Source organism: Sphaeramia orbicularis, chromosome 7 (genome assembly GCF_902148855.1).
Source record: "Sphaeramia orbicularis chromosome 7, fSphaOr1.1, whole genome shotgun sequence".
Lineage (NCBI taxonomy): Eukaryota > Metazoa > Chordata > Actinopteri > Kurtiformes > Apogonidae > Sphaeramia > Sphaeramia orbicularis.
In genome coordinates this window covers 2,733,256-2,791,912 of record NC_043963.1, presented here as the reverse complement: position 1 = coordinate 2,791,912, position 58,657 = coordinate 2,733,256, and the positions used below count along the sequence as shown (strand labels likewise).

The 58,657-nt window shown below is 39.1% G+C and overlaps 3 protein-coding genes across 5 annotated transcripts in view; all 3 read right to left on the bottom strand.

Moving 5' to 3' along the window:
• Nucleotides 1-1,421: 1,421 nt before the first annotated feature.
• ifrd2 (interferon-related developmental regulator 2) lies at nt 1,422-24,566 on the bottom strand. Of its 2 annotated transcripts, XM_030139447.1 has the most exons (13): nt 24,013-24,566; nt 19,248-19,310; nt 14,600-14,716; nt 13,615-13,699; nt 11,595-11,719; nt 11,228-11,385; nt 9,700-9,753; nt 8,497-8,675; nt 7,577-7,685; nt 6,216-6,350; nt 6,002-6,130; nt 3,765-3,857; nt 1,422-2,245 (listed from the first exon to the last, which is right to left on the bottom strand). In XM_030139447.1, exons 1-13 carry the CDS (start codon nt 24,053-24,055, stop codon nt 2,165-2,167), a joined length of 1,371 nt encoding a protein of 456 aa, XP_029995307.1. In that variant the 5' UTR covers nt 24,056-24,566; the 3' UTR covers nt 1,422-2,164. The 2 variants fall into 2 exon arrangements, with proteins under 2 accessions (XP_029995307.1, XP_029995308.1); XM_030139448.1 differs by lacking the exon at nt 19,248-19,310.
• A 4,166-nt stretch (nt 24,567-28,732) lies between these two features.
• On the bottom strand, nt 28,733-42,479 carry amt (aminomethyltransferase). Its single transcript, XM_030139450.1, has 9 exons — nt 42,223-42,479; nt 36,995-37,159; nt 36,280-36,360; nt 35,578-35,709; nt 34,663-34,741; nt 33,129-33,274; nt 31,283-31,463; nt 31,007-31,162; nt 28,733-29,622 (listed from the first exon to the last, which is right to left on the bottom strand). Exons 1-9 carry the CDS (start codon nt 42,388-42,390, stop codon nt 29,447-29,449), a joined length of 1,284 nt encoding a protein of 427 aa, XP_029995310.1. The 5' UTR covers nt 42,391-42,479; the 3' UTR covers nt 28,733-29,446.
• An 8,438-nt stretch (nt 42,480-50,917) lies between these two features.
• Nucleotides 50,918-58,657, bottom strand: part of hyal3 (hyaluronidase 3) — a 14,851-nt gene continuing 7,111 nt past the window's right edge. For both annotated transcript variants that reach the window (XM_030137716.1, XM_030137717.1), the window contains exons 3-7: nt 56,898-57,333; nt 55,129-55,276; nt 53,787-53,907; nt 52,204-52,293; nt 50,918-51,513 (exon numbers count right to left, since the gene is read on the bottom strand). In XM_030137716.1, the coding sequence (XP_029993576.1) occupies nt 51,274-51,513; nt 52,204-52,293; nt 53,787-53,907; nt 55,129-55,276; nt 56,898-57,333 (1,035 nt within the window). In that variant the 3' untranslated portion in view covers nt 50,918-51,273. The remainder of the gene's footprint in view (nt 51,514-52,203; nt 52,294-53,786; nt 53,908-55,128; nt 55,277-56,897; nt 57,334-58,657) is intronic.

The window sequence follows — 58,657 nt, the reverse complement described above, 5'->3', positions numbered from 1 at the left end:
CTGGGGCTTTGGTCTGTTTCATTCAGTTTCGTTGCTCATCTTAAAGGGTTAATTTTCTAAAACTGAATCACAGCCGTTCATAAATAAATCCAACAGAGTATTTGAGACTCAGTGACATCCAACAGCTTCTAAATCCATGAAACCATCTGGATCTATTTATTCAGATGCAGTTCTTCAGTATTTCATCTGTTGTTTATTTATATGTTTACATTCTTCTTCTTCTTTCATAACCCACTCATCATCATCTATTAGATCCACAGGTGATGATGTTTCTAGGTTGAATTCATGGAGCATTTGTTCGATCTAAAACCACCAGACTGATCCTTTCAGACAGGGGTGTCAAACATGAGGCTCACGGGCCTAAACCGGCCCACCAAAGGGATCCGATCCAGGCCAAGGGATGAAATTATGAAATATAAAAATCAGACTGAAGATATGAATAATAAAATGTGTTAAACTCCTTTTATTTCAAGTTCCACATTCAGACCAAAATGAAATAATTACATAATAACCTGTAAATAATGACAACTTTTCTGTGTTTTAGTGTAAAAAGTAAAATTACTTTTCACATTTACAAACTACCCTTTAACAAAAAATGTGAATAAACTGAAAAATATGAAAAACCTGAAACATCTTATGAAAAACAGAAGTGTAATTGGACCAATATTCTGTCTGTTATTAAATGTTTTGTGTATTTGTGGATCCACTGTCGTCTGTACATTATGGCGGCAAATTAGGACAACATAAGAAAATAAAAACACTTGTCACTACGAGAATGAAAAGGTAATATTATGAGATTAAAGTCGAATACAAAAGAGTCATAATTTTAGGAGAATGAAATCATAATATTATGAGAATAATGTCGTCATTTAAAAACAGGTGGAAAAAATATAATTTCCAGAATACAGTCGTACCCACTGGTCTCATATTGTTAAACTGGGAACATTCTGTGAGGTTCTACTTTCATTTGGGGTTTACAAACTCAAACAAGTACAAAGCCATAATAATATAAGAATAGTCGTAGTTTTAAAAAAACCCTCATGATTTAATGAAAATAACGTTGTGCTTTTATGAGATTAAAGTCGTAATACAAAATAAATAAATAAATTTACAATAGTGTGATTAAAGTCATAATTTAGAAACTGTAAACCTTAAGTTCAGTAATTTACTCCAAATGTGCTCCAAACAAACCCAAACGTGTGCGAACTGTCGTCAGTCCTTCACCTAATGTTAATGTGTTGATGGTGGGCGGGGCTAACAGGCTCAGTATTTGGTGGGCGGGGCTAATAGACTCCATATTTGCCCTTTGTGTGTAAACCCCAAATAAAAGTAGAACCTCACAGAATGTTCCCAGTTCTCCATTGTCAGACCAGTGGGTACGACTGTATTCTGGAAATTGTGATATTTTTCGTGCCTGTTTCAAATTACAACGTTATTTTCATAATAATACGACTTCATTCTCATAAAATTATAACTCTTTGTATTCGACTTTATTCTCACAAAATTAGGGGTTTGATCTTGATATTTTATGACTTTATTTTCGTAGTGACAAATGTTCTTGTTTTCTTACATGGCCTTAATACGCCATCACAGTGAGTTTTAATGAACATGTGTAAATGATAAACTGAGGTGTAATACTGTTTAAATGACACTTACTTTTCTTAATACATTTCATGTTGTTCATAAATTTTAAAGGATAGTTTGCAGATGTAAACATTTTCATAATGTAATCGTACTTTAACTTTTTTAAATCTTTAATTTATTTGACCTTTTCTCTATCACTAAAACATAAAGTGTGTATTTGTCATTATTTGTAGGTTCTTGTGTTCTTATTTTCTTGGTTCTGATCCACTTTAGATCCTACTGGTCTGAACGTGGAACCTGAACTAACATGAGTTTGACGTCGTTCCTTTCAGACAGAGCCCAGGGCAGCGGTGAACCCTGAGTACCACAGACAGGTTCTGGAGGCGGGTGTACATTTGTGGGTGGGTGGGTGGGTGGGTGGAGGCTGAATCCTTCCCAGACGCCTGTGGGGGTTCTGTTAGCAGCTTTGGCGGTTCTGAAGTGGGCGTTGGCCACGGTCGGGTTTGAGGTGGAACTGAACCGTCTGCGTTCAAGTGCTGAGTCTTTTGTGTTTGAAGGCTTCTTTGATCCGTCGTTCTGCTCACATGACGTCGGCCCGTTTGTCTCGGACTTTGCTCCTCTGTTTGGTCCGGGCCTTGAAGGCAGCAGAGTTGAACAGATGCTGAAACACAGACAGAACCGAACACAGTGAACACGTCTGCTCTGTTTATGGATAAAACCAGGCAGGACACAGGTTTATTCACATTTTCAAGGTCAAATTCAAGCACTTTTAAGGGTCATTTTCACCTGATGGCCGAGGTAAAACACATACCTATAGGAATACATATACTCAGGATTATTTTCTTCTAGGGCTGTCAAAATTAACACGTTAACGCGGAGGAGCTGTCACTTTGAACTGGAAGCTCCTTCTATAAAGCAATGGATAAAAGAACTATCAGAGTGTATCGGACTGGAAAGACTGACTTACATTATGAAAGGAAAACTGGAGGAATTTATACTATTATGGGAACCTTATATGGACATTAATGTATCTGGAAAATAGGGACATGTCATCCAAATTATTACTGTTTCATTTTTTATTATCATGACTGCTGTATTTTAATTTTTCCACATATATGTACTGTATATATCTTCATAAGAATATGTATATATGTAATTTGGTGTAAGACTACGTGGTGTGAATGGGTGTGTGTTTGAGTGTTTGTGTTGTTTTGATTCATGCTCTTTATGTACATTATTATTTACTTTAGTACCTTTCATTGTAAAACTTAAATACCAATAAAATATTGTGAAAAAACAAAACAAAACACTTCAACGCGGATTAATCCATCATCATGATTAATCTTAAAGTTGCACCGATCTGATGTTAGGATCGGATATCGGCCCTGATATCAACATTTTAGCTCGATCGGGGATCAGTAAAATCAACCGATCCGTAAAACTGATCCTTCCCTTTAAAATTCTGCAACACGTGCTACGTCGTGCATGCCGAGCGTAATTCTAAAAGTAATGTGATGGACCTGTATGTGGAGTACGTGGTGGGTCACATCTGTAGATCAAACTGTGAGGAAGTGAAGTTAACCCCCCCCCCCACCTTATCACTGAGTACCTGCTGCCCCCCTAGAAACCCCTGATGGGCCAGACGGTAAATCATGTATTTTGCTGTATTCATGATGTTCATGAAAACTGAGTAAATTCCAAGGTTATTATGCAAAAAAAAAAAAAGACAAAAAAAAAAGACAAAACTGAAGAAAAAAGGGCTTTTTAAAATTAAATCAAATCCATCATTAACTGATCATAAACCCAGTGTGTCCATCCACTGTCATTGATCCAACTCCATGGGTTTGACTGGTGAATCAATGTTGGAGAAGATGACGGTGTTTCCACGGTAACGACGGAGCCTCTGAGCGTCCAAATATGGTCATATCTGATGACCGTGAAAAGATGAAGAACTGTATTTTACACCAATTACTGACATGGATTGATAGGATTAGTGGATCAACAGGTATTAAACAGTTTAGATCAGTAGATGGTTCTGGCTGTTTGGGTCTTTAAGGGTTAATTTCTGAGTTCTTTATTGTTACAGAAGTTCAACTTCAACAACAGCAGCTTCTCACCATGGATGAAAATGAGGAGGAATGGAGGGAAAATGAAATGTGATGCTGAAAACATGTCCTTACCTTCTCAAAGCGAGAGATTTTGTTGGTTCTGATGTTGGCGTCCAGGATGAGTGGGGGGCCGAGGCCAAAGATGTCCCTCAGGAGGGGGTTGAACTGGATGAAACCACACCAATAATCAACACACTTCACCTCCATCTGCAGTCACATGTTCACACACAGTACCAACACCAACAGGACGTCTGACACCTGTGGACGCTGGAATGTCTGACCAGCACCCACGCCTTTATTTAGTTATTTCTAATAATGCAGTGTGTGTGTGTGTGTGTGTGTGTGTGTGGGGGTGGGGGGGTTAATGAGAGAAATTCAAAGGTTAGGTCTTAGGTCCCAGGACCATGAAGACCACCAGGTCCATTCAGATTCAGACCTTCTGATTGGCTTGGGAATGGTCCTGATCTATCGCAAAATCAGCAAGACAGCAGCATGCAAAGAGACCCCGCTGCTGTCGGTGGAAACTGGGAAGCACTTCAGAGCGGTGAGTGATAATGTGAAGGAATTACAACGGGCGGTGACGCAGACGGAGGAGAGTGTGCGAGACCTGACCGGACGGGCTGGGGACTCGTATAAGAAGCTGGATTACATCACAGGTGAGTCCGCAGAGGGATTGAGGGCAACCATGGAGGGGCTCTGTCAATCTGCTGGACTAAAAGAGAAGACTGAGGAATTGCGCAGGGATCTTACTGGACGAAGGAGCTAAGGAATGCTGAGGCCAGGTATAAAAAAATTAAGTTATTCTAAATCTATGCAGTAATCAAGTTTCCCCCGCGGCCTAAATTATTCCCCTGAGAACTGAGGAAGCAGCACATTCTTTCCTTACTCCCCTTTGCAGTCAAAACATCTTCCATGGTCAAGACAACAGTGGACTGAACTGATAAGAACTGATAAAGACTGAAGGACTAACTGTATGGACAGAGCGAACCCACTGGAGTCTCTTATCTTCGTACACACATTCCACAATTATTACACAGTTCATGCACCCCCCACCCCCCCCTTCACGTCTGCTGTCGGCCTTAATGTTCACGCTGTCCCCCAATTCCCTTCAAATCCATGAAAAAATTCCAGCATGTGTCCACGTGTACTGTGTGAAAACTGTATGATGTCTTATATTTGTGCTTTGCATTATCTTATCTTCTGTACTTTACTGCAAAAAATTTTTTCGAAGGAAGGGTTCTGTGGTGGCGCTCTAGTAGGAGCAGCGGCCCAATGTCCCTAATCATCGAACTAATTTCGTTTGATGTACTTTGTACTGTCAAATGACAATAAAGGCTATTCCATTCCATTCCATCTGTCACCAGCTGCACAAAGTCCTAAATAACTGTTTCTTCCTGTTCAGTCACTTCTATAACTAGTCACTTTAACTCAAAAACTCATCTATTACTAACAAATCATCTGTTCTTACTTCACTGTTACACTTTTATTGTTTATTTATTGTCTCCTCAACCCCCTGATGTTTACAGATATATTGTTTTTTTTCTATTTTTCAGGTTTTTTTTCTACTATGTTTATTTTGCACCATGGGGCCTTAGAGTTTTATCATTTCAGTTTCTGTATGAGATGTACTGACGATAAAACTGACGATAAAACTGACGTTGCCTTCAACATTAATGTGCAATAACCCTGTATGACATGAATTATGTTCAATATGTTTATGCAATAATTCTCTGTTCTTGCAATAACAACGCAATATTTATTCAAATATCAATACACTATTTAATAGACTCGTTCACAGATTTACATCCTGTTAATATGGATAACAATTAAGGCATCTGAGGTTTTTTTTTTTGCTTTTTTAATATTTAAATTTGATGAAGTTTTCAAAAAGCTGTCCGTTTCATTCAGATATGGTGCTTGTCATAATATTGCAATTTTGGTGCTTAAAGGGTCAATATTGTGTCTATTTCTATTTTATGCCTATTTTCATTTCATTCTACTTTAGTTCTATTTCTATTTTACTTTTTGTAAATTTTATATTCCGTATTCTTATTTTACTTCTTAGTTTTTGTAATTTTATATTGGCTCTATATTCTTATTTTCATACATTTATTTATTTATTTTTTTAATTCATGTTGTTGCACTGAACACTGACAATAAAGTCTATTCTCATTCTGATTTCATACAAAGGATACACATTCCAGGACAGATGATATTATTATTATTACTACATTATAACTATCTACCAGGACAGTTTTACTCATAGGACAGATGACAGATCCATTGACAGCTGCTGTTCTCGTCCTCACCTGTAGGTGGTGTCTGACTCCAGACTCTAGGATTTCCTTAAAGGCGTCGTAGATTCGTCTCCTCATCCAGCCGTCGATGTAAACACTCTCCACCCCGAAGCGGATCTTCTCCTCGGTGAAGTCGTCGTTCTGTGGGAGACCGAGTGGATAAATCAGACTGAAAGCAGTGGATTGGACTCCACCCCCTAAAGCCCCGCCCACACCCTCTGCCCACCTCTATATAATGCAACACTTCTCTGAAGATGGAGCGCTGCTTCCTGCGGTCGTTCTTGGCTCGGTGTTTGTTTCCGTCGGTGGCTAAACCCTTCAGACAATCGCACAGACTGTCGCTGTTGTCCACTTCAAACTCCTGAACAAAGACAAACGCGTCCAGCGTCAGGACATTTCAACTGCAGTGGAACAGGACGGAAAGAACCTAACGCTGCCTTCAAGTGCTATGGGAACACCCACTTATATTGAATTTTTCCACTGAAGAATTACAAAAAAAGGAGATGAAAATGACCTTTGACCCTTTCAACATGGTAGAGAACAACGATGGATTCATGTTCAATGACAAACAAAGCTTTTATTAACGTTCTGCCGCTGTTAAATGACGGTTTTACACATTTATAGGATTCATCATTTACCAAAAAAAAGAATTACAAAAAATGCTGTAGCAGATGAATTCCACCTAATAACCACATAATTATAATTACACAAGAACAATATTTTTACAATTATTTATCTACATTTCTTTTAATTATCATATTGATAATATCTGTCTAGTACATATTGTACTGTTACTGTTCTGTGTTTAATAGAGTGTCTTAATATGTAGATTGGGTGAATACATAGCATCAGTTTTGGATATATATATATATATATATATATATATATATATATATATATATATATAGTTTACACACACTAACATATATGTGTCAGTGTTCATATGCGTCATTAGTCGCTTTTCCATTGACCCTCAAATTGCGTGAATATAACTTGCGTATAAAAATTTGCCGAATAGAAAAATGACAATTTCACCAAAACTCATTTTTCGATACAATGTTTTTGTGTTTTTTGAGCGTAGCGCAATTGGTATATCACACAAAACTGCACTGGAAAGACCTTTTTCCGCAACTAGAGTCATGTGATTAAAAAAAACAAAAAATTGACGGATGTTACAACAAGAAGAGTTTTAAAAGAAACATGTCGTGGTATGTGTGGACACACCAGGACACCACATCATTTTAGAATTTAGTAGGAGATAGAGGGGAATATAGAATAATAATGAATATATCTGTAAATAGCCCTGCGATGAACTGGCGAAATGTCCAGGGTGTACCCCACCTTCACCCATAAGTATCTGGGATAGGCTCCAAGTGACCCCCGTGACCCTAGTGAGGATAAAGTGGGTTCAGATAATGAATGAATGAATGAATATCTGTAAATAAACACCATATTTATGTTCGTCGCCATGTTTATGGAATGACTTCTAGTGTCATCTATGATAATAAATCAACAAATCATGGCATTTGTGATTTAATGGAAAAACAGTGTAAAACAGTCAGTGTTGGTATGTTTGTGTTCGTCCACCTCGTCCACGTCCCGTCCCAGCTCCACCAGCAGAGCGATGGTCTCTCCAACCGCGATCCTGAAGTGGACGTCGCTGCTCTGTAGACAGGCCTCCAGTTTGGGCAGGTGTCTGCAGGACAAACACACCAATAACAGCTGTGATGTCAGGACTGTCCAGAACCACAGATCAGCTGACTGGGAGTTGGAAGGTCAAGAAGTGTCACTGACGTTTTTCTTCTCTATCCATTTAATGTCACCTCAGAGTGTCATTCAACTCAACTTTATTTAGAAAACACTGTAAGACTCAACTCAAAAAAGCACTAAAACAAGAGCAGAGTGTGATCCTGTTGAAAACACTGCAGACCCGGAGTGTTTTCCTTTGCCTCCCTCTGCTCCAGTACCTGCTCTGAGGGGATTTACTGACCTTTATTATCAGGATTTATCTGGATTATTTACCCTGCCCCTTCAGTCAAATAACTTCTACTAAATCTAACGACTGCACTTCTTTCCAAATGCATTTAATCAAAGCCTTATATTTAAAATGGATGAGTATAAGATCAGAAAAAGAGTCCAAACTGTGTTAAATGACATAATTATACTGTATTGCTATATAGCGATCATAAGGAATACAGATTGGGGGTAGGAGTATATAAGTTTTTACTTCTTCCTACTCCTTTTCGAGCATGTTTAATTTCATTTATTTAATTCTTTTTTCTTTTCTTTTGTTTACTTATCAACCTTTTATGGATCATTACTGATATTTTGTTGGTTGATTTTGTTTTGATTTCACTGTCTACATGTTCGAAGTAAAGATTTCAATCAATCAATCAGTCTTCATCCCATAATATAAAACTATATTCTGACATTAGTCATTGTGGTTCCGTATCCCAGACCCATGTTAGAAAAGCACATGCTGCTTGTGTTGGTTCTGTGTGACTCACAGGTCCAGCAGCACCAGTAGTCTGGATGCAGGACACAGTGTGACCAGCAGAGCCCAGGCCTGCAGGGCTGCAGCGTGGAGGCCTGGGGTCCCGGGTTTGGGGGTGGGTAGGACCCCCTCTCTGTTCGGATAGGAGGACGTGAAGACGCTCTCCAGAAGGGCCAGAGACTTGATCAGGTCCTGAGATGAAAGCAGAGGAAACACATCAGAGTCAAGAAGATCAACAGGAGGTACAAGTCATACTGATACCACAGCGTCGACTCAGATCAGAGCGTCACCAACAGACGATCAGCAGCATCTGAGCTCCGACTGTCACCATTCTACCACTCAGACTTAGGGTGTATTCACACCTACCTCATTTGGTCCGTTTAAAACGGACCAGAGTTCGTTTCCCCAGAAAGCCCAGACTTTTTTGAGGTGTGAATACAAACATGCAAACTCTGATTCAAACCAAACAAGTGGACCCAGACTACCTAGAAGAGGTGGTCTGGGTCCGCTTCCAAATGGACTCTGGGCCGGTTCACTTCTGGTGTGAATATGACCGACCTCAAACCGAACCAAACCAAGGAATCTTGAGCCTTTTTGTGCTTGACGAGCCACCGTAGCCGCAGGAAGTAGCCGAGGTTTAAGGGTGGTCAGTGCTCATAGCAGCAGCTATGAGCTGTGGACAGACGTGGAGCAATGAGGAAACTGAATGTGCCATTGACATTTGGTCAGATGTCCGTACTATGAAACCGGCTCCAAATGAGCTTTTCTTGAGTGTTAGCATTATTTTCGTAAATTTGTGTCTGTAAAAATAGAATAAATATTCTGAAAATGCTAACTGTATGTAGGACTACCACGTCTATTTTCATCAACACCGGCCGTCTCTGATTCACCCCGCCCCCGACTTTTCTATCCAATGCCAGTGCAGTTCGTCACATTCATGCTTCTGTTCACACATTTTGGTCCACTAGCAAAAAGTGCAATGTGAATGCGACCCAACCCAAATGAAAAAAATAAAGTCTTCACTGGATCCGAATCAAATAAGCGGACCAAAGGACTTTTCAGGTGTGAATACACCCTTAAGCACACGATCAAATAACAGGATGAACTTAACCCTTAAAGACCCAAACGTCCTGGTGGTCATGTGTGTGTGGTGGTGGTCATGTGTGTGTGGTGGTGGTCATGTGTGTGTGGTGGTGGTCCAGTCGGACCCTCTTACCTCTCCGTCGTCACCTGCAGAGACGTAACAGCACATGCCCAGGGCTCTGGCACACTGAGGAAACAACAACAAAAATGAACCCATCATGTCTCTGAAGTCTGCCTTCTATTGGTCTACAACACATTAGGGTACAGGTCTGCATTGGCTGAGGGGGAGGGGTGGAAGTGGGTGGGGCTTAGAGCAGCAGAGTGCAGTCGGTGAGAGAGAGATGGACGATTTTTATTACTTTTAGCAGCGTTTTAGTGGTGAATTCACGGAAATAATTGTATATAATAGTGATAGTGCTGTTTTAGAGTGTTCTACTAGTGTGTTTTGATGTTTTTTTGTCTATTTTCACTGTTTTTATCTGTATTTTTATGGTTTGTATTGTTGATTGATAGTTGTATTTGATCTGTAAATCTTCTCTAAATGTCTGTACATTTGTGTAAACTCTATGTAGATCTATCCAGGGCATACACAGATGCAGTGCGTGTATCTGAATCAGATGATGAAAGTGAACACAGACTATCAACAGGATCCAAATGACACCAAAGAACCAAAAAGAACAAGAAGAACATGGACATTCAATGATCTAGACCAGGAATGTCAAACTCGTTTTAGTTCAGGGGCCACATGTAGTCTAATATACAGATGAGGATTAGGGCCACTGGGAAAAAAAAAATTAAGGTCCAATATATATGTTTTTTTTTATTATTATTCTGAGAAAAAAAAAGTCACAATTCTGACTTTAATCTCAGAATTCTGACTTATTTCTCAGAATTTTTTACTTTTCTCATAATAAAAATAATGATTAAAAAACATTGATCCTTAATTTATTTATTTCTTTTTTCCCCAGTGGCCGTAATCCTCTTCAGTACTAATATGATATAAAGTAGGCCGGATCAGTAAAATAATATAAATAACAAGATAAGAACTTATAAATAATGTCAACTCCAAAGTTTTCTCTGAGTTTTTGAGTGAAAAAAGTAAGATTCCATAATAAAAATGTTTACATCTATGAACTGCAAAGTTTCATTATGAACAGTTGTTTTTCAAAATAAATATGATAAAAAAAAAATAAAAAAAAACTGAGCCAGGTTTTTTTTTTTTTTTTTGCTATAACACTGTTTTAAGCATTTATTACATATAATAATGATAATTAATGGACACATATTGAAGGTTAAGTTCTTCCTGAAAAAAAGGTGCAAAAGAATTGGCAAAAAAAAGTCTTTTTCTGACCCTTTCATTGTAAAACTGACATATATAGCTGTAGTCCTGTTCTAATGTGAGTCCTTATAGGGTTAAACATGTGGTTAATGCTGTTCGTTTGTGATTCACTGACTGTGGGCTGAGTGTGAGGTCGGCTGCACATTTAGCACAAACGCTTCTATTGTCTTATGTCTTCATTATGACTGGCTGAAATTTTCCCTGTGACTTTAAATCTTAATCATTCTGTGTCTTTCCATTTGTGTTTTTTATGTACAATATACAACTACATCCCAAATCTAATCCAAAATGAAGATATTTTGTTGTCACGGTGATGACTCACACTCTGGCGGGCAGCGAGGCTGGCGCCGCTGTCGATCAGGATGTTGGAGAGGAGGGGGCGGAGCATGTTGAAACCCACCTCGGCCTCGTCTCCACCTCCCAGCTGGATGCAGAGCAGGGTGAAGACGGTGGCTGCAGCCGCCTGCTCCTCCCCCCCACCTGGAAGAAAAAGACAGAGACAACTTCTGTAAGAACATTCTGTAAGTTCTGCTGCTGAAGTTTGGACCAGGACGCTCTGAGCTTTAATCTCAACAAGACTTTATTTTTCCTGGTTAAATAAAAAAATGAAGTAAAACTGTAAAAGACAGAGTGAGTGTTGTTCCATGCACAGAAGCAGACAAACATACAGCGACTTGGGCGTGTCTGACCTTTTTTAAGGCTCCGTTCAAGGCAGTCGCTGACAGTAAGGCGTCTCTCTGACAGGAACTCATACAGTACTTTGGAACAGAAGGCTTGTCTCAAAGACTCCAGCGCTGCGAGACGGGTTTTAGCGCTACAAAGAAAGAGCACAAAGGGGGTTTTAGGCATTAAACAGGTGTCAAACATATGGCCCGTGGGCCAAAACCGGCCACCAAAGGGTCCAATACGGCCCTTTAGTGGAAACATTACACTGGAGATATTAACCCTTAAGTGTTTGAGCCTATTTTGGCTGTTTTTAAGTACTTTTGATTTTACCTTTATGTACTATATACAGAAATGTTTACTATACCCACATTTGATATCTTTTTTACAGCACAACTTCATCTATCTCATCTATTATTTTTTTTCACTTTAACCTACTATATCAACACAAAAGGACAAAAAACACACAAAAAATATAAAATCCAGTTTGAAAATGTATATAATTTATTGGATAAATAACACAAAGATGCTTAACGAACCTTTTGAAAGACTTTAGAAGTGAATATTGGTTTCAAATATTAGGTATATAAAATTAAAATTGTAATAAATTAAAACTATGCACAAATATTTGACATAAAAGCAGACCTTTACATAGGAGTTTTCTCATCACCCTCCCTTTTTCCGTTTTGAAAAAGGACAAAAAATGACAGATATGGTCAGAAATATAACACCCCCCCACCTCATTTTCATACTTTTATTCACGTTTGTTTGCTCTGGTGTGAAACAGTCATATCTCCAGTTGTATTTGCTCTATCAACATCACATAAAAAGTTGGAGAGTGTTTTAAGTCCACACTTTTGAATGCAATTGCCCCCAGTGGTCTACGCAACCAACTTCCGACACTACGACATGTTGAATACGTCATGTGATTCAATCACGGGGCCATGACTGCAGACCCCTAAGGATTAACAAAGATATCAAACTCATGTCAGTTCAGCCCCCCCACCCCACCCAGGGATCTGTTAGTTTCTCTTTTAACCTATGTTTAACACTTTCAGTGCCATGGGCCGATTAAATCGGCTTTGGAGAACACGCCACATTTGTGTACAAACAAACCATCCACCCCCATTTCTTTCTCACATTTCGATGACGTTCTTTCTGTGTCCCCCTTTTGAGACCAAGCAGACGGGAATTTGAGGTCACGCGACCGAATAATATTTTTATATCTTTTTAATGTTTCTTTTTCTCCGGTGTTTCATCAGAGGGAGCCCTCCATGCCGGGGGGCGGCTGTGGACTCCGGGGGCTGTGGCGCCTTCCCTCACTGGGGTCCGCTCCTTTCTGGTGGGTGGGGGTCCCAGTTGGCCCTCTCCCACTAGTTGGGATGCGGGGCTGTGTTGCTGGTGCCTGGTCGCCGGGGTCGGCGGCTGCATCTTGGTGCGGATGGCTCCCTGAGACAGCGCCTCCTAAACTGATGTTTTACTTTTACTTGTACATTTTTGTTCTGGTCTACCCGTGCTCAGTCAGTCTTCTTAAGTATGTGTGAGCTTGTGGGTTTGCATGTATATGTGTGTGTGTGTGCGGGTGAGTGGGTGGGTGTGGGTGGGGGGGCGGTACTGATTTTTAAACTGATATGTAAAGCACTTTGTGCTACAGTTTTTAATGTATGAAAAGTGCTATATAAATAAAGATTATTATTATTATTATTATTATTATTATGAATTATGCAAATTACGATCAATAATGAATCGGCTGCGTCCGGTGCGTTTTGAATCTAATTAGCAATCGGTCGGATGTTACCGAGCGGTTTCCTGCAGGATTCTTCAAATATTATAAAAACGACGCGAAATACTGAAAAACGGCCAAATTCTGTGGCACTTTTAAGGCTTATTAGCCCCTTAACTGTCTGGCACTTAAAGAGTTAATACACTCTTCTTCTTGGAACCAATGTAAAGAGTATTAATGTCAGTGTTAAGCACAGATGACCAAACCCTGACTCAATAGTAATAATAATAATAATAATAATGTGTAAATAGAAGGTCTTGTACCTCTTGTCCATCAGGTTGTCTATACACTGCTTCAGTTTGTCCTCTGTTTCCTCCTGGGCCGTCTGCTCGTCCACAGGTTCACCTCCTGTCGACACAAACAGCTCACTCCAGGAAAACAACATCAACCTCCACTATTCAACATATGGGTCACACTAACATACGGGTGTCAAACATATGACCCGCGGGCCAAAACTGTACCGCCAAAGGGTCCACTCCAACCCACAGGATGAATTTACAAAATACAAAAATTACAGGGAAGATACTAACAATCGTTTTAGTAAAGGTTCCACATCCAGACCAATAGGATCTAAAGTGGATTAGAACCAGTAACATACGACCAGCATAACCGATAAATAATGACAAATACAAATTATTCTCTTTGTTTTAGTAATTAAATTTACAAAAAATGTAAATAACCTGATCAAATATGAACAACCTCAAATGTCTTCATATAAATCAGTGTAATTGGACCAATATTCTGTCTGTTATTAAATGTTTTGTGTATTTGTAGATCCACTGTGATCTGTACATTGTGATGCACATGTGCAAACAAGAAATTGTGGCAGAATATTGTTAATATTGCGCTTATTTTTACTGATAAATTTCTGTTTGTTCATGTTATTCACATTTTGTAAAGGATGTAAACATTTTCATCATGTAAGTTCCACATTTTTATCCTAAAATAGAGAGAAAGATTCGGAGTTGACATTATTTATATATTATCAAGTTATTATTTAACTGGTCCAGCCCACTTCAGATCATATTGAGGGGATGTTGCTCCTGAACTAAAGTGCAGTCCTGGTCTAGAAAACTCTGTCTCTACATTTTACACATCTTAATGCACAGTATCGAGCATTAGCATTAGCTCCTTATTAGCATTAGCAGTCACTGGAGGTGTTCAGGGACCAACTCTAGATCCTCTAAAATGAATCAGACCCCTGCTCTAACACCGTATTTACCTCGGCCGTTACATTTCTGTACAAACCTGTTCCTTCATCCACGACAGACGCTGTTTCACTGGCGCTGCTGTAGTGGCTGAGGACGTCAGAGGTCAGCTCATCGTCACTGGCTCCAGATTCACCCTTTATCCCATTTTTAACCCCTAAAAAAAGACAAACAGACACATGTGAATTTACACTGTCATTATGCTTCAGGTTATCGCTTGTGATGCTCGACATATGATCAGCCATCCCTAAGTCACATCTAAAATGTCCCTTCATGATGGACCAAGTTAAAACAGCGGCTCCTTTTTCCAGTTGGAGAATGTGAGACTGAGTCACCGGCTGTGATTGAATACTGGTGACTGCAGTCGTCACCTCCAGATAATGTGAAGCAGCTCTATCCTCACAGGGTTAGGAAGAAATGATGCATTTAAGGATGTTGGAAATCAGTGGAAGACTTCAAACAAAGAAATAATGAGCAACACTTACATTTGGACCAGGGGTGTCAAACATGCGGCCCCTGGGCCAAAACCAGACCATCAAAGGATCCAAGACGAATTTACAAAACTAATACTGAAGATATTAACAGATAATGATGTTTAAACCATTTCAGTTCAGGTTCCACGTCAAGACCAATATGATCTAAAGTGGATCCGAACCAGTAAAATAAGATCATAATAACCAATAAATAATGACAATGGCAAATTATTCTCTTTAATTTAGTGTAAAAAAACAAAAAAAGAAGTTACAAAAACCTGAACAAATATGAACAACCTGAACTGTCTTCATATAAATCAGTGTAATTGAACCAATATTCTGCCTGTTATTAAATGTTTTGTGTATTTGTAGATTCACTGTGATCTGCAAAAATGAGGCAGAATATTATTCTGAAGAAATTTCTTGTTGTTCTTATTTGTTCAGGTTATTCACATTTATCGTGAAAGGATAGTTTGTAAGCATTCACATGTTAATAACATAATTTTAGTTTTGTAATTGGAATTTTCATTATTTATGGGTTTTATGCTATTATTTTACTGGTCCCGCCCAAATTAGACCAAACTGTTCTGAATGCGGAACTTGAAAATAAGTTGAACCCTGTAAAACTTGACCCATCAAAAACTAGACACAAAATTAACATTTTTTGGAATTGAGATGTTTATTAGACCTTTTCACAAAATCCAAACAAAACATTTTGCCGTACCCTTTGGTTTATGATATATTGGGCTTTTTTTAATAAAGCACCTTAAATACCTGCAGTATCAAATTTGATACACACATATTTAACACAATTTAACTGTACTATAAATAAACAATTATTAAGCAACTATGCACTGTCTCAGTACATGAAGGATTGAACGATAGCAGCAATATTGAAAAGGGCAAAAAAAGTGTCTGCAGTGGGATAATAATCCACCAGGGGGCAGAAAACATGTATCAGGTCACATACAACAGGTTTTTAAAGAAAGTATTGATGTTGTTGATAAGACAGAGGTCTCAGAACTTGTCGTAGCAAATATGATACAAATGGTTTTAAAGGGTTAACACCTCTGATTCAGAGGCTTCCAAACTATAAGACACAATAAGTACAGGAACAGTTACTTCCAAACTTCAGTCTAAAGGTTTGGGTTGATTTACAGTAGATACAGAGAACCTTCTAGATTTGAGACTGACTTATGTCCAACTCACACCAACTCAATTTAATACTGACAATGGAAATCAGTCGGACTTTCCCAGGCACTGCATGGTCTTCCTGCTGTATTTTATGATATATCATGGCTACAGAGGAGCTAATGTCCTCCTTAACACTCCAAACATAATGTCAGGTAACGGCTGGACGTGGTACGAGGCGGCTGTCTGTCATCTGTCAGTGTCAGTGAGTGAGTGGTTTAGAGCAGCTGAAGCTAACCCTCAGGTTCCTGCTGGCTCAGGACTTTGTACTGTTGGTGGGATTACTGCAGACGAGCACGGCCATTCATTTATCCATTCACTGAGTGTGTGTGTGCTCCAGAACAGTCAGTGTATGTATGTATGTATGTATGTACACGTGTGTGTGTGTGTGTGTTTTCTCAGGTCAATCGGGTCGATCTGGTCCAGGTAATGCAGAGGTCAGGGTTATTGTTGGAGCGGTGGGAGGGGCCGCACATGCTCAAACATGCATGTACTTTTTGTTAAAGCGTTGTGACCATTTCATTAAAGAAACCATCTAAATAACTACACATGTAACAGGATACTGGTCTATATTTAAGCTGTGAATGCTTGAACTGAATAAACACAGCTAAAGGTCAGATATTTCACATAAACAGATCTGATCTACATCCCCTCTAAACGCTGAAACTGTAAAAGTAGTTCCTCTTATTATTCCTCTACACTCATATTCATCTGTTTAAACATTCAACCACATTTATTCATGGCATCACCAGGATAATTATATGACTGTTGGTTAAGTTAAGGCTGGGCTGTGTATATTTATCAAGGTTTCGTTTGCTGAAAATCGTGAAAATTTCCTAAATCATAAGTTCAACATGAAACGTGTTTCCTTCTTTACGTGTGAATGTTTTTCAGCCGTACATCACATATAAGTTTAGTTTTTTAAGAAGTATAGAGTATTTTAGAACCAAGATTTGTCTTAAATTCATGCAAGCAGAAAGTAATTTAATAAAATCATTAATTATCAATTACTTTGAGAAAGAAAATTAGGATTTAAATATTTGGCCATATTGCCCAAATGTTTCATTTTTGTTCCCAAAACAGAGTTTCAGTTGTATATAGTCACATGACGATGTATTAATGCTGCAGTGTTTGTAGTTTTGGTGAAAATGTGTTAGTTTTTTTTATTAGCATGTTATAATTTCAGGTGTTCTGAGATTATATGAAAACTGTGTTTTCAAAAGATAGAAAATATATTGTGATGCAGATCACTGGTTCACCACTGGTCTGCTCAGGCAGGTAGAGGGTTAAACATGTGATTGACAGCTGGAATTACCAACAGCTGATCAGACTGAGCCTGATGCAGCCCCCTCCTCTGGACACACACACACAGAAGCTTGTTCAGTAGTTGGTTTTGGTCCAAACGTATGTTTGTCCCCCCTGGTTTAACCCATTCAGCTGAATAAGGCCTTTTTTTTATTACCATAACCAGATAAACCTACGTAGACGTGACCACTGGACGTCCTTCTGGAACACTGGGGTTTCTGTGACAGAAGCTGGTAACCGGGTCTGTTCTCCAGTCCACTCAGAACCCACTCAGAACCCGCTGTCCCCACTCCCTGCAGTGACACATACATTTCCACACAGCAGCTCCACTCCTTCCCACGCAGACCGCCCACACACAGCTCAGATATGTGAAGTGTGAGCTCGTCTCCGCTCACGTGTCGTCTCCAGTTTGCCTCTTTGCGCTTACACAGCGATGAAGAGGACGAGTGGACGGACCAATGGGGACAGACGGGTGGGACCCGTTAAAAGGACCACTGCAGCTATGCTTCTATGTCCATACAGCATGTGTGTAAACGACCTCCAGCAGCAGATCCACTCTACAGCTTCACCCACACAGAACCAGTCCTACTTCTGTGGCAGTTCCATTGGATTTTGACTCTAAATTTAACCTTTCTGAAGTAATTTATCACCATTTATTGTAAAACTATCCAGTGTTTTGCATTGTTCCAGTAAAAATCATGTATTTCCCTATACTGAATTTCCTGATCATGTAGATCAGGGGTGTCAAACATACGGCCTGTGGGCCAAAACCGGCCCCCCAAAGGATCTGTGGGATGAATTTACAAAGTGCAAAAATTACACTGAAGATATTAACAGTCAAGGATGTTGAACTGGTTCTAGTTCAGGTTCCACATACAAGTCAACATGATTTAAAGTAAAATAATAACAATCTATAAATAATGACTCCTCTTTCTCTTTGCTTCTGTGCAAAAAATTACATTAAATTATGAAATATTTGTGTTCTGTCCAATATCAGTGCTGTCATATCACATGTATATTCACTGATGGCAGTATCACATTTATCAGTCGTCTTACATTAAATATGTACATGTTAATAATAATTGTTAATAAAAGATAATATGATGAGGAACTAAATGACTTTAAAGTAGCAACTATTTTTACATTTACAATGAAGATTTATTTGTTATGGGAGAAAAAGTAATAATACAAAGAAAGAAACAAAACATAACGTCAATATGAGATTTGACTGAATGTCTGCATTAACTGATGAAAAAAGCAGCGAAACTGTATCAGACTTCAATATAAACCTGTTTAAGTTTCATAAATGATGACACAACGTGCACTAAATAAAACTGTTCGACATGAGGGTTCAGACTGACAGGACGTATATGATATATACATATGAACTGATGGGAGTGAAGACGTAACGGTCGAAGGTGAAGTGCTCTGGTGACAGAAACACAGATGAGATGATGACATGGAAGTGAGAGGAGGTGGTCAGGTGACGTGTTTGTTAAACGTCCGTGAAGCTCAGGACGGAGGTGGGACGTTAATGTGTGGTGTTCAGACCCAACATGCATGAGGACTGAGGAGCAGTCAGCTGGAACAGGCTGAGTAAGTAACTGAGAACGTAACAGAGGGGGTTTGTTCAGTTCACTGCATGCATGGAAATGACAGCCACGAGCGTCTGAACAAGGGCCAAAGCTGAGGTCAAAGGTCAACGGTCAGAGGATTTACCTTTGGTCGACAGTGAGGCTTTAGCCGACAGCTGGAGCTGAAGGACCTCCTGACGTAGAGAACCTGGAGGGGACATGAGGACGGAGCCGAGGGGGACATGAGGGACGGATGGAGGGACGGATGGAGGGATGGATGGATGAAACGGTGGGTGGGTGGATGGATGAAAGGGTGGAGGAATGGATGGACGGATGGAAGGGTGGAGGATTAGATGGATGGATGAAAGGGTGGGTGGATGGATGGGAGGTATGGAGATATGAATGAATGAATGGATGGATGTAAAGGCCATAAAATGGAGAGAGGGAGGAAGTGTCAAATGAATGAAAGAGAGAAAAACATCAGTTAAGTCATTTCCTTATTTGTGACTTTCTAAACGTCAGCTCTGTGTTCAGCTCAGGTCAGACCAAACACAACTGCAGATGAAACTGGTTCAGTTCAACTCTTTCCTCCACATGTAGTTATAGAAGTAAGTCATTCATACTTGAATAAACTACACATTATATCCAGTGACAAAAAAGACGGTTAGACTGCAGTAAAATACAGACGTCACTGAACCCATATCTGATCAGTTCTCATACACTGGTGTGAACTGGCAGATTCTAAAGTTACAGCTGGTCTCATCATAAATCTGTGGTCTGAACTGGGGGGTGAAGCTCCGGTAAAAGGACAACACCATCCTCTGACAGCTCTGATGGAGCAGATGGATCTAATCTAATAACACATTAATGTTACACTGTTTTCAAAGTAAAAATGACAAACATTTACTTCTGAAATGAGTCTTTTTAGTTCTGCATTTAACCCAGGAAACATCTTTAAGGTGTTGAAGAGGCTGTTTCACTGTTTTGTTTTTTTTGAGGGGGGGTGACCTGCATATTAATCAGTTATTACGTTTGATAAAAATCTGCACTAAATGCTCCTTTGATTCATTTTACTCCCACTTAACCTTCCTGTCCAGAGCAATTATTTATTTCTTCTATGTTGTCTTTCAGAGGAATAATTTGTCACATCCATCAAACAGCTGTTTTTTTTGTGTGAACGTTGTGTTTAACTAGTCACATCCATCTGCGTTACATGATTAAACAAACTACTGTTACAGTTCCAACTCTAACTCTAAGAGTAACAGCGTTTTCATCTTCTATTTCAGTGGTTAGTGTTCATTCTTTGTGCTGTAAAATCCAAACTTTACAACATTTCATCTCTACTCCACAGTCACCATAAAACCAATATGGCGGCGGCTCCTGTACCTGTGATATGTTGGCTTCACTTTTCCACAGCTGCATAAAATGACCCTGCATGTTTATTTTTATATTCAGTCTATGTTTAGGACGGAGGAGAGTTTCCCTCTGATTTTTCACCTTCATTGGACGGTTGTGAAATCTGAGCAGAACTTTATGTATTTTATTTAGTTTTTCTATTCAAGTGTTAAACATCATTCAAATCGGGACAACAGTAAGATTCATGTGGTTCATTTAATATGACAACGTTACACTTGTTTAGTTTGAGAACAGACAGTTATCAGTAGGGCTGGGAAAAATAGATTTGATGGATTCCGGATCGATTTTATTTTAATTTTGCATAATCAAGAAATTATATGTGAGATAAATTTTTCAGAGCAGGACGGCGAGTACCTGACCCAGGTACTGTGGGTCGGCCAGTTTCCATCCTACTTATTCAATGGGGGGGGGGGGGGTTATATACAGGGCGGCACATGTGTACCTCACACTCACAATGGGAAAAGTGAAAGTTAACTCGTGTTACTTATTCCTCTACCCACTGTTGTGAATAGGGCTGTGTATTGGCAAGAATCTGGTGATACGATACAAATCACAATACTAGGATCACAATACAATATATCACGATACTGTTAAAAAGGCAATTTTTTTTTTTAAATGATAATTTCCTTGAAGAATTGAATTACACCAGAAATCTGCACAAATACTAAACACATTTTTATTTGATCACAACAGGATGTAATGCTATATCACAAAATGTTCCTGTGTTCAAACTGAAATTCTGTTTTACAGACATTACAGTTTAAGATCCTGTTCAAACGTTCATATCCTATTAGTTCAGAACTAACATCAGAACATTATTCTCATTTTTGTGCAATCCCAACAAAGGAACTAACATTATTTAATAAAAGAGTGTTAAATAATAAAAAACAAAAAAAAACAAAAATGAACCTCCACAATATCTGCATTTGAATAAATATCTAAAAGTATCGATACAGTACTTTTTAATATAGATACAGTATTGTGAAATGAAATATTGCGATATATTGCAGAACCAATATTTTCTTACAGCCCTAGTTGTGAAGCTCACTTACTTTTCCCCTACTCCCTAAAACTTTGCACACTTTCATTAGAGGGGGCAGGACGTTTGTTTACGGGGGCATACAGACCTATTCATACATGTATTAAAAATTGGGATCAGTTACTGAGTTTAAACACTCTTGAACGGCACCGCTGGCTCTGGTCCATGACTCTGCACAGGTAACGTGTAAATGTAAACCAGACTCATGACCTTTAATCTGCAGTCATTGTGATGGGACTAACTGTGCAGATCTAATCCAGCGTCTTCCTTCTGTGTTCTACCCACCGATTTTACATCCATTAACGACCCGCCCCCTGTGGGTGGGGCTTTTGTTGGACCCTCAGCCGCTCTTCCTCCCGGTCCTTTGTAATTCCAAATGATCATTTCCTTGCTTTGAAAACACTGCCTTCAGTCTATGTAAATCCATTCAGTCAGACTCGGGTGGAGACGGGGCTGTTGGAGCCCCTCCCACCGGACAGAGTACAGTGGTCACTGTTGATCACTTCAGTTACACCCAGGTTAATTCAGCCCAGCCTTCACCTTCTGCTGAACCTACTGTCACCTGTAAACGAGGCCCGACTTCACTCCTGGGTATCATTCAATACCAGTCCTGCCCTGATACTGATACTTAAGCTTCATAACAGTTTGAAAATGACACTTTTTTTCATGCCAACTTCCCCTTTTAACACAAATAAAACATTGCATCATTAATCTTCACTCGTATTTTTCAGCTAATTTGCATTTTTATACACTTAAAACAGGTTTACAACACGATAACAATGTTCAGTGGGACATTTAGTGAAATCTAGCGGTGAGGATGACTAACTGATGGCGGCTACAAAAAACATTCAAGTCCCTTGTTAGAGCCGGTGTCTGGTTTTTGTTATAATGTTCAATTAAGGGGACATTAACTCAGATACGGTAGGTGATGGTAAAATATCTTAAGGTCGAGATGTTAATCCGAAAATGATAAGAGGTTGTCCAATCTGAACTACTGTACATGCATGGACTGTTGATCCATTCATAGGCTGTATTTTCACAATCTTAGGTCACACATTTGCAGAGTAAATTGTAGCACTGACATGATGTGTGACTTCATTTTCTACAGTAAAGCAGAAGTGCGTTCTTGACCTCATCAAAGTCCTGTGAAATGCAAAAGAGGCCTCAGTCACAAAACATGTAACACAGGACAAAGGAGATGCAATAAGATGAATGTACTGACTGATTACTGATGAATGAAGGATGAAACAGATATTAAAAAATAATAATAATTTGTAAAAGATATAAGATGAAGAGTAAGTAAAAGAAGACAAGAAATATGCAAAACAGATAGAGTCTACAGACAGAGGAAGAGTCTGTGTGAATGCAGATCTAGGACAACTCAAGATGTATTTTGTAAGTTGGGAGGGGTTTGATGAGACACCAAATTTGTCTTTTGGAACAGTCTGCAGTTTGGAGACCACTGTGCCAAACTAACAAAACCACCTGGTTTAAAAAAAAAAAAAAGTAAAAACATAAAGATATTAGATTCCTTTAAATCTGTCCTGCTCTAGACTTATTAATTTTAAGTTTCCCTTATAATGATTAAGTATTCTCCTTGTCTCCAGCTGTGTTTCCTGCTCTATCCCATTCTAACTGTTAGTATATACACATTACATCACTGCTTAACTGTGTATAAACATGTCCCGTTCATCCTATGTACAGTGCACACAGTTGCAGCTCTAATCCACTGTTTACTGTTAAACCCCTTTACCACTCCCAGTAGTATTTGTCTTTCTTTACCAGGAAACTACATCGTCTGAACGTGCATGAGCGCGAACATATATGGTGCTACACGTGTGTACCCTCCTCCCAGAACACTCCTTAAAACGTGAGTGGCCGTGGACACATGGCGGGCCCACTCCTCTACTGTACACCCATAGAAACCTGCACAATAAAAGCAGCAAAGGCACTGCATGCAAACAATACATGTGCACATGTACCCGGTGACCCCTCTGTATTTACTGCACACACATATAAAACAAACCTCTTTAACTGTTTGGAGCAGGGCTTACGTCTTGTGACAACACAGCTAAAAATAACGTGTTCACCTTAAACCTGCAGACAGCCTTAGCAGGAACACAGGCTCTGCACATGGAATCTGTCACTACCTGCACAAGTGCACCGGGATTTGTTGATTAGTTTACGTTTTAAAGTTGCCCATATATCCAATAAACACATGCAAACTGTATCCATACAGAGCAGTAACTATTTTAGGATTAAATTACAGTTAAGAGTTTACAATGAAAGTTTGTGAAGCAACAAGCTGCTGTGTGTGTTCCGGACATATGGCGGTCTGCTACACAAGCTAATGACTGTTAAAGGACTTCAAAACACGAGTGACATTCAGTTTCTGTTTGTTCAACGTCTAATTCAAAGTGTCTGCTTCATTTTGAGTTAAATAAATGTCACTTACCCGGCTTACCGGAGCCACGTTTCCCCTTTTTGCTCCGTGGCATTTTCAGCAGGCTCCGATCACAACACGGCTAGCCGCGGTTAGCTAGCTAAAGTTAGCCCGCTATTAGTCCGACCGGCAGCACGAGTCCGCACGGCTTTGACAGCTGGTGAGAAGAGGGTAAAAGCACAAGGCCGTGTGGTCCCCGTGGTTTAACCTCACACACGGTCTGAAATAGTTCCGAAAATCCACGCTGCTTGGTCCACACTTCAGCGGACAGTGCGGCTAACAGCTGCTAGCTTCCAACCGCCACGCTCCGGTACGACTCCCCCGCTCTGCGCCGCTTCCTCCGCGGATTAAAGTTTGTGTCTTCGGATAAAGTGGCTTCCCTCCGCAGGTTAGTCCGTGTATTATCTGTGGTTGTCCCCGGGTAATCTGTTTCTGATTCCAGGTTGAGGCAGTGAGTGTTTTTCAAAGTGTTTGGGACGGAGTTTACAACACGCCGTAGTCGCCAAGTCCACCATCTTCCCCTTAGTAACTATGGGACAGACCGGCACCGGGTTGCCAGATCCCATAAATATCCCCCTTCCGGTGCTCAACGGAAAAATTTACTCCTGTAATCTTGATTGGTCCCTGTCATCAAATAAAATGAAAATAAAAACAAAAATAAAATTACAGAAGAGGATTAGGGCTACTGAAAAAAAGAGCCATTATTATTATTATTATTATTATTATTATTATTATTATTATTATTATTATTATTATTATGAGAAAAAAGTCAGAATTCTGAGATTAATCTCAGAATGACTTTTTTCTCAGAATAATAATTTTTAAAAAAATATTGAAAATATTGGACCTTTTTTTTCAGTGGCCCTATTCTTCTTCTGTATCAAATAAAATAAAATAACCTCAACTTCAAATCACCACTCAAAACTCACCTATTCAAACTTGCATTTTCTTGAGCCTTTCTTTTTCTCTCTGTTGTTTTTGTTTTGTTTGTGAAGCGTCTTTGAGTGTCCAAAAAAGCGCTATAAAAGTGTGATGTATTATTATTAACCTATTAACTCATAAAGACCCAGTGCTTCTTCAGTGGCAGTTCCCAAATGAATTTTTCTATCTAATCATTCTTAATTGATTTGTCACTATTTACCGTATTATCCCCCGTATTTTGTTTTTTCAGTGTAAATCCTGTATTTTCCTATATTTAATTTACTGATCACGTATATGCTCATAAAAGCTCAGATTAAAGTTGTGTTGTATTATATTAGAAACAGAGAAAACTGAAGAAAAAGTGACTTTTTAAACAAAATTTATCATTACTTGAACATAAAACAAGCAATTCCATCCACTGTCATTGATCCAACTCCATGGGTTTTACTGGTGAATCAATGTTGTAGAAGATGATGGTGTTTCCAGGGCAACTACAGAGCCTCTGAATGTCCAAATATGGTCATATCTGATGACCATGAAAAGATGAAGAACTATATTTTACACCAATTATTGACATGGATTGATCAGATTAGTGGATCAACAGGAATTAAACAGTTTAGATCAGTAGAAGGTTTTGGACACCAGTGGCTGTTTGGGTCTTTATGGGTTAACTAATCATAAAGTTAAAAAAAAAAACATCAGTTGGGCAGTTTAGAAACATAATGATGCTTAAAAATGATGTATATGATGCTTAAAAATGACTTGAATGTGCAGAAAGTTTGACCTCCTGCTGAAACATGTATGAGGTTAAAACCCAAAGGTTTATAAATGAAAATAATTAATGCATCAATGTTGCGAACTGGTGCCAGAGACACATAAGGACACAGTGACCACAAATTAGTAAATGAAAATAATAAAAACACTATAACATAGAAGGGAATCATGTCATATTAACATCAAATGACTAAATCGGATAAATTCTGTAAAATGAGACATATCTTAAAAAATAAATCTCAAAAAACATCAAAAACAGAAGAGATCACACATAAAGTAAAAGCAAACTGTATTTATTAAAGTCTTCATATTTTTAATCACATAAAAAATCTCTTTAAAGTTTATATGAGCAGGTTAGAAAAAATTAGTTCAATATTAAAATCCTTCAAATACACAATTTGCCTCTGAAACAAGTCACAAATCAGTGGTTTTACTAGTATTTGACATTCACAGTTTCACAGACATTAAACTGTCCTAATTAAGGATAAATCACATTTAATTAGTCAAACAAACTACATATAGTTAAGACTCATTGAACCAAATGAAGTGGAAAATTACTGACTAAAGTTCAACATACTTCGTTCTAAAATGGCTGAAAAACAATATTAGGTTTAATATTTGGAGACAGAGATGACTCAAAATCCACAAAAAAACTTTGATAACACATAGAATGACAGATGTTTTAGTTAAAATTATATTCACAGGATTTTGAGCAGGTTTGTGTAAATCCATGAAGTTGTAGAAGGTTTATTGTGCAGAGGAAGAGGTCAGGTGGTTCTGAACCGTTTTGAATCACTTTGTTTTGGTCCATTAATAAACTCATGATTCTACAAATAAAGTTAATTAAACACTAAATTAAAATTCGTTCTTCTCATGGAGAGGAAGCTACAGTTAGAATGTTAATACTAACGAGCCTTCAAATAAACATTCAGATTCATCAACAGTGTCATTTGTTTTGTATAAACCTCCACATCCCCCTGGTGGTCAAACAGCATCACTGCATTCAAATACACACACAGGTCTGTCTGTTTTAGTAACTGTGGGACTAAATTAAAGGAGCGTCCCAGTTATTGTTCATATTTAAGCCTCATACTCTAGTCCTCCTCTAGCGTCTTTTTTCCTAAAATATGCAGCTGTAAAGTTCAAATGATAAACCAAGCAGGAAATTGACTTTTAAAGGAAGGGTAGAAGATCCTGGAAAAACAGTTGGAGCAAGATATATTTGGAAAATATAGAATTTAAAAGTCCAAACCCCAAGCCACGCCTCCACAGAACCGGATTTTACTCACAGAAGGGGAAAGGGGGAGGAACAAATGGCAGTTGAGTTTGACAGACATATCACCGTCCAATCATTTCGATAGGTCGGTTAAAATGATTGGATGGCGTTTTTTCAGTCCTGTCCGTTCCACAGGTGACTAACATTTTTTTTATTTTTGTGTTAGAGCATTTAACTAAATTGGTTGTAATCAGGGAGTGAAGGGGATTTTAAGCAATATCATAAAAAATGCTCCAGGAAAACATCTCGTACCCCACCTTTAACATTTGCATATGATTGGAGTTAAAACAGGACTGTTCATCTGTGGACACAGTACCTGCGTTACAGTCACTTACTGCGTTGACCCGTGTGCATCCACAGGTTCCAGCCCCAGCTGATCTACTTTTGACCGTTCTAGTTCAGTTATCTGTGCATCAACTGCATCCATGTGTGTCCCCCTACTTCCCCCCTCCTCCCCACCTCTCTCTCTTTTTCTCCTCCTTTACTCTCTCTCTTTTTAACCCTTTAACTCATCGGTCTCAAACATGCGTCCCAGGGCCAAATATGTCCCGTCAAAGGTTCCAATCCGGCCTGTGAGATGAATTTGCAAAGTGCAAAAATTCCACAGTCCAGGCTGTGGAACTCATTTTAGTTCAGGTTCTTCATACAGACCAATCTGATCTACAGTCAAATAATAACAGCATAATAACCTACAAAAAAGAATGACTCCAGATTTACTTCTCGGTTTGATGTGAAAAAAATATTAGACTATGTCCATAAATAATGACAACTTCAAATTTTTGTCTATTTTAGTGCAAAAAAATAACATTAAATTATGAAAATATTTACATTTACAAACTATCCTGTAACAATAAAATGTGAATAACCTGAACAAATATGAACAACCTGAAATGTCTAAAGAAAATTAAGCACAATTTGAACTCTTTTCTGCCTGTTCCTCAGTGTTTGTCTTTGTAGATCTGATCCATAATGCACATGGACAAATGATACGTTGAGGAATAACTGTTAAAATCGCACTTATTTTTCTTAAGAAATTTCAGTTTTTTTCAGGTTATTCACATCTTTTTTGTTTGGATGGTTTATAAAAGTAAGTATTTTCATAATTTAATGGGGTTTTTTGCACTGAAACACAGACAAAAATTTGGAGCTGTTATAGGTTATAGGTTATTATGCTAGTATTTTACTGGTCCGGCCCACTGCAGATCAAATTGGGCTGAATGTGGAACCTGAAAAAATAAGAGTTTGAGAGCACTGCTTACCTGGTCCTGTCAGACGTCCATCCTCCACAGTCTGGTTCTGCTCCAGGTTTCTGCTGTTAAAGGTAGTTTTTCCTTCGTCTGCCTCCACTCACTAGTGTTTACTCCTGGAGGATTCTGTTGAGTTTCTGTAAACTGGCTTCAGAGTCTGGTTTTGACCGGCTCTATATGTAAACCGTCATGAGATAACTTTTGTTATGAATTGGTGCAATATAAATAAAATTTGTTTGATTGATTGATAGATGTGGGTGTTTTTATGCTGTTGTGTATTCGTGCATGTTGTACCGCATTTGTCCAGCAGTCACCACCAAAGCATTCTGGCCACAGCAACATGATTGTACGAATATTGTATCAAAAATTACTAATATTTCCCAAAATATTGGTCCGATCAACTTTCCGTTTTCACTAGTCTGTTCCTTGACCATAAATACATAAGTATGACAAACTGCAGCAGTCAGCTGTGTATGGATTTAGTGTGAGACACACACACACACACACACACACACAGAGGCCACTTGGCTTTTATAATATAGAAGAAAAACCAGTAATTCTATTAAATTATTCCACCAATTACACATATGAGGTTTGTCAGTTTAAAGATAATTTTCCAAGTGAATAAAGTGTGAGTTTGTTGTAAAACAGCTGAAGTATCAGACGGTGTAAATCCGTAAATGTAAAGACTTCACACCTCAAGGTCACGGAGGTGTCGCCACGGTAACGGTTTCTGCTCAGAGTCTGAAGATGGAACGTGGAATGTAAAATGTGTCCATTCAGCTGTTGTTTCTTTACCACAAACGACACTTTCTTGTACAACGTCATATGTGTAAATAATGACACAATCCAATTATTCATCTCTGTCCAATGACCAACATTTTCATAGTTTATCTGAAACGGGAAGGGGCAGGGCTTATGCTGCCTTCATGTGCTGCTGGAATTATAGTAAATACTAGTTAGAAAACAGGAAAACTGCACATGAACGCCCCCTCGTGTTGTATTTTCCACTGGAGAACTAGGAAAAAATTGTGATACACGATCTTTTCAACATGGAGGAGAGGAACGAGGGATTCATGGCCAATGATAAACAACGGTCTTATTAACCTTCTGCTGCTGTTAGCTGATGATTTTGCACATTTATGGTATACATTATTTGAAACAAGAAAAGCACTCAGAGAGTGCAGACCTCTGTCAAGATAGATGCCCTGCTGCAGCCTCTGCCTTTCTATCCGCTGTAGTAGTTAGTAGGAACAAATGGCATCTTGCTGACGGTGGCCGGCACTGCCTTTTTCCTGACCTCCACCTGGATTGCCGTTCCGTTTTTAGCAAATGCAGCCTCCACGTAACCCATGGCGATGTTCTTCTTCAGACAGGGAGACGGGCAGCCACTGGTCACCTCCCCTAAAAAGAAAAAAAAGAGACACAGAAAAGAGACTTAATTACAGTATTTACTGTTAAATGTCAATAGTTTAGATGAATTTTGATGAGATATGAATTTATTTATGGCATATAAATGTGAAAAATTGATGATAATGAACCATCTCTTAACCCTATAAGACCAAACATATCGTATTTGATCCATGAGTTTTGAAGCCCTCTACATGATCAGTGTGACACTTTTTTCTGGAAAAACCTGATGTATTTAATTAGATACATGTAATACACAGATAATCCACCAGGGGGAGGGGTTCATTCACCAGAGGCCTTTCCAGTGACACGACAAGACTGACATTAAAGAGGAAGGAGGAAGAACTGGGACCATTTAGAAAAGGAATTAACTATTTGTTAGACATGTTTGTGTTATATTATGTTTTTGTTTGTTCAAAAATAATATTTGAGCATTGAGACCTGATGGATCAAATATGATACAAAATTGAAACTTATACATGGAAACTGATATTTGAAAAAAAAAAAAAAAAGTTATTCAGAAGGACCAATAAAGTCTCCTGTTTCAAAGAACTGGAATTTTCTGTCAATGATTTAATAGTTCAGATTTTATAGGGTTAATATCTGTATAACAGTAGTGGATGAAAAGTGTGTACCACAGGTGTCAAACATATGGCCTGGGGACTAAAAGTGGCCCACCAAAGGGTCTGATCTGACCCCTGGGATGAATTTATGAAATGCAAAAATTACACTAAAGATATTACCAATCATTTCAGTTCAGGTTCCACAAACAGACCAATGTGATCTAAAGTGGGTCAGACCAGTTAAATACTATCATAATAATCTATAAATAATCACAATTATATATGTTTCTCTTAGTAAACATAAACATTTTCAAGTAATTTTACTTTTTTTTCCACTAAAACTATCCTTTTACAAAAAATGTGAATAACCTAAACAAATATGAACCTGAAACATAATAATATAAATCAGTGCAACTGTACCAATATTCTGTCTGTTATTAAATGCTGTGTGTATTTGTAGATCCACTGTATCTGTACATTATAATGTACATGTGGAAATGATAAACTGAGGCAGAATATTGTTAAAATTACACTTATTTTTCTTAAAACATTTCAGGTTGTTTGTGGTTGTTTGTGTTATTCAAATTTTTTAAAGGATAAGTTTCATAATTTTTTTTAGCTTTTTTTCAGCCTAAAACCTAGAGAAAAGTTTGTAGTTGTCAGTAATTCAGTATTATTCTGTTCTTATTTTACTGGTCTGATCCACTTCAGTTCATACTGGTCTGTATGTCCGTCCTGTCCTGTTGTGTGTTGGACGTCCTGGTGTACACAGTCACATCTGCACACTTGTTCCATTTCTTTGGTTGGTTGCTGACCTATGACCTTTCCGTCGGGGCTCAGTATGGGGGTGTGTGGTCTGACGGGGGGGCCTGTTGACACCAGACCCACTCTCTTCTTCGCTGTTTTGGCTTTAATCTGAGGTACGATGATGTCGGCACCAGGGAAACCCTTGGTCTGACGTCGACGCTTTCCTGAGGACCATGACATAAATAAAAGTCACAGACGTGTGGATCTGCATCTGTTAAACTGTGTTTTTGAAATAATACATAATAAACCCAGTCCCTGTTTCTACAGATGGGTTCAACTCAGACCTATGGTCCAGACTAAAGTGGCCTCTACTGGTGTGGTGGTGTCGTCGATGTCGTTGCCATAGAGACAGAGCCCCGCCTCCAGCCTCAGACTGTCCCTGGCGCCCAGACCGGCCAGCTTCACCTCAGGGTTTTTCAACAGCGTCTCCGTCAACTCCACCACCTTGGACCGAGGGACGGAGATCTGAGACAGACAGAGACACAAGAGAATTTAATAATTATCATCACTGTTATAAGATCTGTTTTATTAACACAGTCTGAGTGGGAACAAGTGTAAACTATCTGACCTTTACTGTTTGTGTTGTCATGTATATTTGGATTTCACAGCTGTGTGTTTGACCGTTTCATGCTTTATGTCTTTTGTTTTGTATGTTGTCTTTGTCTTTTAAAATCTTGGGATCACAGTGGAAAAATGTTTTCATTGTTAACATTTACATTTTCCATCATTTCTTTGTGTGAGGATCCATTTATTGGTCTGTGAACACATACAGGACTCACTGTCTGATGACCTGTTGAACATTTGTTACTTTTTGCTGTTTCCTGTTTGTGCAATGTTCCGTTGACTTGATAAAAACTTGATAAAAACTCAATGATTCCTAGAGTATAAATAAAGGTTGACGATGATGATGATGATGGAACACTGATATTGGTTTTAGTTTAAGCACGAGGTCGACAAACGGTGAATCTTTCACTTGATCAGAAAGCAGTGAAGTGAACAAAAAGAAAAAAGAGAAAAGACCAAAAGTAATTTGGTGTTGGCAAGTAAGGTTAAGAAATACCTAAATAAATGAATCTGAATAACTGATCATATATGTTCAGTAATTCAGATTCATTTAGTTAGGTAATAAAGTAACGAATCAGTAAATGTGAAACAGAACATCAAAGCAACTGTACCATTTAAATCTTGGTTTCTGGATCTTTTACATCACTTAACACTGGAAAAAATTAGATATTCTATAAAAGGATGTGCCAATAAGTTTTTCAGTACCTGTAACCTGTTCTGAATCCCATAAAAGAGGCAGATCCACCACTTATTCCAGAATAGTCTTATTAATACGAGTCTGTGACTAATATGTGAGTTCCTTATTATTTATTTATTCATTATTATTGTTAATTCTCATCTTTTTATGGTGCAACAGGATGGGAATGTTAATGGGTTAGGGTATAAAAAAAAAAAAAAGATGACTGTATTATGCTTTTCTGGAAGACTAAATGTGTAATGAAAACACTGAGCAAAAAACAAAACAAAACAAACAACTGTACAAATTTTTCCTCTAGTTTGTAGTTATTTTACCTGCAAATTATTTATTTTAGCTGCTTTTATTTGTATTTGTATATTTATAGTAGGTTTTAAATGATGTACAGATTGGATGGCACTTACATTGTACTTGTTACAGTGACAATAAAAATATTCTATTCTATTCTATTCTATTCTATTCAGTTGTAGTAAGTATTAATGTTCTGGATCAAATATAAGTCGAGCTGCGTGACCAGCTGAAGCTCCGCCCCTCAGTCCTCCTGTTGTGTGCGTCCATCAGTCCTGGTGCATCTATAGCCTGTCCGTCCATGGGAGTGGATCTCTCCTTCACTGTGGTTCTCCCCGAGGTTTCTCCCTTTTCCCACTGGGTTTTGAGTTTTTCCTTGCCGAGAAGGAGGGTCTAAGGACGGGGGATGCCCTGGACACTACTCATTTTCTTGCTGTTTATTTGACTGTTTACTCCAACTGACTCTGTAAAGCCCTTTGAGATAACCTTGTTGTGATATTGGGCTATACAAATAAAGTTGAATTGAATTGTTTCTATGTAGTGCAGTGCTGTGTGAGTGGGCGTCACCTCCACCTCGTCCTCACCTCCACTCCGTCCTCGCCGGTGTATCCACAGCGCGTCACCCTGCAGTCGCGGACGCCGAACACTGTTGCCAGAGTGGACATCATGAAGGTCAGCTTCCCGAGGTCGTCCTTCAGACCCTCCTGAAGGACCCGAGACATGGACGGACCTGAGGACACACACAGACAAGTATTCACACAAAGACACACAACCAGCATCCTCTGATACAACGGTCACCATGGCAACGGGAGGTAAACGGGAAAGGGTCTGTTTTCGATCAAGGACCGTCACTCATTGTAATATAATTAATTAGATTTTAGCTCATCAGCATTTCAACGTTCATGTGTGTCTTCCTTTGGAAAATGTCTACAGAGTTTGTTCACAGTTTTGAGAAATTTAGATTTTTGACAAATGTTTTAAATATTCTAAATGTTCCTTTCCTTCTAACAGTTCATATTCTGATGGTTCATAACATGTAAATGGTTCCAGATATCAGTCTAGTTCCTATTGATCACTGATAGAAGTCAGACATGGACTTTCATTTGAGTCCATGACCTTGGACCCTGAGTAACCTTGAAGGGTCAAACACAAGGTCTATGTCTACATTTCAACAATTTTCTTCTCTGAAACTACTAATTGGATTCATTTCATATGTATCTTCCTTTGAACATTGTCTACAGTTTGGAGAAATTTAGATTTTTGCCAAATTTTTTGAAATATCAAAAATGTTCCTTTCTTTCTAATGGTCCATATGTTGATGGTTTATAACATATAAATGGTGAGCTGAGTTATTTCTGCATCAGTTTCATATTTTCTGACACATGAACAGCTCTGTTTTGTTTGCAGCTGTGACTTTACTGCTCAAAAACAAATCTGCAGATCCTGTATTTCATATTTGTTTTTTGGATTGTTTCCATTTTCTGCTTCTTTGTACGTCATCTACACAACATCTCAGAGGAAATATTGAACTTTTACCTGCCCTACATTCATCTGACAGCAGCAGGAACTCTGTTGTAGAAATGCAAATATCAGCTGATTATATAATGGACACAAATATGATTTTTTTTTTTAGAATTTATTTATTTGCACATACAAATATAAAATAAGACAAATACATGTACATATCTCTCTTGGTAGAAAGAAGGGTACGAAAATGTGCAGGTGAGGTCGGAAACTCCAAAGGCTAATAAAATGACCTCACCTTGACCTAACTATATTTTAAAGAAAAAAAAGAATGTTGTTTGCATGTCTTCCATGAATTTGTATGATACAGATGTTAGAATATATATTGGACACCATACATTAATCTGGAATTGTTGATCCAAAATATCTGAAGATGTATTTGAGCCTTTTCTTGTCCATTTTAGTTGTATTTTGATATAATATACTTTCCCTCTTAAATATTGTTGTTCTATTCCATGTTTCAGCTGAAATGAGGCTGAAGAAAAGAGATGGAAGTAAAAAAGTAGAAGGAAAGATGAGAAAAGACACTGTACATGAAACGTAGAGATGGACAGAGCAGAGGAAGACTGAAGGAAAAAGAACATCCTGTTTTACCTTGTACAGCAATCAGGGCTTCATCAAGAAACTCCAGGTCCACATCGAACCCTGCAGCTTTGAACTCCGCCACTTTGGCCTGAAGGAAACACACACAACAAGGATTTATTCAAGTCTGGCACGGATTTAAAAAAACACTTCCAGTGTCCCTGTACATCAGTGTCTGTTCTATGTGGATCAGTCCCAGTTGAATGTGTGAGGTTGTCAGGTTCTGTCTCTATGTTCCAGTCCTGTGGTCTGGATGCACATCAGTCTAACTATAGAAGTGGGCGGGACTTCCGCTGGAGGAGAACTCAACTCATCCAATCACAGTCCATATATGACTTCTATCAGTGATCAGTAGGAACTAGACTGATATCTGGAACCCTTTACATGTTCTAAACCATCAACATATGGACCAGTAGAAGGAAAGGAACAGTTGGAATAATTTAAAAATTCACCAAAAATTTAAAAAACAAATTTTTTCAAAACTGTGAACAAACTTTGTAGACATTGTCCAAAGGAAGATACATATAAAATTAGACATGAATCTGACCTGTAGTTTCAGAGAAAACTGTTGAAATGTAGACGTTGTTGACCTTGACTCTGACCCTTTGAGGTCACTCAAGGTCAAAGGTCATGGGCCCAAATGAAAGTCCAGACTTCAATCAGTGATCAATAACCACTATACTGATACCTGCAACTATTTACTTCTAATAAACCATCAAAATATAGTCAATTTTGAGATAATTTTTGAATTTTTGGTGAATTTTTAAAATATTATAAAAGTTCCTTTCTTTCAAAAATCATCTCAAAACTGTGAACAGACTTTGTAGACATTGTCCAGAGGAAGATACATAAAATTAGACAAGAATCCGACCTGTAGTTCCGTCAGAGGACATAACTCATGGCCTATCGTCGTCACTCTGAACGTACCTTCATATGAGCTGAGTCTTTATCAGCACAGCCGGCGTTGGAGACCACGTAGAGGTAACCCTGGTCGGTTTTTGTCACGATGAGGTCATCGATGATCCCGCCTTTATCATTGGTGAACAGAGACAGTGTCCCCTGAGAAAAGACAACACAGGAAAATGGGTTTAACAGGGACAAACTGGGACAAAAACAGGGTGAAGACCCACTGGAATAGAGTTCCACTTATGGGTGGGAATAGGTAAGAATTTAATGATTCCGATTCCATTATCGATTTTACTTATCGATCCAATTTCTTTTTGATTCTCATTGGGTGAGGGAATAAAAAAGTACAAACAGGTTTGTTTGCATCTACTATCTTTCATATTTCTATCTGCACAGAAAATATAACATACACAGTATACAAAAATAATAATAACAGATGACACCGGGCCTGGTTCAGGGGTGGTGGGGGGGGTGGGATATTTGTTCAGCAGGATCAGAGGGTATTACCCAGTTCCATCAGTAGGCGGTTTGGGTTTTTGAGGGTTAATGTTTGTAAAGTACCTGCAGAATGAATCAGTCCAGAAGAAAAATAACATGATGGGTAACAGTAGCGTGTCGCAGATATTTTACAGCCTTTTATATGAAAATAACAGTGAGAACATGGAACAGACGTTCTGTCACTGGAACATAAACAGTTTCAGTTCTGGTCCAAAGTGGTCTGACCTGGTTTTCATTGAGTTCTGCGACGTCTGCGACCACCAGAGACTCCATGAACTTGACCCGGTCTCGGCCGTGGACTTTGGTCTGACACAAGAAACAGAAAAGAGAGTTTTGGATGTGTCAGTGAATGCACCGCCTCAGGCTCCGCCCTCATATATGCACATATCTGCTGTTGTTGTTGTTGCTGTATGGAGTTATATGGGGGCCAAAAGTTTTGTACTGAAAAAATACATTTGAAATGGGAAATTCAAGTTTTGATCTTGAATTTTGAAAAATACAATATTTTCAAATTAAAAATAAGGGTATGAAAAGTTTTTTCAGGTCAGATATAATTTTGATTCACTTGGTAAAAACATCTGAAACTGCAAAAAAAAAAATTTGAAAGTGAAAAAAATAAGATATGAAACTGTAAAAAATAAGATCTGAATCTGAAAAGATAAAACATGTAACTGAAAAAAATAAAACCTCCAATATCAAAATATATATGAAAGTGACAAATAAAAATAAACAATTTAGTCGAAGGAATTATAGAAGCGAATCAAAATTATAACCAACCTGAAAAAAACTTTTCATGCACTTATTTTTAATTTGGATACATTGTTGTATTTTTTCAAGTACAAAACTTTTGGTCCCAGTATAGCTCCATGTGATTGTTGCTGTCGCACTTGCTGTTGCAGTTGCTGTTGTTGCAGTTGCTGTTGTTGTTGTTGCTGTTCACCTGCAGCATGTGGCTGACGTCGAAGATGGAGCAGTGTTCTCTGGTGTGCATGTGCGAGCTGATGTGACTGTCTTTGTACTGCACCGGCATACTCCAACCTGCAAACTCCACCATCTTCCCTCCCTGGTCCCGGTGGAAGTCGAACAGCGGCGTCTTCTTCAACGTCTGCAGGAAAGCCCACAAACACACCACAGATACAGGTGACATGTGAAGGAGGAGGATGAAGACCTGCTCCTGAACTCATCACTTTGTATAAAATGGACATAAACTAAGGCTCCTACATGGACGTGTTAGGAAACATGCAGAAAGTTGGAAAAAAAGGTTAAACAGATTATTTTTACAGCATCATCCATCAGATCATCTGTAAATCACAGATTCAAAGTGTTTTATTGTCATGTGTTCAGCAAAGAAACAGGTTTATCTGTACTATGAAAATCTGACTTTTCCATCCAAAACTGAATGAAAAAAAGAATGTAAGATGTATAAAAATGAAAACAGAATAATTTCAAGGTGCAGTATGTAGGAATTCTGTTCTCAGTAATTATAAAATGGCCTTGACTGTCACCAGACATTAAGGAATCATGTTCATTTCAAATCCTGATCTCAGTGACAGTAGTAGTCCAGCCAGAATACTTGCATTTGAAAGCTCAGTGTCTGCCCCAAAAGGATGTTTCTGTTGTCATTGTCTGTTTTGGTCTGAGGCTCCGCCCATCACCTGTCTGCCAATCACAGAGGCAGTAGCCTTTGTTCATCCAGGTTGGCAGTTCCACTGAGCTGCAGCTGGAACATTTATGATCATAAATGTCTGACGTTAATAAACTTAAAAGGACTCTTATTATTCCCAAATACATCGTGACAAAGCGAGAAACAAAACAAGGATCTGTAGGAGATGAAATAGAAACATGGAGACGGATGAAAGCAGAGAAGAATTTGAAGACCAACGCTGGCTCTGCCTTAGTCTGACCACCGTAAGAACCACTGAGAGCCGGGGACGCGGTCCACCTGGTCCCAGACCGGCAGTGTCTTCTCCCGCGGTCTCTTCTCCTGGCCCTGGTGAAGAGACTGCCGGTCCTGGACTGGTGAACAGACCGGGTACCGGTGTAGGACTGGTGAACAGACCGGGTACCGGTGTAGGACTGGTTAACAGACCGGGTACCGGTGTAGGACTGGTTAACAGACTAGGTACTGGTGTAGAACTTGTCTCTGTCCATGGTAGTTCCTTGTAGTTCAGTGTTTTCTGTGGAAGTGACCTCTTCATGTAGCGGTGTGTAATCCAAAAGGGGGGGGGGGTGTCCATGGTTCGGCCGGGGTCGGGGTGGGTGGGTTGGCTGGTTTCTTATAATACTATGGTAGGGGCACGTACAGTAGCGATCCGTGCTGCTTGTACTTCGTGGAAGTAAAAGTGAAACTTCAGGCTCATTTCCCTTTTCTCTATCTCCTGAATCTTCACAAACTTTCATTTGAGTGTGCAGGACGTTTGTCCTGGCCTGTTATAGATTATACTTACGTAGAATAAGTCTGGTGATGATTTTTTTTAATTAAATTTTTGGTGTGGTGGCAAGGATTAGAGGAAACAATAGCAGTAGACGCTCATGCTGGATCTGGAAACCCCTGGTCTGGGGGGAGGAGGAGAGGATACCACGCTCTACAGCAGGGGTGCCCAACCCTGGTCCTCGAGGGCTACTATCCTGCATGTTTTAGATGTATCCCTCTTCCAACCCACCTGATTCAAATGATAGGCCTATCATCAGGCTCTGCAGAAGCCTGATAATGACCGTCAGGTGTGCTGGGAGAGGGATACATCTAAAACATGCAGGATAGTAGCCCTCGAGGACCAGGGTTGGGCACCCCTGCTCTACAGTATCTGGAACGTGACTGCAGTACCAGTTTTAGCCACAATCCTACATACGACACCTTTAACTGAGAAATTAAAACAAACTGAACAAAGTGGCATTTAAGAATGGCATGGAAAAGAGAATGACCATAAAATATAAACATAACATGCAGTGCACTTTGAACTCCCCTCGACCAAATATACTATAAGATTCTGTTAAAGTTCCTGTCCTATGAGATATATATATATATATATATATATATATATATATATATATATATATATGTGTGTGTGTGTGTGTGTGTGTGTGTGTGTGATTAGATTGTCTTTGCGGAAAACTTATTATAGACATATTTATATTTGAAAGAACTCAGATCAGAGTTCGTATCAACTGAAAATATTCCGTCATTGACAGATTTTTTTTAATGACGGACAATTCTGAAGTCCATCCGTCATTTAGACAGATGAAAATACTGAGGGTAATCTAATAAAGACAGTTTCACTCAACACTGTGAACAGAACCTGGACCAGGATCACTGGTCTGTCTGTGTCTGAACAAGGACATTAAACTGTCCATAACAGGATCCTACCTGTATCGAACCTGTATAGAACCTGTGTATATAGAACGTACAGCGCCACCGTTCACCTCTACACTGAATACAACACTGCAGAGTCCTCCACTGGGTCGGGTATTGGACGGGTGGTTGATCCACAGCTGGTTTGTTTTAATTTGAAGTGAGCGTCACCGTTTACATCCGGCCAAAGACGTCACTGAGCAGCACATGTTACAGATTTATTGATGGCGTGTGTTTTAGCCAAAAATAAAGCCCTTAAAAGTGAATTACCATGTGTTTAATCAGGGGTCTGGTCTAATGTACGGCTTTGGGAAGTGGACCCGTGCAGGACTCTGTAACACCGGTACTTCTGTTAAATGACTCCCTGTACCTGTAGTAAGCATTATGTGCAGGACAATAAAGAATCAATCAATGAAAAAAGCGTCCTTTCTAGTCCAACTATCGACCTTTGAACCTGCGAGTGTGGGGGTCTTATCAGGGCTCCAGCTGCAGTGCATTATGGGACAGTGTGTCGGCACTTTTCTCCAAGTCCAAAGTGTGAATGAATGGATCAGAGTTTGGAACATGAGTCCACACCGATCAGACACACACATACATACGTGGTTATCCAATATAATAAACCCGTCATGTTATCGGCCTCAGACTGTATCTACTGGATGATTATTCGCAGCCGCCGGTGCAGATAAAGCGAACACAGCTGAGGTCTGTTCTGACAGGAAACAGGACTCACTCGTGCTTCTAATAAAATCATGTGCAGTTGAGTGAAGTGAAGCAGGAGGGACGGACAGATGGACGGGAGGACAGATGGACGTTATGTCTGCTTCAACTACTGCTGATGTTCCCTCAGACCCTGGAATGGAGTCAAAGCGCTAAAACACACTTCACTATCAGTAGAAGAACTGCAGAAACACCAGCGGACCGACAATGAAATGTGTTGTGTGTGCAGTAAAACACATCCTGTCAGTGTTTTTTTATAAATCTAATGTTATCAAATTAACTCCACTGATGTAAGAAAAAAAACCCCAAAACACTCCACTGCTGCTTTCATGTCTATGTCACATTTTCCAGTCATACATGTGAGCTCATTTAATTAGTGTTATGGAACGTCATGTATTTTTAGTATCTGTTGGTAACTGGATTTTCTTTTCAGAAACAAAACAAGAACTAGTGCAACTCTTACTTTAACATGTGTTTTTATTTTTTTGGATTTTATGCGTTGTTTTCTTACTTGCTGTTTTTAATCACCTTTTACATGTTTTATAATGTTTTAAATGTGTTTCTTTTTCCCTGTCGTATTTCAATGTCCTGTGTGAAGCACTTTGAAGTGCCTTGTTGCTGAAATGTGCTATACAAATAAACTTGCCTTGCCTAGTGGTTAATTGATTTTTGTTTTAAAATAGAAGAATTAAAATTGAATTTCAAGATGTTTTCCTTTTTCAGTGTCAAAACAGATAAACCAAATTTAAAAAACAGATTGATTTTCGTTTTGTCTTTCTAATAAAAAATAAAGTTACTCCCTGACAGAAATGGAAAAACGGACCAAAAACGACTGTTTTTTTTTTTTTTTTTTTTTCTGAGATAGGAAGTTGTCATTTTTAAGGACAGAGCACTAATGCCTCGGTCACAAAGATTCTTACGAACAATGGGTTTGTACGAATCTTCCAGCTTGTACTAAATCTGGACATCGTAGACATGCTCCTCCATGAATGTCAACGAACTCCAGATTTGTACGAACTGGAAGATTCGTACAAACCCATTGTTTGTAAGAATCTTTTGTGACCTAGGCTTTTTTTTTCATTAAATCTTCATTCAAGAAGGTAAAGTATCTAATCAGTGTGTCCAACAAAAAAATAATAAGTTTGCCGGGGGAAGGATTATACAGTTATTATAATACAGTGTCTAAATCAGAATAAATACTGATGGTTTTTAGAGCCTTTTTGTTTCTAGGTTTATCTAAAAGCTTTAAATAAAGTTCAACATTTTTCAAAAGATAAATTAAATTTGGTTTTGTTAAAGAACTTACATTTGTGAATGAAAAATTTAGCAAGTAAGAGAAATAAATCAATTATTTAAAAAAACACAGTAATGTCCCATCAGAGTGTGAACTTTAATTGGTTACCATTCCAACATTTATTTACATATAAAGTCACTCCTTGTTTTAGAAAATCCCTTATGGTCCAACTAAAGCAAAAATGAATTTAAAAGTAAAAATGTGGGTGATTTATCAACACTGATCTGTCAAACTGTCTGTAAAATGTCCTGTCAGAAAGATTTCGAATACCGTGTTTTGACCCTGAATCAAAGAGGATTTTCAACTTAAGAATAAGGAGGATTTTAAAGTCGACACCGCTCCATCCGATACCTCATTAATACATGTCGAGATACGTGTTTTTGTGAACAACAGGAAGAGGATGAAAACCAGTAAATGGAGCTAAAACAGAGATAAAAGGACAATATTAAACTTTAGTCTGATGATGCACAAACTGGAAAAACCCCAGTCTAGTGAAAGTCAAAGCACTCTGTCATACTGTATGTGGCGCCTGAACTAAAATGACTTTGACATCTTTGATTATTAATATTTTAAGCATAATTTTTGCAGTTTGTAAATTCATCCCATGGACTGGACTGGACTGGACCGGACTGGACCCTCTGACTGGCCGGTTTTGGTCCGCGGGCCTCATGTTTGACACCAGTGAGCCCACAACACACAGACCCTTCCTTGAACTGTCCACCTCAGGCTGACCCTTCCTCCTCATGTGGGTCCAGTCCGGGTCCCGGGTCCAGTCCTGGTTCCGGTCCTGGGTACCCGGTCCACTCACCTCTCCGCCGGACGCCATCCTCTGCTGCCGGAGCCTGTGGCCGGTGCATCCCGCTCCGACCCGCAGCAGCCCGAGCCCCGGACCTCCGGGACCCGCCAGGCCCCCCGGGCCCCCCGGACCCCCCAAACCCCCCAGAGCCCCCCCTCCAGCTACTATCCGAGCCCACATCGTGCTGCCTGAAGCCCGGCTCAAGTCTCACGCGCACTCCGTTCCCACTTCCGTGGTGATACTGAACTCTTCCCCCTGCGCGTGGAATTTCAGCGTTCCTGGCAAAAACACATGAAACAGGGGGATTATGGGTAATGTAGTCTGTTGGCTCTGAAGGTTGATTGAGGTCTGCATTCACGATGGAGGGTTTTACATTCGAATAAAACGTATTATATTCATATTTTTGATCTGAAAAAAAACAACAACAAAAAAACAAAAACAAATTCTGATGAAATATATTAGTGCGTTTAACATTTTAAAGACCTGAGACTATTTTTGTGGGGACTTCTCTCTGTTTAACCTTTCCTGAGTGATTCAACGCCACTGATTTGTGCATTTTTCAGTGAAAATCGGATATGGTCCGATTTTTCATTCCTGACCAAGTAGCTGTTCATTAAACCTCAGAGTAAATTCAAACGTTATTCTATCAAAGTATAAAAAAAATAATTTTAAAGTATCTATCTATCTATCTATCTATCTATCTATCTATCTATCTATCTATCTATCTATCTATCTGTCTGTCTGTCTGTCTGTCTAGTGACTTTTTCAGCAAAGTTATTATGGGATGTTCTCACTGTTTTGCCAAGTTTCTGTTTGTTGATCCTCGGTTCAGACTAAACTGTGGCAGTTCTGACCTTGTTTGTTGGATTCAAACAGAAAACAGGTGATTAGTTGTTTCACTGTGGCTGTTTTCAGTCTAAAAACACAGCTAGGCTAACACAGCTAAGCTAACACAGCTAGGCTAACACAGCTAAGCTAACAGAGCTAGGCTAACACAGCTAAGCTAACACAGCTAGGCTAACACAGCTAAGCTAACAGAGCCAACAGTATAAGACAGTGTTATTTTATCCACTGTTAAAATAAGTGTCTATGAGTTTTAGTTTTTGAATAAAACTTTATTCCAAAAAACAGATGTGGAAACTATTGTAGTTTATTTTATCCACCTTTTCCTTTGGTTTCACTTTACTTTAATCTAGTTTAACCATCCCTTAGTTAGGTTTAGCATCTTTAAGCTTGGGTTTATTATCTTTTAGTTAACTTTTTCCACTTTTTAGTTTAATTTTACTGTCTTTTATGCTGTTTCACCAACTTTCAGTCTGTTAAAAGTATCTCTTGGTTTGTTTTTTTTATACTTTAGTCTAATTTAATTTGATATAATTCAATTTTACCTTGTTATGTAAAAACAGGTAACAACACTTCTACATTAAAACAATCCCTATAACCCCTCCCACCCACACAATATTATCATACTCTGTGTAACAAATTTAATTTAATTACCTCCGCCAAGGAGGTTCTGTTTTTGCCAGGGTTTGTTTGTTTGTTTGTCTGTCCGTTAGTGTGCAACATAACTCAAAAAGTTATGGACAGATTTGGATGAAATTTTCAGGGTTTGTTGGAAATGGGATAAGGAAGAAATTATTAAATTTTGGTGGTGATTGGGGGTGGGGGGGCACTGATCAGCCTTGGCGGAGGTCTGCGCTCTCTGAGTGCTTCTAGTTATTTATACAGACGAGTCCTTTATGAACTGTATAAAAGGAGTCTTCAGTCTTTCTTCCTTTATTCAGGTACATCAGTTTTGTAAAGGTTACAAGACATTTCTTTAATCCATTGTTTATCTGTGGGTCCTTCTTTCCATTTTAAAGAAATAACATGAGTTTGGTGAGTTTTTAGCACATTTCACCTTTCAAAAATGTCATTTTTTCTTAATAATAACTGGGCATAACAATAAATCAATGCCTGAAAAAGTCCAATTCATTCTCCAACAAAATACAATTCAACCCAAAGTCAGTTTCTCAACCGAAACAGTAAACCTGAACTGAAAGCCTAAATAAATATACACATTAATCATCATTTCATCACCAAAATGCCAAGTATATTTATATCATACAGATTCTTATAGAAACTATCATGTCTAAGTGCATCTATAAACCACTGGTGGAGGTTAAGAACATCTGATCCCATCTAAATGGTTCTGTTTGAGGTTCTGATCCGGTTCAGTGTTTGTCCCTGTTTGTATGTTTACCTCATCAGACCATTAAGTCACCATCCAGCCTAAGAATACACACATGTCTCTGCTGCTATTTTAGGCCTCGGGGGGGGGGGGGGGTGCATGCTCTGGGTGTGTGTCAGGGGTGGTACTGTGGGGGTGGGGGGGTCTACAGTTGTTCACTGACTGTGAGAAAACCCGGGCAGATCCCATGTGTTGAGGATTTTACAGAACGACTGAGTTTGACTCATGTGGACCTTCAAGTTCCTGATGATTCTGTGAGAGAAGACGTGTTTTAGAGAAGAAGAAGAAGAAGAAGAAGCAGGGGAATAACAGACATGTAAACACAGCTCCAGCTGACGCTGACAGAAGGTAAGTGGACACAGACAGAGGAGGGTTCTGCACTTCTTCATCCTTTCATCCACTCATTCACTGTCAGTTATTCATTAAGTCGATGCGTTCGTCCTTTGACCCTGGATTGAAATTCCATTGTACCGCCGCGGCTTTGGCGAGCAGCTCTAATAATAACTCTGATAAACCACCTCCTCAGCTGACCTGTTTGTTTAGTCTTCAAATAGAAACCCGGGTCCACCCGGTCCACATGGCGGCCTACAGGGTGTCCAGACGACACAGGAGGAGCTGGGATGGGGTTCCACAGGGTTCTGGGGCTTCGTTTCCTCCTTTTTCCACATTTCCTCTGGTCTGACATAGTCCAACAGCGTCTCCTATTACATTTAACCAGGGGTGAACTCAGGTTAGTTCAGGTTCCACATTCAACCTCCAGTGGATCAGACCAGAAAAAGAATATCAAGTAACTTATTAGTAACAACAACCCCACAGAAACGGACAATTTTCATTTCAACGTCACATTACGAAAACCCATTGTTAGTCACAGAGTTTTTTTATGGTCAGTGTGTCCCAAATGTCCCTCATGTTTGTATTGTACGGAATTCAAACAATAAATAAAAATAAAGTAAAGAAATTAAAAAAAAAAAAAAAAAAAAGAACAATAATAATAACAACCCCGCATTATTCTCTTTGTTTTAGTGCAAAAAACCAGATGAAGGCCAGGTGAAGGCCAGGTGGAGTCCAGCTGAAGACCAGCTGAAGACCAGGTGGAGTCCAGGTGAAGACCAGCTGAAGACCAGCTGAAGACCAGGTGGAGTCCAGGTGAAGACCAGCTGAAGACCAGCTGAAGACCAGGTGGAGTCCAGGTGAAGACCAGCTGAAGACCAGGTGGAGTCCAGGTGAAGACCAGCTGAAGACCAGCTGAAGACCAGGTGGAGTCCAGGTGAAGACCAGCTGAAGACCAGGTGAAGACCAGCTGAAGACCAGCTGAAGACCAGCTGAAGACCAGGTGGAGTCCAGGTGAAGACCAGCTGAAGACCAGCTGAAGACCAGGTGGAGTCCAGGTGAAGACCAGCTGAAGACCAGCTGAAGACCAGGTGGAGTCCAGGTGAAGACCAGCTGAAGACCAGGTGGAGTCCAGGTGAAGACCAGCTGAAGACCAGCTGAAGACCAGGTGGAGTCCAGGTGAAGACCAGCTGAAGACCAGGTGAAGACCAGGTGGAGTCCAGGTGAAGACCAGGTGAAGACCAGGTGGAGTCCAGGTGAAGACCAGCTGAAGACCAGGTGAAGACCAGCTGAAGACCAGCTGAAGACCAGGTGAAGACCAGGTGGAGTCCAGGTGAAGACCAGCTGAAGACCAGGTGAAGACCAGCTGAAGACCAGCTGAAGACCAGCTGAAGACCAGGTGGAGTCCAGGTGAAGACCAGCTGAAGACCAGGTGGAGTCCAGGTGAAGACCAGCTGAGATGTCGAGGCCTCCTTCGTCCCAGACGACCCCTCAGTTCTACAGAGTCAGTGACAGAGACCTGACGGAGGTGGAGCTGCACTCAGTGGACTCCATTAACGACCTCCACCGGACGCACAACAGCGAACACAGCCACAAAGGTCAACACACCACACACACACACACACACAAACACACAAACACAACACAAACTCAGACACACAACTGTGTTGACAACAATAATGGTCATATTAATGATAATAATAATGTGTTTCAATAATAATCAGTGGTTTTAACTCTTTGTTTATTAAATGGATATTTCTGTTCATTTCAATCGTCTGAATGCATCAGTTGAATTATTATGAACTTAAATATAAACTGGACTAAACTCAGGGTTCATCTGTGACATTTTGACGACAGTTTTTTCCACCAACCACTGGCACAGGTTTAATGACTTTAAACACGTTGACTTTAAAAATGTGATTATTCTTTACTTTTAAGAACAGACACCTCCAGCTTTCATCTCTGACCGTCTGACTGACTTTGGCGTCCTTTGGTTCATGTTTTTTTTTGTCCTTTGGTTCATTTTATTTTCATTTTTTTGTCCTTTGTTTCATTTTACTTTAATTTTTTGTCCTTTGGTTCATTTAAAAAAAAATTTTTTTTGTCCTTTTGTTCAGTGGCGAGGCCGCCCCCCCGCCCAGCGTACACCCCGTCACCCAATGGGAACCTCTACACACCGGACACACCTGTGAGTCCACGAGGCCGTCCCACCGGCGCCCAATGGCAGAGTCGTCTCCAGGACATGTTGACGCCCAGCTCGTCCCGCGCCTACGCCATGGGCTGTGCCATCATCACGTTACTGCTGCTCACAGTGTTCCTCATCTTCTACTTTTTGGGTACGATTCTTTAAAAAACCTGTAACCACAACCATCTGGAACTGTTTAACACCTGCTGATCCACTGAAACGATCAATAAATGGAAAGAATTAGAGTAAGACGAGGTTTATCTGCAGCTTCAGATGAAAATAATAAATAAAATGAATGACATGGATTCACCAGTAAAACCCATGAAGTTTAATCAATGACAGTGGATGGCAAACGGTAGCATAAATAAACTAAAATAAAGAAGGAAAAAAAGAATAAAATAAGCAACAAAATGAACAAAAACAGATAAAATAAAGTTAAATTAATAAGAATAAGAAAATTCATAAAATAATAAATAACATGGAGAAAATAAGGAAGAAAATTAACAAAATCAATTAAAAACTTAAACATAATAAGCAACATGAACAAAATAAATTATGTATTTAGTTAATGACAGATTGGACTGAAAAAGACACTGTTTCTGCAGTTTTCTCTGTTTTAATAAAATAACCTTTGAATTTACTCTGAACTTTTATGAACATCTACATCATCAGTGAATTGAATATAGGACACAGGTGTCAAACATGTGGACCAGGGGCCGGCCCGCCATAGGGTCCAGTCCGGCCCTTGGGATGAGTTTGTGAAATGCAAAAATTACACTAAGATATGAACTTTTAGTTCAGGTTCCACATTCAGACCAAATCAAATTCAAGTGGGTCAGAACCAGTCAAATACTATTATAATAACACATAAATAATGACAACTCCAAATGTTTCTCTTTGTAAATGTAAATATTTTCATGTATTTACGCTAAAACGAAGTATAATTTTGCAAAAAATGTGAATAAACTGAAATGTCTTAAGAGAAGCAAGTACAATTTTAACAATATTCTGCCTGTTACTCAATGTTTTGTGTGTTTGTAGATCCACTGTGATCTGTAAGTTATAATGTACATGTATAAATGATAAACTGAGGCAGGATATTGTTAAAACTACACTAATTTTTTTCAGTTTGTTCATTTTATTCACATCTTTTGAAAGGACAGTTTGTAGATGTAAACCTGTTCATAATGTAAATTTACTTTTTTTGCTCTAAAACATAGAGAAAAGTTTGGAGTTGACATTATTTATATATTATTATGTTATTATTTTACTGGTCTGGCCCATTTCAGATCAAATTTAGCTGAATCTGGTCTCTGAACTAAAATGAGTTTGACACGCCTGATACAGGAAAAGAAATGATTTACACTGAAAAATGTGAAATACAGAAGAAAATATTATGATAAATGTTGATAAATCACTGAGGAAAGATTATATATGGAGGAAAATTCATTTGGAAGTGGACACAAAAATAGTTTGTCGACAAATGGTCGGTCCTGGTGTCGGTCCTTATTTCTACCCTGACGTTTCTTTTCCTTTTGTTCTCTGTGTGCGTTGCTCTTCCAGTCCAGCAGGGCGGCGCTATCAGGATGTTAACTGAAGCTGTGAAGGAGAAAGAGGCGGCGGCCAATGAGCTGTCACTGCTGATCCAAGAACTGAAAACACTGAGGCTCAATCTGACGGCCATGAGAGGAGGGACATGAGCAGCACCGCCCCAAAACACCACCCAAACACAGGGGGTGTGGTCTAGAGCGGGGACACGGTGGAGGGCGGGGCCACAGGAACGTCAGCTGGAAGCGGGTCTGTGCATCTAAACACCGCTGAGCTGTGTGTGATCGGTGATACTTTCATGGTTTTTGTCGATAACTGGTGCTGCGCTCCATGATTTCATACAAAAACATCCTTTAAAGCAGGGCTGTCAAACTCATCTGAGTTCAGTTCCACATTCAGCGAAATTTAACCTGAAGTAGACCGGACCAGTAAAATAATAACATAATAATATATAAAGAATGTCAACTCCAAACTTTTCTCTATGTTTAAGAGCGAAAAAAATACATTTACATGATGAAAATGTTTACATGTACAAACTCTCCTTTCAAAAGATGTGAATAACCTGAACAAACTGAAAAAATAAGTGTAATTTTAACAATATTCTGCCTCAGTTTATCGTTTCCACATGTACATTAGAACTTATAGATCACAGTGGATCTACGAACACACAAAACATTTAATAACAGGCAGAATATTGTTAAAATTGTCCTTACTTCTCTTAAGACATTTCAGGTTGTTCATATTTGTTCAGGTTATTCACATTTTTTGTGAAATTATACTTTATTTTAGTGCAAATACATGAAAATATTTACATTTACAAAGAGAAAAATTTGGAGTTGTCATTATTTCTATGTTATTATGATCGTATATTACTGGTTCTGACCCACTTGAGATTGAATTGGTCTGAATGTGGAACCTGAACTAAAAGGATTGTTAACATCTTAGTGTAATTTTTGCATTTCACACATTCATCCCCAGGGCCGGCCTGGACCCTTTGGTGGGCCGGATTTGGCCCCAGGGCCACATGTTTAACACCTGTGGACTAAAGGTTAAAGGTGTTAAAAGTGTCAAAGTGACCGTCTGGATTAGAATCTGTCAATGAATATTTTACTTAGATTTTAAGGTAATGTCTACTGCCACCGTACTGAGACACCAAATATGGGCGTGTCTATTTCCACAGAGCCAATCAGATGTTCTCATTTGTCCTGTCCTGTATTTGTCCCAGGTCCAGTCATGGACATTGTTCATGAACTCATTGTCCTCTTGTGTCCACAGTACTGTGCTCATATCTGGAGTATACGAGGGGTGTAAACATGTCATGGTGTTACGGTTAATCGCAGTTAACGTCACAGTTAAAGGTGGAATATGAGATCTTAGAAAAATGGTTCCAGCAGCTACATTTTGAAAATACTAGATTCAGAAGTCCAAACCCCTTTCTTCAGACACCCCCCCTGAAGCCACACCTCCAGAGTACTGGCACGCGCAATATTTGTAATAATAATCTAATTATTATAATATAATAATAAGAATATAATAATATTTTATGATAATAAATTCAATTTTCATATCCATATTTCAAAAAGCTGTACCTTGGAACTGTTTAGAGACAAAGTCATAATGTAAAAGAGAAAAATATCAGATTGACTCCAAGTTTACGATGGGAGTAAATGTACTCATCTAATTTGCATGTTGTGACGTCACAGGGTGGCGGCCATATTGGATTGTGTAACTTTCAGTAAAATTGAACTTTGAACATATTTACATGGAAGTTTTCTTTGTGTTTTTTTTTTCTTCTTATCCTTAAAATAACTGAACATAAACATCACTGTAAAGTAAAATGCAGTAAGTTTTAGTATATTTTTATTCAAATCTGCCCTTATTTATCCAAACTAAAACTAATTCAGCTTTTCTTACTCACTAAACCAGCTGTGGACCACGCCTTTAACCCTTTCATGTACAGTGGACAGCTGTTGTCCAGCTGTTCTCTTGTGTATTCATGGGTTTTGTTGCTTTAGTTGCATATCAGCCGACACAGTGGACACTTACACATCATCACAAACACTGCAATTCAGACCATTACTGTAACTTGGCTGTTCATGGTAAACCTGATCTGCAGTAACGTGTTTAAGTGTAAATCAATTGCTAATTGTTATTAGACTGTAATTAACAGGTTTGTTAAACAAAGAGTTCTTTTTTTTTTGTTTGTAAATTATCTCCATGAAGTGAGTAATAACTAGTATTAGAATGTGTTAAAATGTTAGAAAACATCAGATTAGTGGCATTGAAAATGTTTTTATTGCATAGTTTTCACACATATCTCTTTCTGGTGATGGGTTTAAATACATGTTTCAAAAATCAAACACATGGTGTCCAGCTGAGTGGACGTTTTTGTAACTCCATGAAAAATAGGTACATTAAAAAATTTCAACTGCATTGTTTTTTTCATGCCTAAAGAGGAATAAAATCCAAACTATTGATTATGGGTCTCATAATTCATACATGAAAGGGTTCAACTTTGAATAGAAACATGCCCTGAAACAGTGTTAGGATGGAAGGGGCTCATGTCCGCCATCTACTGGTGGGAGGAGGGAACCAGATTTGGACACTGTCTGGAGTTATTATGGTCTGTTTAAAGGGCATTTATGGCGTTTAAAGGGTTAAAAACATCTACCTGCTTTCTTTTTTGGTTGACACCAAATGGATGCTGATGGCTTCATTTCACAAAACTACGACAAAAAAATGTTCACTCCAGACTATTCCCTGGTTTCCTTCATTCCTTGTGCTGACACCCGTGTCCAGTCCAACCTGAGTAACACCGACACATGAAATGCTCCTGTAGATGTTCGTCCGAAGCAGAAGAAAACATGTGACCGGACCGGAGGCGTCGCCGGGCACAGCGTCCGTTGCCATGGCAAAGGCGGATGCTGCAGCGGCAGGCGTCAGAGCGCAGAGACCGTATGAATGGACCCAGGACGGTGTGGATGTAGTCCCTGAGGAGGACACACTGGTCCTGGAGACACAGAGCAGGACCATCAGTCACATGGTTCTGTTCATCAGTGCTTCAGTTGAACACAGACTGTGGTTTCAGTTCATGGTTAAAATGTTGGAGTTAGTCCAACTTTCATCCATGAGGAGAAGCAGAAACTGAACTCTGGCTTCACTACATTCACATGATTTTTTTTTTTTTCCATAATATTTTTTTCCATTAAGTTTTACAGACAAGATACAAAATAATATCAACAACATGTCTCCTGTCTTACATTATATAAAAACAGTGGGTAATCTATTACAATTAGTACATTGAGTACAGTGAAAAAAAATATCAAGTTTTAAATTAAGGAATTATCTTGACAAAATAGATGGAATGAAAAAAAAAGATATATAAAGAAAATGAATATGTAGATTAAATTACATTTAAATTTATTAATAATAATAATAATAATAATAATAATAATAATAATAATAATAATAATAGATATATAAAGAAATGAATGAATGAATGAATAAGTAGATTAAATTAAATCTAAATAAATAAATAAATAGCTGTTAGTGTTTTTGTGGTTGAAATAAATAATAATAATAATAACAATAATAATAGCTGTTGTTGTTTTTCCTGGTTGAAATAAATAAATAAAGCGCCGTCATGGTAACCCCCTGGTCTGTAATCGTACTCAGATGTATTTTAGACAGACTCACACACCTTGGACTTGGCGAACTCCACCTCCCCCCACAGGACGACCCCCGCCACCCCCAGAGCTGCGCTTTCTCCCAGTGTGTTCTCCAGGTCCGTCTGCACACAAACACTTCCATCAGACCCAACTGGACCATAAAGGACCACAAATATGAGCACAGATGAAACCCCCCTCATGTTCTGTTGAGTTAAACTGGAGACACGTTGTTGTCTTTATTCAGAACCCAAACATCTGCACAACAGAGACATAAAAACTGTGTGAATGAGTGTGTGTCCACTCTGGTCAGTGTTTGTCCTCCAGCAGCAGCAGCAGTATCCAGGTCAGTTTACAGATGCACTAGAACCACATATCACCACTAGGGTACGCCAAAGCACATGCACCACTGTCTAAAATATGAATTTAATTCAAATGAAAACCCACAGTATGTGTGTTCAGTCATGTACTTTTAGTCCATCGGACCAGCGGTCTGATGGACAGTTGGGTTCGGCTGGTGTCCGTCCGTCTGTCCATAAACCATGTTTCAAGAATCTTCTTCGAAATGGTCGGTTAGAATGACTCGATATTTCTTGTGGAACATCTTTGGGGTAAGGTCTACCAAGTTTGTTTAAAGAATTGGGTAATATTGATTTTTGAATTTTTTTATGAATTTTTGAAATGTTTCAAACCCCCCTTGGTTTATAATGGGACACATTTCAAAGTTCAACTTGAAAACAGTTAAAGATACTGATCTAATTACTATTGATAATAGATAGGAAGTCACATATGGGCTTTCATTTGGTGCCATGACCTTTGACCTTGATTGACCTTGAAAGGTCAAATGAATGTCAATCACTGTCTTTAAACATGCTGTGTGACTACAGGAGCCTTGGTCCTATTTTGATTTGTACATTTCACTGTCTGTCCTTCAAACATGTAGATTTTTCTATGACTATAGTTAAAGTCACACATGTAACTGATAAATGTCTTTAATACTCACCATAAGGGTTAAAATATGTTACAGATTACTTTTGTACTGGGAGTCAATCCTGCGTCTCCACCCACAGTAGTCTGTTCGGTTCACCACTGAACTAAACAGCTGTTCAGTCACATCTCTGCAGTTGAATTTACAGACCTGTTCACTGATTCCACGTCTGAGGAAAGTCTTGATTGTCTTCAGGATGTGACATTTACTCCAGTGGGCGGGGCTTGTTTTAGCGTCCCGAGGCTCTCCTTTCTCTTGTATTGGAGGGGGTCTACTGCACATGCACCATTTATAACCTGAGTCTTCGGAGTTTTTTGGCGGCGCCCAAACAGGAAACACTTGACTTGACCGTTTATTAAACAACCAAAAACATGTTTAAATTCCACCTGAACACAGATTCTACCTGGTACTCACTGCCTGGATCATGTACAGCTCATTTATTTAAACATTAGTATGAAATATATAAATATAAACGCCCTAGCCCCCTCTACTGACGAGCCGCCACTGAGCGCCCTGCTCCTATTGTGCTAATGCTAATGCTAATGCTAGGTTGTGTGTGTGTTATATTGGGTAAAATGCAGAGTTTTGGGGATAATAAAGTGTGCTAACAGTTTAGCGCTGACGTCTTACCTTATTGAGGAAGCTGAGTGTGTGTGTGAAGGCCAGTCTGTTGTAGGGGAACACCGGGGTGCTGTGGTTGGGGTGTGGACGCCAGGCTGACGCCACCCTCAGAGCCTCCAGTACTCTGTGTCTGTCAGTGGGACACATTCAGCTTAAACATCCAGCAGAACGGAGCAGCGACAAGCACAGCGAACATGAACCACTCTGTGGCTTTGACAGGACGGAGACATTAGCCTGGTCAGACACATCCAACAGCCGTGAACACATGGGCTCATGGGAAGTGGAGTGATGTGCATCCAGTAAGTCATGTAATAATCCTGTGTTTAAACAGTAACAAAGCAATATTTATTCAGATGTAAATGCATTATTTTTATAGACTTTCTTAATGTCATTGTAGTAGTTTTTTTTATTTCCAGCACATAGAATCATCAGATAACAAAGAATCCTACAACATGGTCAAAAAGAAAATCACTACAATTTTTCTGCGCTTGAAAAGGAGTGGGCAGAAGTAGAACTTACTGACTCCGCCCCCTTTTTCCAAACTAATAATCAAACTTGATCCGCTTCCTTTGATTTTTTAACACACTTTTTCCTCTGTATATTTTTTTTACAATAACACAAAACATCCATACAAACCACTCACATACACCTTTTTAGTCACCTCACACACAATCAGATTTGCGTAATCAAACATTTTTAATCTAGACTATATTATTTAAATGTACTTTATATATTTACCCCAAATACAATGATCAATAAATGTGATAATATCTTCTTATCATGATAACCTATTAACTACAATAATATCTTATTTTATGCGTACTTCTATAATGTTCTATATTTTGTTATTATAGTGGATTTACACATCCTTTTAAATGCACAAACTGAAGAAGACATTTTTCAGTTTTGCTCCAGATTATTCCACAGATGAACCCTCTGACACAGATACACTGGCTTTTTATGTTTGTTCTACCCTTAATTTTCTTGTAGATTTCAGTTTCCCTTAAATTCTAATTCCTTTGCCTGGGCTCAAACACCTCCTGTAGACTGTGGGGGGGGGCATATGGTCATGGGCTTTATACATTATAATAAGAGTATTACTGTCGACAAAATCATGTAGTTTTAGGAGATTTAATTTGATAAATTGGGGATTTGTTGGAGCTCAGTTCTGTGTTTGATTGACAAGTCAAATTTCCTTTTTTTGAAGTATGAATATAGAATTAATATTTGATTTAGAATTCTTACCCCATATCGCTGCACAATAGTTCAGATATGGAAGAACAATAGAACTGTACAATATATGGAGAGGTTTCTGCTGTCGCAGGTATTATTGTGAATGTCATGTGTGTACCTGACCATCAGAGCGGCGTCTGCGGACCCTGCCAGCCTCAGTGGGAGGTAGACGCTGGGGTAGAGCGCCGTGGAGCGCCTCCACAGCCACCGCAGACGCTGGTTCTTCTGCCGGGTTCCTCTGTGGCAGCGGCCGGTGTAGAACTGATCTGAACAGACACGAAAGGAAGAACATAGGCCAGGGTTAGCATGAGACCCTGGTTTTACCTTTTCATCTGGTTGTGTTTTTAGATGTTATTTATCCTATTATTGTGCATCTGTTATATCAGTGTTAGTAGATTTTATCCAATATATCTATTTATTTTTAATAGTTTTATCATTTCTTGTATTTTTACCTGCATATTTGTACAATTTACTTTATTGTAAATGTGCTCTAGAAATAAACTTGACCTTTTCCTTGTCATTTAGGGTCTATTCTTTGTTAAATTACATGTAAGTTTTATTAACCCTTTCATTTGTGAATTATTAGAACCTCAGTCCAGGTTCTTTTCCTGAGTGTTTTTATTCTTTATTTCTGAAATGAACCTATTTTTCATGCAGTTCCATAAACGTCCACTCATCTGAACACCATGAGTTTAGCTTTAGAGGCAAAGAAATATGGATTTAATACTAATAATCTGATGTTTTCTCACATTTTAACTCATTCTATTACTATTACATTCTATCACTTTATGGAGATAATACACAAAAAAACAAAACAAAATTTAAATACTTATTGTCCTATATTACCTGTATGTATCATTATATGTTCTACATATTTTTCCATCTATATTATAGAGTTGACCTTTTCTTTATTTCAGTATTTCTTGTAGTTTTGTATATTGTAAATATTTTTGGTACAGGTTGTGTGATATTTGTATACAGTCTTTTTTTTTTAAACAGCTAATTTAATTTAATTTAATTTATTCATTTTCTGAACCCGCTTTATCCTCACTAGGGTCACGGGGATCGCTTGGAGTCTATCCCAGCTACATGGGGGCGAAGGCGGGGTTCACCCTGGACTAGTCTCCAGTTCATCGCAGACTGAACATATAGAGTCAAACAATCACTCTCACATTCACACCTATGGGCAATTTAGATTAACCAATTAACCTATCAGTGCATGTGTTTGGATGGTGGGAGGAAGCCGGAGTACCCACGCAGACACGGGGAGAACATGCAAACTCCACACAGAAAGGTCCCACCCCCCGGGCAATTGGTGTTGGAATCGAACCCAGGACCTTCTGTCTGTGAGGCACGAGTGCTAACCACTGCACCACCGTGTCGCCTTAATTTAATTTAATTTAATTTCCCACTCAGACCTGTTGGTTCAGATCAGGTTTATCCAGAACAGTGAAGTTACAGTGATGAGATGAATGACAGTGTAAAAACAAACACTGGAGTCACATTTAGTCACATGGGATTAACTGTAAATTTCTTCCAATATTAAATAAATCTGTGTAATTTTTCCAATGATATTAATCCTTAGATGTTACTTGATGTTTCCATATTTGTTCTACCTTCAGGGCTGTTTCCTGATACAGAAGGATTTACTTTTACAACATATTCTTGGGATATTCAGCATTTCTGACTTCCTGTCGGCCATCTTGGTTATGAGTATAAATAAACGCTCTTCCCTGTGTGTCCACTAGGTGTCAGTGTATGTGATGACGCACCAGCGTCCACTGTGTGGGCTGATATGAACTAAACCACCCAAACGCATGCATGTACAGTAGAACAGCTGTGAACAGATGAACCCTGGACATTAAAGGGTTCCAGTGTCCGTCCTACCTGTTTTCCTTTTATGTTTATTAAAACATGCGGGGAACCCATAAAACCCCCACAATCCATTGGGCCGATGCTTGACCGCCAGCCGCAGCGTTTCTCCCATGAACCTTTGCGCGCTTTCCTCAAACCCCTTCCGGGCCAGTGCCGCCGCGTCCCGGTCCGACAGATCCGGTCTCCGCTGTCGGACCAGCTGCTCGGACAGTCGTCGGTACACCGTCTTCTGTCCGAAGTTCTCCTCCCACAGGGGGCGCCACTCCTCCCAGTCGATGACCGCCAGGCCGCTGAAGTCAGGACGCAGCAGAGCGGACACCTGAGTCACCGTGACGGACAGGTGAGAGGTCAGGTGACCCAGCTGGGGGAGTCCCCCGTTCACCCTCCGTCCACCTCTGGACAGGTACGGATATTTACCCAGATGATCCCGGTAGAACAGGCTCATGTTCTGAAACGGCGTCAGCGGAAAAACACATCAACAAGTGGCGCCAGGCACAACAAGCCCCGCCCTTACACAACAAGCCCCGCCCCTCACACATATAGTATCTTATTTTGTCATGGATCCAGCTGATGTCATCATGTCTATGCATGTGCTGATGTCATCATCTCATCTGTCTCTATATATGTGCCAAGTTTGAAGTGAACTGAAACAAAATTAATGTTTTTATAGACGTGAAATTTCACCCATTATAAGAAAATGGGAAAAGTTTGAACTTTGACCTTCGTTTACCAAAGGAGACTGTGAGGTGCCACACAGGTGCACTACTGTTGGACAAACTACACTTTCAGTCACTGGAACTGAATACTGGAAGTTTACCACTCAACATAAGAGACTCAATCATATGCCTCCTTCAAATCACAACTTAAACACTGGATGAAGGAAAACTAAGCCTGTGAACATCAGTAGATTGTTCTCACTGTTGTTCTGTGTGTTTTTAGGATGTTTTGCCTTTTTGTCAACTGTCTTTCCTGTCACCTGTCTAGGGACTACAGATGGAAATTAGCACTGCTGCTACAATCTGGCATATTTACAGCTGACATTGTTGTAGATGTTTATTAATATGCACTGTCCCTAATAAATAAATAAATAAATGAATGAATGAATGAATGAATGAATGAATGAATGAAACCACATCTATTCTGGGTCACTGGAAATCTATAAACCAAATTTGGTATGAATTCAACCAATAGTTTTGCTGCTACAGACATTTGAAATGTCACTCATTATAAATAAATGGTGAAAATATGATTTTAAAAATGCATTAAAAAATGAACTACTCACTGTTTTGTGACTGAAGGTATTTATCAGTTTACTCTATTGTAAATAAAACCTTCACATTCCAGTCACATTTTGCTGCGCAACACAGTAATAATAAATGACAGCATTTTCTTTAGGGCGGTTCTGTAAATGCACATAAACTTATTCCACACAAACTCATCCTAAAGAGCTTCTTAAACTGTCACCACTTTGAGGTAAAACTTATCTTTTCCAGACAGGTTTTGTTTTGTGTTTCTGTCTTAAATCAGTGATATTTATCTTTTTTAAATGTTCTTCTTCCTTTTCCCACATTTCCCTGTGGTCTCCATAAACTGTAAATGCTCTGCTTGGCTCTGAACTCTTCATTCATTCAACTCCACAGGTCCATCTTCAACCCTATTTCTCAGTAATGACACCAGAAAGGTGGTTTGGAGCGCTGGCCCTTTAAATGCACATGAGCCACTTCAGGCTCCGCCCCCTCCAGGTTGTCTGCTGTGCTGCTCTGTCCTGTTCA

Bases quoted from the DNA above. Each gene is read 5' to 3' on its own strand.
- ifrd2 (XM_030139447.1), bottom strand. From the start codon at position 24,055: ATGCCACGGAGCAAAAAGGGGAAACGTGGCTCCGGTAAGCCGG. The intron at 6,351-7,576 runs GTGGACGAACAC...GTCTTTGTTCAG, and splicing joins TGGGACGGGACGTGGACGAG to GAGTTTGAAGTGGACAACAG. The intron at 6,131-6,215 runs GTGGGCAGAGGG...GGTCTCCCACAG, and splicing joins AAGTGTTGCATTATATAGAG to AACGACGACTTCACCGAGGA.
- amt (XM_030139450.1), bottom strand. From the start codon at position 42,390: ATGTGGGCTCGGATAGTAGCTGGAGGGGGGGCTCTGGGGGGTTTGGGG. The intron at 37,160-42,222 runs GTGAGTGGACCG...GCTTTCCTGCAG, and splicing joins GGATGGCGTCCGGCGGAGAG to ACGTTGAAGAAGACGCCGCT. The intron at 36,361-36,994 runs GTGAACAGCAAC...TTCTTGTGTCAG, and splicing joins ACGTCAGCCACATGCTGCAG to ACCAAAGTCCACGGCCGAGA.